The 72089-nt window shown below is 39.2% G+C and overlaps 4 protein-coding genes across 9 annotated transcripts; 3 read left to right on the top strand and 1 right to left on the bottom strand.

The window, feature by feature from the left end:
* The first annotated feature begins 3407 nt into the window (after positions 1–3407).
* On the top strand, positions 3408–6715 carry tmbim4 (transmembrane BAX inhibitor motif containing 4). The gene is given in 7 exon segments (NM_001200528.1): positions 3408–3510; positions 4039–4147; positions 4257–4362; positions 5272–5305; positions 6052–6169; positions 6260–6305; positions 6418–6715. Coding segments are annotated over 7 exon segments (711 nt in total). The 5' UTR covers positions 3408–3419; the 3' UTR covers positions 6625–6715.
* A 13518-nt stretch (positions 6716–20233) lies between these two features.
* wif1 (wnt inhibitory factor 1) lies at positions 20234–37513 on the bottom strand. The gene is made up of 10 exons (XM_017494229.3): positions 37233–37513; positions 36895–37037; positions 34509–34617; positions 34082–34222; positions 31936–32031; positions 30873–30968; positions 30210–30305; positions 26491–26586; positions 24206–24301; positions 20234–21895 (listed from the first exon to the last, which is right to left on the bottom strand). The coding sequence occupies exons 1-10, from the start codon at positions 37372–37374 to the stop codon at positions 21765–21767; spliced, it is 1146 nt and encodes a 381-aa protein (XP_017349718.1). The 5' UTR covers positions 37375–37513; the 3' UTR covers positions 20234–21764.
* Positions 37514–38542: 1029 nt separating this feature from the next.
* On the top strand, positions 38543–56373 carry lemd3 (LEM domain containing 3). Its single transcript, XM_017494228.3, has 13 exons — positions 38543–39972; positions 42832–42872; positions 44219–44288; positions 47361–47437; positions 48378–48457; positions 48543–48688; positions 48907–49008; positions 49172–49274; positions 52658–52836; positions 52947–53028; positions 53234–53339; positions 53550–53628; positions 53765–56373. Exons 1-13 carry the CDS (start codon positions 38604–38606, stop codon positions 53926–53928), a joined length of 2598 nt encoding a protein of 865 aa, XP_017349717.1. The 5' UTR covers positions 38543–38603; the 3' UTR covers positions 53929–56373.
* Positions 56374–57289: 916 nt separating this feature from the next.
* msrb3 (methionine sulfoxide reductase B3) lies at positions 57290–71584 on the top strand. 6 transcript variants are annotated; one of them, XM_017494233.3, is made up of 7 exons: positions 57348–57464; positions 59291–59430; positions 63967–64075; positions 66545–66622; positions 67385–67413; positions 70462–70559; positions 70698–71584. In XM_017494233.3, the coding sequence occupies exons 2-7, from the start codon at positions 59331–59333 to the stop codon at positions 70866–70868; spliced, it is 585 nt and encodes a 194-aa protein (XP_017349722.1). In that variant the 5' UTR covers positions 57348–57464; positions 59291–59330; the 3' UTR covers positions 70869–71584. The 6 variants fall into 6 exon arrangements, with proteins under 6 accessions (XP_017349719.1, XP_017349722.1, XP_047018240.1 ...); XM_047162284.2 differs by lacking the exon at positions 59291–59430 and adding an exon at positions 61878–62034 and having other exon boundaries at positions 57349–57464; XM_017494235.3 differs by lacking the exon at positions 59291–59430 and adding an exon at positions 61878–62004 and having other exon boundaries at positions 57349–57464.
* The last annotated feature ends 505 nt before the right edge of the window (positions 71585–72089 follow it).

Genomic DNA, 72089 nt, shown 5'->3' on the forward strand with positions numbered 1-72089 from the left:
TTGGACTTCTGATCGGAAGGTTGTGATTTCAAATCCCATCACTGCCAAGCTGCCACTGCTGGGCCCTTGAGCAAGGCCCTTAACCCTCAACTGCTGAGTTATATAAATGAGATAATTGTAAGTCACTCTGGATAAGTGCATCTGCCAAATGCTGTAATGTAATGTTATGAGTGCATCAGGAGAGTGCTCCTTCTCTAAACTGCCTTTAATTAAATATATATATATATATATATATATATATATAACGCTTGCAGTCTGTGGACAGGAGAGTCTGGGCCACCTGACACGCATGTCCCTGGAATGTGTAATGGTTTGAGATGTGGATTATAATAGATTTCGCCTCTCATACAGCCAGGAAGAAGAGCATCTAATGTCGGATTCAAGGCCTCTTGGCGAAAACAGCTTTTCTGCCTAGTTTCATTTCATTCATGAACATTTTCACACTATTTATCATTCACAGCAGATCCACACCTGCAGGGACACATCCCTGCCCACATTCTTCACACGCCACTGTACAATGCTGCTTCATCTCACAGCACTGAAACCTGAGTTCAAATGTTTTCCCCCAGGCCATAAGAACCCTGAACTCCTGATCAATACTCCAGCTTCCAGGACCTTGGGTCTTGGCATTCATGTGGATGCTACTTTGACACGCACCACCTACCTAAACATTGATGCCGACCGAGTAAACCCCATCATGGTAACGATATTTCCTAGTGGCCTCTTTCAGTAGGATAATTCACCCTGCCACGCAAAATTGTTCAGGAATGGTTTGAGGAACATGACAAAGAGTTCAAGGTAAATTCAAGGCCTCCAAATTCCTCGGATCTCAATCCGATCGAGCATCTGTGGGATGTGCTGGACAAACAAATCCGATCCACGGAGGCCCCACCTCGCAACTTACACAACTTAAAGGATGTGCTGCTAACCTTTGGTGCCAGATACCACAGCACACCTTCAGAGGTCCTGTGGAGTCCACGCCTCGACAGGTCAAAGTTTTTTGGCACCAGGGACCTACACATTATTAGGCAGGTGGTTTTAATGTTATGACTGGTTGGTGTATACTGTATGTATGATCATTTATGATTGACATCAGTTTCACTCTAATCAAACCATTCAGTGAGCCTGGGTGCCCTGTGAATGGGATGGAGTCAGAATCGAAAAGACCACTCCCAAAGAAATGTTTCATCATAGACAGTAGCTTATACCCATGTACTGTATAAGCTTTACATCTGAGGGCCTAGGCATTTTGCCTTTCCAAATAAAGTATCTAAAAGTGTATAATACCACACCCTCAATATTTCCTGTATAGTAAATAACCTGATAGTCCTGTTATGGCCAGTAGTACAGGCCTGTCTACACCTTACTAACATCACCCAACACGAAAGCAGAGCATGCCTACTAAGCAACGTAGTCAACTAAGACACAAAAATAATTCATCATGGAAACTTTGTGCTGTTTATTTTTCTCTATGATCTATCTTCGTTTTTTAGGTTTAATTTTACGCTTATAATCAAAAGATATTTGGATACTTTTACTGCCATCTGTTGCACTGCTGGAAACCAATAACTTCAAATAAGCAAATAAATTAAACCGACCATTAGTGACTTCTGAGTCACGTTATCGATTTAGGCTCATTCTATTGGATACAACGCGACCTCCCAGACAGCTAAAGAATGGAAAACCATTACCTTCCACATTAACAAACACACAAAAAACACATTAACACAAACATTTCATAAAGGAAAACTGTAAAATTTTAATGCGTTAGGTAATAATATTTCTGTGTAACCATTAAGTTATTTATGTGGCTTTCATTATGTCGAAATCTTTGCACTGCAAAATTGTTCATACGTTAGATCTGACTTGCTGACTGAGAGAATCAGGTGTGTGATTACAGTCTGTACCTAACAAAGTGGCCACTGAGTATATATTCAAGTCTAGTGTGAAAAGTGGTTATAGTTAGGTCCTCCTTGCTATGTATACCTTTCTGCATCCTTTAGAATAGAAACTTCAGGGAGACATTGTAAGCTAATGGCTTGGTATAATCTCCGCTTACTACAAAGTAATTATAACAACAGCTCCTATTGATGTTAAGCGCTTAGTACAAGCTTGTCTTCAGATACTGGAGTTATTTATGGTACATGGCTGTAAGAAGGAAGAGAAAGTGGCAAGTACACACAAGACTTAGAGCAGGCAGGCAGTGTACAACAAATATTTGAATGATAAGATGTATTTTGTCAAAAAATATATTAATAGTGGGGGTGGTGCAGTAGCACAGTGCCTCATAGCTCAAGGGTCACCGGTTTGATCCTGAGATCAGCTTACGTCTGTTTGGAGTGTTCACATGGGTTTCCTCAAGAAACTCTGGTTTCCTCCCACCTCCCAAAAACATGTCAGAAGGTGCACTGGCTAAACTACCCCTAGGTGTGAATGAGTGTTTTCCCAGGATAGGCTCAGGATCCATCAAGACACTGACCAGGATAAAGTGGTTACTCCATAATGAAAGTATAAATGAATTAAATATTAATAGAAGAAAAACACAAGTTCAAAAGATTGTAGTTGTAATATTAACCCCTTCTTACACCCTTCTTATTCTATTCTAATAAATCACTTGTAAAATAGAGGTACAGTTTTGTTATATTCCACCCAAAAACCTTTGCATTCAATTGTTTGTCTCAATAAAGACTACAAACCTGATGAAAGAAAAAAAAAATACAGTAGAAACCATTACAGAAATGGTTTTCAAACCTAATGGTTTTCAAACCATCAGCTAACCATTAAAACCATTACTATTATTTATCCTTAATGGTATCCACCAGGCATAACATGCCACCAATAAAGGGCAACAGATTTCCAGCACGGGGAGAACATGCAAACTCCGCGTACACAGAACAGTGGCGCGAATCGAACCCCCAACCCTGGAGGGATGAGGCGAACGTGCCAACCACTAAACCACCAGGGATCATTACAGTTTCCATTAAAACCAGTACAATTCCCATTATCATCATTAAAAACCATTACAAGTTCTATAAGGGTTTCCATTGTTTGTTTGTTTGTTTGTTTTCAGCAGGAAACACTGGCTCATATAGCCTACAGAAGCCGAATTATGAGCCAGATGCCGAGATGAAGAGGTGAAAACGAAAAGCTAAGCTAATGTTCATTTGAATGATATGACTGAGAAGTGTCTGATTTGTATACAACAAAATAGATGAGCTTCCGTTTTGCGAAATCTGAACCTCAGTTTTATTTATGTATGTATGTATTTATTTATTTACTTACTTACTTACTTACTTACTGTTGTAATACTCCATGTCCACCGATAGGCGGCAGTAAATAAAATCTTTATCCAAACAAACAGTAAAGAAAACTGACCAGAGAGAAACAGGAAGTGACTCTTTACACATCACGTAGACAAGATGAACCAAGAGAAATATCCTCGCTCCTCAATTGAGGATGATTTTAATTATGGCACGAATGTTGCGACGGCGAGCGTACACATCCGGATGGGTAAGTGAGAAATAGTGTTGAGTTAGCTGAACGAGCTAGTTGTTATTTTGCTAACTGGCTACATTTAGGCCAGCTGGGTTGAGCTATATAAATAGCCACATTTATGCGGAATATATATCGGCCATTTAACAAAATATGCATGAATAAAAATAATTTAAAAAACAGGATAAAGTTGTGCCTATTGTGGTTTAAAACTGTAGTTAGTGGATTAGTGTTGGCTTTGAAATGCAGAGACGACTAAAGTACGTCATGTGATTAGCAAAACTACCCTGCTGGAGAAAACAAACAAACAGTAGAAACCATTCTAGAATTATCACAGAAATTCTAATGGTTTCCACTAGAAATACCATTACAAATCATGTCCATTAGACATAACATGCCACGAATAGAATGTACCAGATTACCAGTAGAGACTCCCAGGGATAATTATAATTTCCATTAAAACCATTACAAATTCTATTGGTTTTTCTCCCCCTCGGCAGGGTAATTAACGTTAAGTGATGTTTGTTGTTGTTTGTTTCCATCTAGATTTCCTACGCAAAGTGTACACAATCCTGTCCGTGCAGATAATCCTGACCACAGCTTTGTCTGCCCTGTTTATGTTCTGTGAGCCCATCAAGAACTTTGTACATTCCAGGTAAAAGCACTTCATTCACCCATGAAACGAACGCCGTACAGAGCACTATACTGACCGAATGACGAACGCCGTGCTATGAAGTCTTTTGTCCTTTGTTTCCTTTCCACAGTCCCTCACTGGTCTTGCTGTCTGCAGTTGGATCTCTGTTTTTGATCATTGCTCTGGCTATTTACCGCCACCAGCATCCCATCAACCTCTATTTACTCCTGGGATTCGTGAGTAGAGCCTGCCGTTTACATTCCCCTTTGCGTTCACGTGTAGTAGACTGAAGGTGCGCCGAGTGAAAGTGGAGAATGTGTAAGGATTCATAGCCTGATAGATCTGGATGCAGAGGCTTTTTTTTAGGAAAAACATCTGATGATCTCCAGACACCCATTTCTGGATTGTATCCTCTGTTACGGTTTTTATCCAAATACATGCATTTATGTCAATAATTTACCTGAAGACAGCTCATCGGGCCAAAGACTAACTACAGGGCTAGAGGCGTTAGCTCAGAAAAAGGTTTTCACTGGCTTTCAAACAGTTTTCACTGTTTGAAAAAAAAAAAGTTAGCCGTGGAAACAGAATGTTTTTAAAGACTTTTTGGAAGAGTGTTTATTCTTCCTGGTTCACGTTAAAACTCTGTTCAGAGTCCGTGGCACTAGAGGGTGTCCCAGATGTCTCCGTACACAGGGGACTATGTACTGTATATCAGCACCACGTCAGTGGATGGTCGAGGACGTGTATTCCTCGGTTGGTCTGCAATACTTCCAGAATTTTTGAATGGGTTAATAAGTTTGGCAACATAAACTTAAGTATGAAAACGTTTGGAAGACATTTTGCTAAAAAGGTGTTCGTTTTCCTCTTTGGGTGGAGACTTTTGGGACACTCCAAGTGTCACAAAACTGGTGAACAGTTAAAGGGCCACTACGAAACAAAATGTAATCCTATTAAATTTTGTTCTTTATAGTCATAAACTAATGATTAATGGTTAAGCATTGAAATGTAACCATTATCACCATTCAGTCATATTAGTTACCTATCCAGACTTTTGTAAGCGAGGAGTTTTGTGTAACTGGACCTTTATAAATTTTAGTTGCAGACTCCTGCACTAGAGACTAACACTGTTGTTGTTGTTGTTGCAGACCATGTTGGAGGCCGTGTCTGTAGGTACAGCTGGTAAGTTTAGCTGAACTCAGTCTCTGAAGACAATGAAGGGATATTTTTAACCCCTTCAGTGCTACAATTTTACTTTTGGTGCATGTGCTGTACCCCCAGTTTTATATTTATATCACACAGGACATCTTTGGGTCATTTTCTTTCTTTTCTTTTTTTTTTGTCAAAAGAATAAAACGCATCTTAAGAACTGGTGAAATATCAATTGAGACCAACTGATTTTTACCAAATTGAAACAAATAGATAGATTCACTCTGTCACATTACCGCCATATCTTATTTGCGCTCGTACCTGATTACGCGTATGTTGGTGGATGGTTTTGTGTGTCATTAGTCGTCCCTAAAATCATGGATGTATTCAATGTTGGGCATTTAAAAAAGTTACCATGTTGTCACTGAACAGAAAATCCATTGTTGAGTAACATTATTATTTAAATAGAGACAGGCACATGCTGATGATGATTTCATGCTGCTGTCAGTTGTGTTGAATAAGCTGTCAGAACCACAGATGAGTGACACACATCCTTTCCGTAAAAACATTGTGGTGTTCCGCCGCCTGTTGCACTTCACAGCTGGTGACAGATTCACTGATTTAATACTCGTACTGGTTTAATAATCGTGCCTCGGCTGCACTGCGAACGCACCCGGTATCTAATAATCCTGATGATTTATTAGCCAAGATCAGCAGTTGCTTACTCCATGTTTTGTCTTTGGAATGTTGTATTTAATGCAGTTTCTCCTGCTTTTCAGTGACGTTTTATGAATACTCAGTGGTATTCCAGGCCTTCGTGCTCACATCAGCCGTGTTTGTTGGTCTGACTGCCTACACACTCCAGTCCAAACGGGACTTCAGCAAGCTCGGCGCTGGGTAGTTCTCTTCCCACAGCTCACATTTGTCCCATTATGTATCAGTTAGATCTTTCATACTGATCTCTGAATGTGCTGTTTTATTCGCTAGGCTGTTCGCTGGTCTGTGGATTCTCATCATTGCCGGCTTTATGAGGGTGAGTGCTTCTTCACTGATTTCATGCAATCGAACTTGCTGTCCAACTGTACACTGGTCGAACTGAATATCAGCACCCGTTTTCCTGACTGTTTTCTCCTGCTGTACGCTAGATTTTCTTCCACAACGACACGGTGGAGCTGGTGTGCGCCGGCGCCGGCGCTCTGCTCTTCTGCGGCTTCATCATCTATGACACACACGTTCTGATGCGCAAGCTGTCGCCCGAGGAGCACATACTGGCCTCAATCAACCTGTACCTGGATATAGTCAACCTCTTCCTGCACATTCTGCGCATCCTTGACTCCATGAAGAAGAACTGAGTGGTGAACCTGCATGTTCTTGCTTCTGTAAGCTGATGCAGGTGGCAGGTGATTTCTGTGTTGTTAGTAAAAATCAATTACATCCATGAAATCTTTGTGTATTGTCTCTTTAGGGTATTCTTTAGGCCCATGTGCTGAACATGCTCGTGATTTTAAGTCAAAAAGACCATAGTCAGTTTATTAGGCACACCAACCTTGCTCTTGCACCGTTTAACATTAGTTAACTATATTATATATTAACTAATATATATTATATTTAACACTAGTTAATTATATGTATTATATTATGTGGTTATCAAGTTTGCCTCACACCTCCAGGGTCGGGGGTTCGAATCCCGCCTCTCCGTGTGCGCGGAGTTTGCGTGTTCTCCCCGTGCTTCGGGGGTTTCCTTTCCCAGTCCAAAGACATGCATTGTAGGCTGATTGTCATTTCTAAATTGTCCGTACTGTGTGCGATTGTGCCCTGCGATGGGTTGGCACCCTGTCCAGGGTGTCCCCCGCCTTGTGCCCCAAGTTTCCTGGGATAGGCTCCAGTCTCCCCCGTGACCATTTGTAGGATAAGTAGTATGGAAGATGGATGCCATCAAAAAAGTTCAGCTAAAAATGGCACTATTTTTTTTTGTTGTTCCATAGAGGGAAAAGACATAGCATTTTAAACAGGGGGAAAAAAATAGATCTGCATTAAAGTGTCAAATCTAATACTTTACAAATGGTGATGATTTAACCTGTTCATCCTGTCCTCCCTGTGCCCAGTGTAATGTGAAGAGACCGCCACAGGACAGATATTACTTGGGTGTTTTCAGTAATTGTATATCAAAATGACCCAAATGTTGCACGAGGGTAGGTGTACCTAATAAACTGGCACCTAGTGTCAGGGGATGTCATCTTGTGATATCCTTATATTTTTTAGTTGATCGTTCTGTTTACTAGGGGCGTGACCGTTGGATGATTCAGAGTGATTTAAAAGGCAACGATTGAATTGAATCAAGGCAACAATCGTGAATTGATTATTATTAATTATAATTTATTATAAATCAATTCATCTTGACAAAGGATGGTAGCTATTGAGTAAAAAAAATTATTCATATTTTTAAATTGATGTGTAAATAGGCTAACAAGGTGATTTGTCCATAACTCTGATAATTCTCTGCGTCGTTGTGATTTGAAATGAACAGCACCCCGGGTTCTGAACAAAGTTGGCCACATAATGATCAGAGGCTACTAAAATGAATCACATAGTATCATAGCAGATTCAGTGGTGTCATAATATATCTAATAATCGCCTTAAGAATGGAAATTGTATTACGTGGAAGCCCTCGGTTTACACCCCTACTGGTTTATACAGAATTAAATTACTTTCATTTGTATATATTGCTTTTATTTTTGGATTTTATCTTGAAGAGAAACATAACTCCTCTTGCACGCTTAATTCAAAGAGGCACATTTAAACACAGACAAGTATGCTAACACTTTAATCTCACTTCAGATCATAATTAGATAGATCTACAGCAGATCAGTGACTGGGTATGAATTTCAGGAAGTCTTTGATGCGCTTTGTTTTTATGAAGATGTTTTAACGTCGTAATGTGATGGTCACTCGGGAACAGAAGTGCCAGTCTTAATGACGCTGAGTCACTGACAGCAGTGTGATTCCATGTATTTTCCTTTTCAGTGTGCTTATGATGAATACGGCAATATTTAATTGTTTGGGTCATAATGAAGTGCTCATCAGTAATTATTGTGCGAAGTTATCGATGATAAAAAACAAGAGCTGAAAGAGTTCTATACATTGATCTGCAGTGTTGGTTATAATGAGGAGCAAATTATTACAGAGGGCCTTTGGAGCAAAGGATCATTTAAAAGGGCTTGGTAATGTCTAAGAAGAAATGTTTAAAATCAGGTTTAGTATGAATATGGTGTTCTTGCAGCACGAAGTTGCTTCAGGTAAATACTCATACTCCTTTCCCTCACGGTGGTGCTGCTTTATGGCCACCACATTTTTAAAAAATATTATTAATAATAATAATGTTGAAAGGAACTGCCCATGGTGACTTTAACTGGGAAACTCTGAATGATTCAGGGGTCTAGGACGTGTGTTTAGGACGTGTGTCTTTAGAAAGAGACGGGTCCATTCATTTAAGTTCATTTTGAATTTTTTTTTTAAACTTTCATTTCTGTGCAGTTTGCAGTGCCGTGCTGTGTATATGCAATATTTTAAATATTCTCCTGAGAATATAATGAAACCTATGTTTATTTTCAATTTCATTGTAATTTATTAGCATATCTATATGTGCAATATTATTGGGGAAATTGTAGCTCAGCGATAAAGCATGTTATTAACATTTACATAAATTTATTTATACATTAACATAAATTTAAATTGCTGAATGTATTATCAGCTGAAGTATCAATGGGGATTAAGATTCTGTATGTATAAAGTGATATAATTAATATATTAAATATATGACACGCTATGCTGTTCATATTTCTTTCACTATGCTGAACAAGTGAGGCAGTATAAATGATGTACAGTATATGGTTTCTCACTAGACATTTGCACTTCATTAGTAATTACTGTGACCGTGAGCCTCATTTCATAACCACCACACAATGAGACAACTTTGGTTTCATCCACATGCATGAGAGCCCCGTCAGCACTGCAAGCCTTGTAGAGATAACGTCTGATAATGTCTCTCAGTAAATTGGGAGAGCTGTGGTGGTTCTTTCTGGAGGGAAAATATTATCATTTCCAGTTTTCTGGTATTTGTTTTATGAATGTGTTTCGAGCAGCTTCACAGATATTTTTAGCGAGAAGTACAAAGTTGCTAGATTGATGGAAAATATGGGATATGTTTTTAAATTGGCATTCATGAGCTATGAACCAAAAAAATACAAAGATATCTCATTTAGTGCATGTAAAAATACATACACCAAATACACTGCATTTGTCATCTTTGTTTTCAGACAAATTACCATGTAAGTTCTGTAAAAATGTTTTACTGAAAGAAGTGAATGGAGTAGTTGTTAAGTTTATAATAATGGACAGTTACAGCTGTGCTCAGAAATTTACATATAGTCCATAAGACACAATAATAACTGAATTTACACAAATGAACCAGTCCAAAGGTTACATACATGTGATTATTAATCCCGTGTGTTGTTACCTGGTTGATCCACGACTGTGTTTATGTTCTGTGATAGTTGTTCACGAGTCCCTTGTTTGTCCTGAGCAGTTAAACTGCCCGCTGTTCTTCAGAAAAATCCTCCAGGTCCTGCACCTTCTTTGCTTTTCCAGCATCTTCTGCATATCTGACCTCTTTCCAACAGCGGCTATATGATGTTGAGATCCATCTTTTCACACTGAGGACAACTGAGGGACTCGTACATGACTATCACAAACCATGCCAGGTAACAACACACAATATAAAGCATGTAAACTTCTGAACTTGTTCATTTGGGGAAATTCAGTTGTTATTATTGTGTCTTGTAGATACGAGAGTGCATGTTGTTAGTTCCGTCTTCCTGACTTGCGAATTTGCACGAGACAGTTTTTCATTCCCAGAGACATCAATATTATCCTGTCAAAACTTTCTAAGTGTGTAATTTTAAAACCACATAGAGCAACAAAACAGGCTCAAATCGACTAGGACTAGGTGAAATTTTAATTGCTTGTTGGATTTTATCTTAAATACGTTTCTAATGACTCTTATGCATTTAAATTCAAATTCAGAGGGGTTTTAAAGGCATGACTATCATCTTTTTCCACATTATTCCCATTTTTTCAGTCTGTCGAGACTATAAGTCATGAAAATGAATGTGTTTCTAAATTTGAAAGTCAATTTCCAAAGCAAATACCATTCACACTCATGCAAGTGTTTTTGATTTAGGCAAAGCTTTTCTTTTTTTTTTTTGTGAGCAAACTTTTCCCGCAATCTTCCTCAGTTCAATGGATTCTATAGGAATTAAGATGTTTCCAAAATTAGGGATCGAAGTACTGAATCATAAATGCTAATTTAAAGTTAACTTTGAACTGATATTAAGTTGTTCGCTGTCAGTTGTTGGCATGTTCCTGAATCTGGAAAGTGAAATCTGTGGGTTTATTTTGAATAGTCATGCAAATTCACTTGCTTATCTAGAACAAAAAAAAACCAAGCAGATTATGGTATACTTTACACTTTCCCATTCCACATCAATTATTCCGCTCTAACTGAGTACAGTAATTGCTATAGATGTGAAGCCATCTAGTGCCCCAGAAATTCACTTTTTAATTTTTAAATAATCAGTTTATACTATCTGACTGAAACCACTCATTTCTCTTTGTGCCTATTTCTCACTGAAGTAGAGGGATCTGATGGGTTTCATGTAAATGCATTTTCACTCTAGGCCAGTGTAGTCACTAGGCCTAGTTTCACTAATCCCCTGCTGTAATGCCTCTGACTCTATTATCCCCTGATGTGACAACCCTATTTAATACATTATTTACTGTTAAAACCGTGCTTTAATGATGACAGAAGTCCGAGTCATACTTAGCTCTGGGTGTAAAATGCTAAATGCTTGATTCACTTGTTTGAGCCTTATTTTTTCCACAAGGGGGCGTAACCACCCCATATATAATAAACAATTTCAAGCCACTGTAGGTGTGAAATGTATTTCTTGATCACATTAGTGTCATTTCAGGAAGGTGTGTCCACATTCCTGAGCTAAAGTGCAGTCTTGTGTATGAGGACTTATGTCTTATGTCTGATGTGTGTTTAAAATGGTGTGTGTGTGTGTGTGAGAGAGAGAGAGAGGGGGATCTCTGAGTGTGGTCCTTGTTTGTTTAAGGGGTCACAATGAGCCATCCGCTCCCCTCAAAACCCTTTTCTGTAGGCTCCTGAAAGATGGTAAAATCCACTTAAAATTCCAGGCTGGTTAGTGTTTTTAAGGAGGATGGGGGCACTTAGAAATTCTTGTGGGATGAGAGTAAGGCTTTGATCTAAGTGTTTTTGTCTTTCAAGTGGCAGCACAGTCTGGAAGAAAGAGAGAGCGCATCCTGTGTACATCCATGTTCACTCTCGCTAAAGTGCATATGGCCGACACGCACGCCCTACTGTCTGTTCCCACAGCATAAACACACGGTGTGATCCATACACACCACCCCACACCTCATTTAGACAGAACAGACCACACTGTTGTCCAGACAGTACATGTTCTTCCAAAGCATGCTACAGTCCATACTCATGGACAGCCTTATCCATTATACATATGCAAGTATGGCATAGTAATACAATAAATTAATAATACTTATGACTGTAATGTAATTTAGTGCTTTTTCTTCTTGTTTAATTTCTCTGACTTGGAGCTGATTCAGTACAAAGCGCAGTCTTATGAAAAGGTTCCATTGTCTGTTTAGAGGAACCGTAAACTGGAGCCTTGAACCATTAGAGTGGTTTCCAAGTAACAGCCCCTAAAGGAGCTAAAATCCTTTCTGAATGTTTTTTTTTTTTCTTTTTCCAGAGTAGAGTTTATAACAAACTTCTATTTGGACAGAATTTACAAATTTACGAACTTGCAACTTTTCTCATTTGTAAGTCGCTTTGGATAAAAGCGTCTGCTAAATGAATAAATGTAAATGTAGAACTTTCATTCTATTCTCCTCCAAAGGCATTTTGGAAAATCACCAATCAAGAAGGTAATCCACCTCGTTTTATTACACCTGCTATCCTGTTCCTGTATTATTGTATTATAATGCACCTTTTCATTCACTGCTGATGTGTTAAATAATTTAGCCCCAATGTACTGCAGGTCTCGGGGGTGTTTCAACCTGTTTAATCACCAGACACGACTGTCACATTGAAGCTCCATGAATCTGCAGTCTGGGCTAAAAAGAAATCAGCCCCACCTATGCTTCTTCATACCATTCTGTGTGTGTGTGTGTGTGTGTGTGTGTGTTTATGTGTTCAACATGAATGCTAAAACCTGAGCCTTCATTTTTTAAGGGCTTAACCCTGTAAGCCTGTTTATACCAGCTGGCCCTGGTCTTAAATTATTTGGCTGGTTATATGACTCTGTATATTTACATCATCCACTAACACTCCTCAACTTCCCATAGATCCAAGCTTCACATCAACTAAAATGACCCAGCCAATTTAATGTCAGCTCAGTGCTTCATTCTTGTGTTATTATTAAGCCCAAAATCCTATTCACAATCAAATCCTAGTCCCAAATCTCAAACGTTTATCCAATAACTATTTTCAAACCCATTATCATTAGGAACACACCCGATCTTAGTCCAGTCTGTGTCTGCTGGGTCCAGCACATCTCTGGATGCACTTTTATGTTGGTTTCTTTTTTTCTTTTTTTGCTTTTGATTTCTTTCATCCCCACCCTTGTTGCTTTTTAATTCCCTGTTCTAATTTGCCCAACTTTAATCTGAAGCATATTTTCCATTGTGCACGGGAGTTGTGTTGTGTGATGACGGCACAGCAGGTTTCCCTCTGATCTTACTTGGCAGCTCCGGAGCAAAGCAATGGGGGCCTTGGCCTTCCCACCAAGAGGTTGTGGAGTGCTGCATTTAACCTTCTTTCTGTGCCCTATTTGGTGGAATCCAAGCATTAAACTGAGTCAGTTTCCCCCTGTATGTGCTCCTCTGCCTGTTTCATGGTGTCTCTTCTTCCTGGTGTCTGGTTCTTCTGAATCTGATGGTTGATGTGTCGCCACTGGTATGATCACGGCCTGTCATTCACACTTTATGAAAACATTTATTCCTTATTAAAGGGACAACCATTTCCTGAAGGCGCTTAACGTGCCATTAGATCCTTTCATTTTGTTATGATCATGCATTTGTAAGAGCCGTATTATAACACACACCACCCCCCCCCCCAAAAAAAAAAAAAATTCCGCAAATAGCAGTCCTCCGACCTCTCCATCATCCTACGTGTTTTCTGTATTTTGCAGAGGCTGATTGTGAGTGGGGACAGTGCTGATCTCTTGGATTAGGCCATCTATTCTCCAGTTTAGCCTTTGATGTCTTGTCTCTGTGTGTCTCTCTCACGGCAACTCCACAGTGGCTCAGTGAGTCTGCTTTTGTTGCTTCTGCCTTTCTCCCCCATGCCAAGAGGATGATTTAAATCACTGGCATGTACACATACACACACACACCGCACACTGCCCCAAGAGACTTAACGAAGACCTCTTTGCTTTGGCTAGAAGCCTTACATAAGAACATGTTACAGTATATTGTGTTTACACACTGTCCTGCTCCCAGGATGAATAGGACATGAGCCACTATAAAATTAATTATCATCTTGCAATACACCACTCAATGTTTTTGTTTAATTTTACACTCATTCATGTTTTGTTTTTGTTTTTTGTTTTTTGCACACATGCAGTGAAAGTTGGTGGTAATATTATATGAGGTAATATTAAAATCTAATATCTATCAGTAGCTTGACAACAAAACTGTTAGCGCTGAGAAGTGCACGACTGTATATTACACGGACTTATTGATGGCATAATAAGAGTGATGTGGGGCAAACTGTTAAACTCACTTAAAGACAGGTAAATCTATAGGCAGGTGCATTTGTGGTTTGAAATTTTTATTTAATTGTCTGAAGACCATGATGTCCTATGGGTTCATGCTGTGTTTTCTCCAAATACTTAACATTGGGGGAAAAGATGATGTAGTAAATAATCGATCTAGCTGGCATTCATTGCACCCGCAACTGTATTTCACTGCTGATGATGGATGCGTTATGGATGTGTCAGTAAAGTGGGCTAAAAATATCAGCGTAAACGAAGATCAAATCTAGGTAGCGTGTCAGTCTGCACACCTGACACGACTGTCACTGATAGGCTGCGTGAATGTATAGTCTGGGCTAGAAACAAATCAGCCCCAGGGTTCCTTCTTTAGACCATTGGTGGTGGTGTTGCTCTTAATGCACAAAAGTCCAAAAATAATAAATTGTGTTTGTTAACAGCAAAAACATTTAATGTGCATGCCTAACTGAAACCTTATATTGATGTCTTTTGTATCTTTGAAATTTAGATGGGCTGCTAGCAGTTTTATACGAATTGTGCCTGTACATGTGAATGTTCTTTCACAATAAACCCGAAAATCTCTCTCTCTCTCTCTCTCTATCTTACTATCTATCTCTATATCGCTCTATCTATCTATCTATCTATCTCTATCTATTGAACTCTCTCCCTATCTATCTCTATATCTCTCTATCTATCTGTCTATTGAACTCTATCTTTCTACCTGTCTCTCTCTCTGTCTATCTGGCTATCTATCTATCTGTCTTTCTCTGTCTAATGTGTCTCGTATTTGTCTCTGTTTGCACTTGTGGCTTCTTGTCTCTCTCCTGGACCCAGCTTTGTCTGTTTCACCTTCCCGACAGGTAGCTGTACCTGAACACGTTTCTGAAGGACAAGGGCAGGGACATAAATTAAACACCTTGGAGAGAACACAGCTTTTAGATTCATTTCTCCCACCATCAGATGCTTTTTTTTTTTTGCAACACTGTAATTACTGGAGCTAATTGAAATCATTTTTGCTCATTCCTCAAAATAGTAGCAGTAATTTTATTAACTAATTCAGTTAACTGTTTATTGTTGTGGGGAAACTCCGTAAGAAAACAAAAAAGAGTGACATTTTTGTTTGGTTTTCTTTAGTGAGGGTAATGATGATGTGTTCTATTTTTCATTTTGCACGTTTGTCAACTTCTTCCCTTCTTTGTTAGATCATTTTTATGTAAGTCTATGTATTATTTTAACTTTACCCAATCTTCTTTTGTTTAATAAATTCATCTCATGTTTTGTTTGAAAGTGCGGTGTCCTGCTGGGACAGGAAGTGTGCTTTACTATGTTATTTTCTCCTTTTTTAATGTTTTAACCAAAACCTCTGTTTGAACCATAACACTGAGAATTGAATACTGTCTTGGGAAAGTTGTTTGCATGATAATTCTAATTAGTATTTCCAAGGAGGCTTTGAAGGAATTTAGGGCTGAAAATAACGATCATTTTCATAATTGATCAATCGGCCAATTTTTTTTTCCGATTAATTGGATGGGGGGGAAGAACAAAATTTCAATATAATTTTAAAAAATTTAAAATAAATTCCACAAACTGAGTGTTACGAATATAAATGTCAGACTAAAACTTCACATTAACACAACTGCAATTTTATAATAACTTCATTTTATAGTCATTATAAGTACAAACCACTTGAAGTATTTGTTGTGTTGAGATATTTCAATTGCTTTAGTTTTATTTGTTCATTGCAAACAGGTGAAAGTCTGTAAATTTTGACAATAAACCTGATTTGCAATGGGGGTTGAATAATTTTGATTAGAACTGTGTGTGTGTGTGTGTGTGTATGTATGTATATAATATATATATATATATATATATATATATATATATATATATATATATATATATATATATATATATATATATATATATAAAAATGTATGTATGTGTATATATATAAAATGTATGTATGTGTATATACATATACATACACTGTATAGTGGGGGAAATAAGTATTGAACACGTCAACATATTTTTATTTCCAATGAGGTTATTCACATGAAATTTTCATCAGTATTAACTAAAAAAAAAATCTGGAAATATAAAGAATTCACAACATTAAAATCCATAAATAAAGTTAAGTGTAATGACATGGGGAAAAAAGTATTGAACACGCTAAAAAAAAAGCAGTTCAATGCTTTTTTCCTGTCATTCCACTTTATTCCGCTTAACTTTATTTATGGACATTAATGTTGTGAGTTCTTTATATTTCCAGATTTTTTGAGTTAATACTGATGTGTGGTGAAAATTTCATGTGAATAGCCTCATTGGAAATTTATTTACTGAAAAAAATGTTCATGTTTTTAATATATATTTCCCCACTATAAATCTATAAATAAATATATATAAATATATATATACACATGACAAACAGTTGTGTTTTATGCGCAAAAAGCACTGATAATTAAACTATAGTCCTAAATCAATAATAAAAATGTCACTTTTACTGCACTTTACGGTTTCTCTTACTCACTGCCTTTAGGCATATTGTTTTACTTATGTTTACTTTGATGGTACCATTGTAATTCGACATTACAAATCGTACTTGCACTACACTGTTTATCACCGTGTCTACGTTGTGAGTGAGGAGCAACACTGCCTTGTTACTAATAGATCACTCCCGTTATAATAAACAACAGAAGTTACACTGCAAGCGTGCAAAAAAAAAACAGCATATAATGTCAATAAACTTGAATTAAACTAAACCGTTTAAGCAGTTCACACCAGTTTCCTCAACCCTTTGCACACAGTGGAGCATTTTAGATATAAATATAAGTTTGTGCTCGTCATGCTTCCGTGCTACACAAGCTCCACTTTGTAAAGTTTGCAAGTTACAATGTTCTTGGTGGCATTTCATATAAAATGCTCCCCTGTTTTAAAGGACTTAGAGGTCACACACTTTTTCCTGCTGTCACTTGACGATTACGCCTCCGTCTGACGGTGACTGACATCATGTTGGGCATAAACTGTAACACTGGCATAAACAGTAAACTGAAGAAACTCATTTTCGTTGACTCTGGGTATTCTGCTAAAGCTAGCGGCGTCTCATTACGTGTATTTGACATCGCGTGCCATCGTCTGGGAAACTGCTAATACTTCCGGTTAGTGAAAGAAACATTTCTTTTTAGATGATACTACCCTTGTAAAATTCACACACTAGCTGGTAGAGTGCATAGTGTAAGTGCATAGTATGTCATTTGCTGGTCTAGATGTCTGGTGTAAGTGCTGGTACGTCATAAACTTTGGTCTGTAGTCTCCGATGCGTGTTTTTGGAACAGAAGTAACGCAATGAGTAAACGTGCCCCGTGCCGCTCACAGACCGACTAATCAATAATAAGATTCATTGACAACGGTTTTCATAATCAGTTATTATCGATTTTATCGATTGGTTGTTGCAGCTCTAAAGGAATTGGAAGTACTCTGTCCATGGAGTGTAGCCTCCATGAATTGTCAAGATTGTTTAGTCGTCCTGTAATGAAATAGAATGACATTCTTAGAAAATCAAGTTGCATCTAGCACTTTAATGGATCTTTCTCTTCAAAGTAGAGTTTCCTTTTCACAAAGGTTTCCTAGTAGAACCCTTTTAGAAATGTAGAATAATTAACCATTTAAAGAACCTGAGAGCAACCCTTCCTAACAGTGTTCTAGTAGTGTAGAGTAGCCACTGCTACAGTCATAACCTGAAAACACATGACAAGCCCAGACTGCACCTGCCTCATGCAGGATACGCAGATGTTATCAAACAGAGCATGTGGAATCCGTGTCCAGTGTTACCGCTGTCCCACTTGGTGGGTGCATTGTTCAGATTCCAAAGCCTGTCTTTGTTACTGTTATTAAGGTAAAGTCGACCTGCGGCTGCTCCGCTCGTTGCGAGAGGCCGAGCGTGGTGGGCCGAGCCGCTACGTGCCACAGAGCAGCACAAATAATCACCCCACTGACTGTTTATTTTCCCCTGTCGTTTCTGACCACATTTTGGTCTTCCTTTGGCCTGAGGGAAGCATGGATGAGTGACCACAGGCCCCCCATGGCTGAACTGGGGTTAATTGGTGTAATGTGTGAAGTGTCCCAGTGTATGTGTGTGTCTCTGGTAAAGTCCTAAGGCTTAATAATTCACTTAGCTGGAAATAATGCAATGGCCCAGGACCTTTTTATTACCAGTTCACTTATACAACACAGATATTTGATTGAAGCTATAGGAAGTATGGTCTGAACATGAGACCGCACAGTGTGTGTAGTGTCTATCTGATAGGTATGTGCATACAGGCTGGAGGGTGGGTGGCAGAGTGAATCAGAGCTCTCTGTTTGTGTGTGTGTGTGTGTGTGGACTAGCACTAAGGAATCTACTCATTACCAATCGCAGGTGGTTAGAGTTAGCCACTTTATTGGGCTGGTATTTGAATGTGGAAATTCTTTTCAGATGACACAGCCTTACACAAAGCAGCAGGCTTGTGCTTCAAATAATACTCCTGACTAAGACCGATGAGTCAATTTTGGCACTTTGTTGGGTAACCTTACAGTTCTGTTAATCAAAAGATAAAAAAAAATAAGGGCAGAATCTATGTAGATTTGAGTACAGATGTTTCTATATTTTAAAAAGTGGCTATGTTCCGTTATCTACATGCAGTTGAGTGTACCTTGTTTCGTTGTGTCCATTTATTTTCCATATTGTTTATAGGAAAAAAGGTAATCGTTGAATGTGAATGTAACTGCTACAAACCAGTAGGCAACATTAACAGGAACATATGTAGTTTGAAAAAAGAAAAGCTCACTGCGTGACATCTGGTAGAGTTATAACATATTTCAAGAGGACTTGAGGGGCTGTTGAATGCACGATTCAACCATGAGCATCCAAAAGCTGTTCAGAGGTTATGAAAGGCAGATACTGAAGGCAGCTATAAAGGAAAGGGGACGGATATCAATTATTTGAGAACAGAAAATATTTATATCACGTTCCCTAAGGGAGATTTTATCTTAATATATTAACATAAACCATTTACCATCTTACTGTTTGTACCTATTTAGAATAATAAGTGAACATCTGTAAAACATCACAAACTTTCAGTTTTTATAAATGACATTTCTTTTCATGTTCAAGTGTATAAAACTTTGCACGGTTCTGACAGTTTATCTCACAGCTAGTTGTTACTTTTGATTTCCATCGTCTTGATATATTCTGGTCCGGTGGTATATTGGTTCAGCTGAATGTAGTGATGTATAGCCATTAATGCTAGGCCCGGCAGTGACTTATCAATTATCATGAGTTATGAGTGGTTTGGATATGGCCGGGGCTAAGACCCTAGAGTTTGTCTGTGTCTTATTCAACAACCTAAAATAAAATTCTAATTGATAGAAATAAATCATATCTGTAATACAAATAACGTATGTATTTGATTTATGCTAAATTTGGAAAACTACTAGGCAATGTGGTTGTACTACAAAAATTCATTTCAAGATCTGGTTCTAAGTCTCAAGAATACAGCAGCCTATATCCTTTATTCCATTCCACTTTTTCATATGTATGCTTTTATAAATGTAGATTTTATCCAGTTCTTTTCCCATCATATTCTCTCTCCCATCAGTAAAAAGCATGGTGGGATTTGCAGTAGTTTGACAGTGTAAGTGATTTAATATGTATGAGTGCTTGGGTTGTGCTAAGAGATGTAAAAACCAAAGCTTGATGTAACAAGACCTTAACCGAATTAGACAGCACAGCCAGAGCAGAACTCTCCTTGATCTGCTGGGCTTCACCCACCCTCGTCACTTCACACACACACCCAGTATGTGGAAGAAATGACGAACTCTGAATGAAAATGCTGCTTATAAGACTGCCTGAAAATGTCTGCATGAAGGAGCCAAGTGCTGTGTAGAGGAATTTCCGTTCCACTGTATATGCACTATATATTTGTGTGTGCGCGTAACATAATGTGGAAACTAAGAGACAAACATATAATGCTTGTTAGGTTTTACATATCACACACAATGTAAATGATCAAAAATGTATGTTAAGATGGACCGAACAAAATTGATGTACAGTAAATGTGGGCGTTAACTGGCTTTTATTTTACTTCCAACATTTGGTTTTGTCCCTATAAACTTTCATAAACGGAGACCATTTGATGCTTTTGTGCTGTAAATAAGTCTTATAACAAAGTAAATATGCATTAGACACCTTAATAAGACATATTCAAGTAAGTTAACTAGAGCATGTCAGTGGGGATGGAAACGTTTGAGCTTGTGAATAAAGAACGTAGACTCGGAGATTGACAGTCTCAACTGATGTAGCATTTAGACCATTTGAAGCGTGTATTCAATGAGGAAACACCAAAACAAACGTACATGGAATTGTGTAAGAAAACTTTTGCACTCAACTCTATGCTGTTGCCTCCATTTTAATGAATGCACTGTATCAATATATACAGTATACTTTGATCTACATTGTGTAGTTATAGAAAAGGTTCATGGGTTCTGTTCATTCCTTTCTCTTTACACAGCGCTATTAAATTTTAACATTGGACTGGTCAAAGCTTGTTGAAGAATTTTCTATAATAGCAGCTCTGACAGCAGTACCGGATGTAATTCATATAACATATTAATGCGCTGGTTATAATACATTGTTTCAGCTAACAGTAACAGCTAATTCACAATCGGTGAACATTGGTTGTTCAAGTTACCAAAGACAAAGTCGAGTCAAAGTCTTGATATGCTGAAGCATTCTATAAGGAGATTTTATTTAACATGAATGGAAGGAGTCTCCAATATCCAGTGCTTTGTAACAGCCAGTGAGTTTTCCGCCATGTGAGACTCTTCGACTCCCAGTTTCTCTGTAACATGACAAGCTCCAGTCTCCAGGACTGGCGGTATTAACCCATGAGTAAAACAAGGCTCTGAACAGCAGCTTAGACAGGGCTAGGTTCTATATGCTGCCACACACTGGAAGATTAATGCACATTTCAGAACATAAATGAATACATTGTATTTTATTTGAGCGGTATTTCACCTACTTGATGATAACAGTCCATTAATAATTGCTTTTGTATGCCTATACACAGCTTATCTGCTTGTTATATAAAACTAAGTACTCATTGACTATACTACTAAATATATTTCCATTTTCATATGGCGTGTATGCTACAGAAGACAGGGAAAAAGGAACATAACAGATGGTGTTCGACAGTCTGTTCATTGTCTCTATATAGAAGTGAGAGTGATAAAGAGAAACAGACAGACTAGCCCATGCACATGAGCTGAACACAGTAATTACCATCCTCAGTCAAGTCATGCCCACACAAAAGAACTTCTGGCCTATAATGTACTCCCTGTGATTCATGTCTACATTTCCAGCAGAGGCACTCCCTCGCAGTGTCTGCAGCACAGAAGGAGAGTCTGTCGGGCCTGGGAGATACTCTATCAAAGGGTTTTGAAAGGGAACACTGAGTACAAAACGAAAAAAGTCTGGTTCTGGTGGAAGCAGCAGTCTAAGATGGGAAGCTCTCGTGGAGAATGATGAGGATGAGTCCCTGAAGAGGCTGGGTCTAGGGCAGAGCAGGTCATGAACGACAACAAGAACCTTAAACTACATAGTTGCTTTCTGATGGGCGGTTGGGATCGGAGGGCTCCTTGATTTCTTTCTCTGATGTGGTGTGGGATTTGGGCCTGGGGTTTGTTTGGCTGTGGAGGAATGACATTCCCCCACGATATCCTGGAAAAATAAAGATATAAAATGAGCCTGATGCTTAATAATGAAAGATTTCTCAGCTTGTAGTCTGTGCTTATCTTAGGTTATTACTCATTAACTGCAAAACGTTTAAAGGAGCCGTTTGTCATTTTTACAGCCCTCTGTTGCCTGTAAGGTGAATTACAATTTCCACTCTGATGAGTCTTCACACTCTGCTGAGCAACTTGTGAGCTGCCGTGTAAGAAAAAGAGGCAGAAGTGAGCAGCTCTGTTCCGATTGAGGGGCGGGGCTAATTTACAGACGCCAGATTCATTGCTGTTTATGATTTTCTTTGTTACAATTATTAAAGATATATAAAAACTTATATAAACACAAATGGCACCAACAGACTTATCTTACACTTGAAAACATACACAGTTCAGTACAACTGCAAGCACTGTAGTTGCAACATAAGTTGTTACAACTAAAAAAGTGTAATTTAACAGCACTTATTAATTGATTCATCTTAAAAAAAGCAACATGTTACAAAATGAAGACATCTGTGTTGGTGTGCAAAATGTTACTAAGAAACTAACAATTTCTATAAATAAATAAATAAATAAATAAATAAAAGAAGGTGATTTTCATACCACTTTAATTGTAGACACACAGTAATAAAACAAAAATGCCTGTAAATAATAAGCTATAAGCAGGCTTGGGGAGTAACAGAATATATGCAATGGCGTTACGTAATCAGGATACAAAAACTGGTAACTGTAATCCGTTACAGTTACGTCAAAAAAGTTATCAGATTACAGGTATATTTTGGTAAAAAAAACAACCCAAAAAACGAGGAATACAATCAGGATTACATTTTTTTTTACGTTTAAAATAATCTCAAATCTCAAAAACACAATATAGACGGCTACTTGATTATAGTTCTGCTTCTCTCTCGCCAGTCATGATTCACATGAGCAACCTCCTGGTGCATGCGCAATTTTGCGCAAAGTTAATTTGTTAGAAATGAACACAAATTGTTCTCTGAAAGGCTTTTGTTAGGGTTAACATACATCCACTTTTGCAGACCCTAAAAAAGCGTCCGGCTGGGATTCTACATTTGAGAAAATGTCCGGGATTCTGCGTTAATTTCATTATGATGTGCTTATGGTCTAATACTGCATCATGTGTTTGCATATTTGCATTGCTTTAACCCCGCTCTGTAATTCCTGCCTTCTCGCACACCAATTGGTCGATTATAAAAAGGCTTGCATCAACTAGTCCTGCCTCTCAACCATTAGCCTCCTCTCAGCGAACGCGCGAAGGTGAAGTGCTGTTGTGTACGGCGTCAAACAGTTGCTTGACAATAGCAGCAAATGACAGCTGTCCTTAATCGAAACAGTGCCCATGGCCATATAAGGTCATTTGTAATTTCGTGTTATCACATTGCTTCGTATTACATGGCCATTCAAATGTGTAAATGATAGCTGAAGGTACACTCGTGGCATCTGATATTTTATTTTATTCCATGGACGTTCAAAAGAATGTAGGATTTTATATATTGATTGATTTATATATTATACATGTGATGCTAATAGTGTGTGTTTTTCAGTGTATTAAAATCTGCATTCATAGTAACACCGTTCTGAACGCTATTAAGACACGGGGGAAAAAAAAAAAGGTGTCCTCTTTTTGGAAAACCAGAATACAGTATGGTCACCCTAACGTTTGGGATGTAATGTTACCTGCATCAGGGACTTTTTATTTATTCATTTATTTATTTATGTTCTTAAAACAAATTTTAAGTTCTAAAATAAGCTCTAAATAAAAGTATTTTAGATCATTTTGCTTTTCTCTTGACTATATTTACATATGTGGCCTTGAAGTAATCCGATTACATTACTTTCATATTGTGATACTTGGATTATGTTACTGATTACGGTACATTTTTTATGAAGTAATTTGTAACTGTAACGGAATACATTTTTTAAAGTAACCCTCCCAACCCTGGCTATAAGAACTTTAATGCCTGGAACCACATGTGGGGTAAAGGGAACAGAGACAGATGGTGGCTAGCAATTACATGAAGCCTGTAATATGACCCCTTGTGTCCAATGTTGAAGGGTTGAGTAAAACAAAGCTGTAGCGAGGAGCCAGTCCTACCCAACATACCACTCTCACTTTCACTTGAGCCTCCGGAAGCTCCCAAGCAGGCTCTAGAGTTACCATGGATTAAATGTGCTCATGTGTTTACGGCATGTAGTTAGTAGCTGAGGCTTGGGAAAGTGTCTTTAGGGCCGAAGGGTTTTAGAGGTTTTAGAGTGAACACTGTGTGCTGTGATCAGGTTCCGCACTCACTCTTATTACAGTGACGTCCGTGCCAACCCTCCTGGCACTGACACCTGTTGGGCTCCACGCAGGTCCCGTGTGCTCCACAGCTGGGCTCGCAGACAGCTGCATATACACACACACACACACGCACACACACACACACACACACACACACACACACACACACACACACATACAGACACAGAGCATAAATAGAGACACAATATTTAGCCTTAGGATTTAGAAGGGAAGTGTTGCTGTTCAGGAAATGTTGCTGTTCATAATCTCCTCTGCAAGCCCATAAACCCCCAGCTGTTCATTAAACAACTTTTTTCTGTGTGTGTGTGTGGAAATACAATATAATACAATATAAATATAATATAATATAGTAATAAATAGATAAAATAAAAAATAATATGGATAAGGATAAATAATAAAGTATAAAATCTAAAAATAAGAATTAAGTTATAAATTAATAAACAAACAAACAAATAAGAAAATAGTAATAAGGTAACGCATGGAATAGTAGCACAGAGGAAAAAATATATAATAAAACTAAATATTTAATACAAGTAAAAAATACAGGTGCATCTCAAAAAATTTGAATATCGGGGAAAAGTTATTTCACATAACGTGAAATATTTCAAGCCTTTTATTTTTAATCTTTATGCTTACGGCTTACAGCTCATGGAAATTAGGTACTAGAAAAATCAAATATCTCAAAAATATTAGAATAAAGAATTTATAATACAGTGATGTCAAGCTGAGAAGAGCTTTAATCAGCTGATTAACTCAAAACAGCTTTTTACTAAAAACACTGTTGCTCAGTGGTCCAAAATACTTTTTCAGATGAAAGTAAATGTTGCATTTCGTTTAGAAATCAAGGTCCCAGAGTCTGGAGGAAGAGTGGAGAGGCACAGAATCCAAGTTGCTTGAAGTCCAGTGTGAAGTTTCCACAGTCAGTGATGATTTGAGATGCCATGTCATCTGTTGGTGTTGGTCCACTGTGTTTTCTCAAGTCGAGAGTCAATGCAGCGTCTACCAGGAGATTTTAGAGCACTTCATGCTTCCATCTGCTGACGAGCTTTATGGAGAGGCTGATTTCCTTTTCCTGCAGGACTCGGCACCTGCCCACAGTGCCAAAACTTCTAGTAACTGGTTTTCTGACCATGGTATTACTGTGCTTGATTGGCCAGCCGACTCGCCTGACCCGAACCCCATAGAGAATCTATGAGAGACACCAGAACCAACAATACAGACGAGCTGAAGGTCACTATCAAAGCAACCTGGGCTTCCAGAACACCTCAGCAGCGCCACAGACTGATTGCCTCCATGCCACGCCGCATTGATGCAGTAATTCATGCAAAAGGATTAAAGCCGCGACCGAGTATCGAGTGCATAAATTAACATACTTTTCACAAGGTCAACATTTCTGTATTATAAATTCTTTATTCTAATATTTTGAGATACTGGAGTTTTGATTTCCTGAGCTGTAAGTCGTAATCAAGATTAAAACAAAAAAAGGCTTGAAATATTTCACTTTATGTGTAATGAATCTAGAATATATAACTTCCACATTTCGAATTAAATTATGGAAAAAAAGGCTTGAAATATTTCACTTTATGTGAAATAACTTTTCCACGATATTCAGTTTTTTTGAGATGCACCTGTATACAAATAAATGCTCATAAATGATCAAATACAACAAAACTAGAGACAAGCTAAAGTAAAAAAAGAAAAAAAAAAAGAAAAAGATATGGCTTACGATGCTATTAAAAATTGCTAACTGGCAATGCTCGCCATATGTCTTATGGGAAAGAGATCCACAGTTTATGAGCAGATTCTACACTAAAATCAGTTTCATCCCTTCTTCTGTATTTTGCTCTCGGAACAGAAAGTAATCCTGTGCTTGATGATCTTAGAATTCCTTGTGGAGCATATTCAGTTGGACAAGATGACATAAGAAGGTTCTAGTCCATTTATTAAATAAATAAATAAACAAACAAATAAAAGGACAATAAAATGTATTCAGTGGTACTGAACCGAATGTCAGTGAAGTGCTGCTAATGGAGTCATCTCTTCATTCGTCTGTGTTTGTAAAAGCGTTTTCTGCCCATTTTGTACAAACTGTAATGTGTCTGTGCTCTTTTTAGGTAAACCAAGGGATTACAATCAGCCAAATAAGAAAAAAATGAACGCTTGAGTCATCTTGTTCTAAGGCATAATTTGATGAAAATTTAAAAAAAAATATATATATATATTTTCATAGGCCAAAGTTGAAAAGGATTAGTGAAAGAGGAATATTTTCTCACCTTTTGAGCACAGATCTCCGTGGTAGCCTTTGCTGCACTTGCATTTGTTCTTTCCTATACATTTGCCTCCATTTCTGCATTGCTGGCGGCATTTACCTGCAGTAAAATCTATAGTTACGCACTGCCTCTGGAAACACCACCATGTACATACAATATTGACCAACAGTTCATGGTAAACTATAGTACACTATATTTTTGGTTAAATGGTTTAGATGGAGTCCTTCTCTGTAATTCTAGTCTGTGTGAAGCTGAGATGTATTGCTATCTCATCTCATCTCATCTCACTTTATTTATTTAAAAAACCAAACAAACAACAAAGGACAAATAAGGACAACAACAAAGGAAAAATATGTACTGTTGGTGCAGTTCTAATATGGATCGGTAAACTGTTCCAAACTTTAGGAGCGGCTATGGAAAAAGCTCGATCACCCCTAGATTTTAACCTTGACTTAGGAATAGTTAACAAACTCTGGTTGGCGAACCCAAGAGTTCTCACTGGGTGATGTTCACACAACAAGTCAGAAATGTAAGAGGGGGCAAGGCCATGTAAACATTTAAAAACAAGCAGAAACACTTTAAAATCAATTCTAAAGTGGACTGGGAGCCAATGTAAAGACATTAAAACAGGGGTAGTATGTTCGTGTTTGTGAACACCAGTTAAAAGTCTTTTTGGACCATTTGTTATCTAGATCTAGGAGTTACAATAGTCAAGTGTAGAAGAAATAAAAGCATGAATCATAGTTTGAAAGTGCTTAAAAGAAAGAAAAGTCTTCACATTAGCCAGTGCTCTTAGTTGGTAACAACTTGATTTGACAACTAAATTAATTTGCTTATCAGATTTAAGTGCACTATCAAATAAGACGCCCAAGTTTTTTTTGTTGTTGTTGTTTTTTTTTGTTTTGTTTTTTTTTACACACACGATATAACTGAAGAACATAAATCTGATACTGATAAACCTGATATGACCTGATACTGACATGATACAGATCTGATGCTGACATTCTCTTAGTAACTGAGCCTTTGTGAACTTTTTGGTTAAGTGTAATGTTAAAGAATGGGCTTTAACCCAAGCTGTGTTATGTTCAATGTAAGATCTGTGCTATGTCAGTCAACACCATGTCTTTTTACAGAAAATTATTTTCTTAAAAAAATCCGTCAATACGAAATCTAAGTGTAAAATCTGAACCGACACGGTCAGGCCAACACCAGCCATGATTACTGGATTATTGGATAGTGTACTGGATAGACAAAAACTATATATTATTGAATAACGTAGAAAGAAAAAAAAAAAACTTTCCTGTTATTCTGTCTTCGGTTGTAATTCTGTGCGTTTCTGTATTTATTACAGTGTTATCTTCTACTGCTCTAGACGTTAATGCATGAAAAAAAAACAGGTCTGGATTTAGTGATTTCCATGTGAAACCATTAAACAATGGAAACTGTGCATCGTGCATCTTATAAAGAAAATAATTACACCAATTTCGCTTTTTACAGCTGTTAGGTAATTAACAGCCTACAACGTGTTATAAAAGTAGAAAGTAATTGAAATGAGGTAGGGGGAAATTTGACTCTTTTTTTAAAAACAGAAGCATGCAGATGGACAGCCTTCTAAATGCTTGACGATTCCCTTAAGTGTCTACAGGCAGTTGCGAGCTACAGAATTACAAACGCCTTTTTTATGCCTAAAACTATAAGTTTCAGTGAAATCTTTATCCATGGAAAGATAATATGCGATATCTGTATTACAACATGTCTTCACACACACACTGGAAGTTTATATATAAAGCATGTTACCCAATCCTAGAGGGGACTAGAGGCATGTTTCTATTCTAGTAGAGCAGCTATTCCAGTCACAGACAGTTAAATCTGGGAAATACTCCTGAATTAAGCTTAATCTGTGTCATAGATATATTATGTACTTTAATGTCCTAATGGTATTTCTCCTTAAATATGAGGTAACAGGAGTACATGAACTGCAGAGCTGAATGGAAATGATTAATAGTGTGAAAACATCCTGTCTCAGTCTCTGTCTCTGAGCTAGGGGGGGTGATGTGGGTCGGGGTTAAGCAAAATGACAGGAAAGGAAAGGATTCAATGGAAAGGGTGAAGCAAAGTGTAGAACCAAACTCTCTCTCTGTCTCTCTGTCTCTCTGTGTATATATATATATATATATATATATATATATATATATATATATATATATATATACACACACACACACACACACACACACATATATATAATATATATATATATATATATATATATATTATGTGTGTGTATATATATATATATATATATATATATATATATATATATATATATATATATATATATATATAAAGGTAAGTAAATGTAAAAGGCCCCTATTTAAAGGTAAGTGAATGTATGCTGTTGACCATGTTAACTACTTTGTGAAAAAGGTGAGATTTTCCTCAAGCCTAATCTGAACCATGTGTCCAGACAACACTCTGATCGATTTTATATCAAATGAATCATAATTATTTGCACAAACTTGTGGAGTCCATGCCATAACCATTTTACATCATACTTAGAAACAATGTTGCTTCCCATATTGTTATAGAAACTTTTTCACATCGGTTCTGTTAGAATTAGCCTTGTAGTCCTAACCATCTAACTACCACTAACAGCACAACACGTTGAGCTCATGGGCTGGAATTTAGCGCTCATTGTTAAATTGTTAAATAACAATGTTAAATTATGTCGCGTTTGCCCATGTAGGTGCTGCCCCATTTGGCATTAGTGTGAGAACACACTTCAGTTAGCAAGTTTATTTGGGGGGCGTCTCTGGAGACAATGTGTGGTAATGTGACCATTACGACTGAGTGACAAATGCAAGGGCTTTCCCTTTTCCTTACCATCAAACGCTAGAATATAAAGTGACAAAGATGTATTATTTCTTATTCTTCTATCTTATTTCACCTGAAATGTATCGTAAAACTTCTGTGAGTGTGTTTTAATAATTAATATGAATAACCCTGGTTCCTGATGTTCTCTCCGGAGTTTTGGAAGAAAAACATCCTCCACCAGATGAACTGCGTGTGCTCCTTTAAACTATATCTAGGCCTGATATTTTGTGTAGACTTCCTACCCCAAAATAAATATTCTGTTTTATCAGAAGATTATTTCTCTCTCTATCCAAGTATTTATGAGTCTTCCATTTTACATAGCTGCACCCCTGAATCTGGATTGTTTGATAGTCGTATTTGTGTATCATCAGCATAGCAGTGAAAGCCAAAAGTCTAAAGGTGTGTATATAATAATATGAGACATTAAGCAGAACCATCTGGAACACGCTAGTGTACTTTTCTCTGCTCTGAAGAATCTCCATTTACGCTAAATGGTAGTTGTCCATCAAGTAAGATCTAAACCAGGCAAGAACTCTGTCTGAACCAATTGGGTTTTAAATGTGTGCATTAAAATATCATGGATAATAGTGTCAAATGCTGCACTCAAGTACAACCGCACCAAATAATAAACATATCTACATAAATAATATAAGGCAACCAGCATTAATCTGTGAGCATTGCTGATTCTTTTCATTCTTCTGAGCATGTTGGAGAATGAATGGTAATTATAGAGGTAACAGCAGTCAAGATGCTGTTGCCTAAGGGAATACTTGAGTGATGGAGTGACACATTTATTATGTTAGAAATCTTATTAAAAGATGATTTACATGAGCTCTGATTCTACTCACCTATTTCACAGCGGACACCCTCGAATCCAGCAGTGCAAACACATTTCCCAGGATGGAAACATGTTCCGCCGTTCAAACATGTAGTACTGCAGTTTGCTGAAAACCAACCAAGAGAACTGTATCTACAGGTTTATTTTGTGTATAAATATGCGATACACTTCTCAGAAAACAAAACAAAACTTTCCTTGTCACTGGGGTGGTTCCCTCAAGAGTGCATCTTATGTATCTTTTACACTGTAATGTGAATGTATTTACCTTTAAAATGATTTAAGGTTCATAATTGGACCTTAAGAACTGCTCTTGTACCTCGAATTAGCTTTTAGAGCAGTGGTCACCAACCCTGTTCCTGGAGATCTACCATCCTGAAGACTTTAGCTCCAACCATAATCGTGCCAACCTGACCATCTAATCATTGCCCTAAGAAGGTCTTGATCAACAAAAACAGGTGTGTTCGGTTTTGGCTGTAGATTAAACCTGCAGGAAGGTAGATCTCAAAGGAAGGGGGTTGGTGACCACTTTTTTAGAGAAACACAGTGAACACAAAACATATACAGTAACATTGAACCCTAATGACAAGGAAAGGTATTGTTTATTACCCTTTTATCTGAGAGTTTATGCTGCACCGGAAACATAATTATAACGTAAGCACTTATATATAGATACCTTTCTCACAGCTGCCTCCATAGTAGCCAGGAGGACAAATACACACTCCTGGACTCACGCACATACCTCCATTCAGGCATCTTGGGGAACATAAGGCTGGGAGACAAACACAAGTGGATATCACTGTGATGTATTGATGTATTTTACATTTCCCCCAAATTCATAGCACTTCATGACATGAAAAAGGTTCCTTGAGGGTCCTTTGGATGATTGATGGTTCTAACTTTATAAAGAGGTTTTATGGGCATCATTATCGAATGACCTTTAGGGTGCTAGATGCAGTATAGACCACAGGTTCTCAAACTTGTCAAATAAATTCCATGGACCCCATCAGTCCTGATTTATTTCCTGGAAAGTACTTAAATGTGTGCAATAATATTCTGTCTATTTTTATTCCAGAGCTTTTCATTATTTATACATTATTTTTAGCCCTACTTGTTTTTGCTGTTGGGATTAAACCCATTCAATTCTAGTGACCAGTCAAATAGACTAATAAATATATGCACTCAATAATAAATTTAATAACTTTAATTATTGTGGGTTGTGAGTTTCACTGCTGTAACCAAACTGAAGGCACAGACCTCTTGGTTATGCTTCAGAGACCCCTGGGGAACTTGTGAACCAGTGGTACAGACAGTGTCTATATACCTATTTTATGGATTTCAAAGTAGTATACTGACTGCTGAAATGAAGCAACAGCTTTAAAGCATGTGAAAGTAGTTCTGTGTTTTTTGAAACACATCACCCCAGTACAAAAAATCCAATCCAACATATCACTGGTCACTGGGCTGAAAAAAGTATAGCGAATGTAAGTTTCAGGGACAGAGAGGAACTTGAAAACTCTATGTATGAAGCTGGAAACTAATGAACAACACATGGTATTGCCACTCAACTTGCTGTGTAGTTATTATATGGGAAACATCTGAATATTTATGTACATTTTTTAGCATGCTTTGTAATCCAAAGATTTTTGATTGGACTTTGCTGTATGCTGGCCAGGTGCAATACAAATCTATATACACTTTATTTAATAGACATTAATTGCAGGATGGCAGGCTTTTACCTTTCTCACAATGTGTGCCATAGAAACCGTCCTGACACTCGCAGACATGCCTCTCGCTGCAGTATCCTCCATTCCTACAGCCACCAGGACACTTCGCTTCAGAGGGAGGGAAGAGAATAAAGACACGGTGAGGGCTCTCCACTCTCTGCTTTTTTTCATTACTTTAAGGGCCCTACACAGGCAACTGAACTCACTCACACACATGCCTTCAAAGCACGCACACATTAATGCTTGAAAACGAAGAGTGAAATGCAATGGCTTTGAGGTGAAACCACAATGTCAGCAAGTCTGTCAAATATGCCATTTCAAATCTAGCCCTTTAAATCTGGACTGCTGTGGTCTAGCACGGGTCGTGTCCTAATTCTGCACGCTGTTTCTGAAAGCCATGTGTTCTAGTCACATTAAAGGCTCATTCCATGGAAACGAGTGTAGCTTCCAGACGTGTTTTAAAAACAATTTCCTCTCGTTCTACAAGGAGTAGCAGTGTCTGGAATATTTGCAACAGCTGACCGGCTGCCCTAAGGGGAACCTGGCACCAACTTTCATTCCTCTGCTACAGAAATAAAACACATATGGAATATTTGTCTCATCTTTTTTTCGAGAAACAAATCCTGTCTATGTCCAGTTATGACCTCGCCTCGGGCCACCGTCATGACAGAATCCCAGCTCACAACGACGGTGGTGCATTTTCCTGTGTTTTGATCATTAGCCCACCTTCAGCTGTCACCGGCGAACGTGCTGCTTCCTCCCACAGAGAGACCTCAGCCAGATGGACCATTTGATCTGTGGAGTGTGTGTGGAGGAGGGTGTGTAAGGAATGCAACACTAGGTGTGTGTGTGCTGGGGGGTCATGGGCTGCAGCTGGCAGATTTCACATGACATCATGGGCCAGCCATGGCCTTTGTGTGTGAAACGCACTGGGACCCGTATCACATCTCTCCTTTTCTTTTTCATCAATTCTGAAAGTCATCTCCAACACATTCGGCATCAGACACGTGTTTCAGTCTGTGTGTGCTACAAGATCATTCTTCAAAGACATTCATTTTCTTTCTATTAATACAAACCACTGTTATGTTGGCCTTAGATTAGCTGCATTTCGACACAGGAAGATCCATTGACTGTTTATACTGAGGTCTGACCACAAACCACAACATTAGTTGTCTATCATCAGACAGAGAGCAGAGGCTGTGCCTTGGCGCCCAAAGCTATTGAACTTACCCAGCTTTCCGTTTTCTCCAGATAGATGAGTTCTCACAAAGAAAAACATGCAGAGATAATCACAAAGTCATTTGGTGCACCAATCCACAGAATAGGAATAAAACAATCCTGTATTGTTATCGGAAAATAATCAGTAACTACCAACGCAAAGATGATTATTTTCCTATAACAGTACGCTCCAAAGTGTTTTATTCCTCTAATTACTACAGCAACATGCCAATCATTAAAAAAAAATGTATTAATCAAAAGTATGCTGTCAGTTAAGGTTCCACAAAATAAAGTAAATTTTTATTAACAGTCATTCCCTTACCTCCCTCTCTCTCTCTCTCTCTCTCTCTCTCTCTCTCTCTCTCTCTCTCTCTCTCTCTGTTATTTTTATTTATCTCTCTTGAAGTTAATAACACACAGGGGGAAAAAACCTCAGCTTGTCATGTTACAGAGAGACCACAAAACAAAAAGTCCTCTATCCTGAAGACTACCTCAGTCTAGAAAACAGCCTTACTTCTGATTGTTACAAAGTGATGACGATGGAGACTCCTTCCATAAATGTCTCCTTACAGAACGCTTCACCATGTCAACAATTTTTTTAACAATTTTATTTGTTAAATAACAACATTCCAATGTGTTCATTCTTTGGCTTGGAGTATGTGGAACATCTGCCATACAAGTTCCCCTGAATTAGCTATGACTATAGAAACAATAACATATTAGGATAGTGCATTAATAAAATATCAAATGAGTTCATGAATAAAAAATATAAATAATTAATCAGAGCAGTCACATTTGACTATACTACAGTGCTGTAGTATAAGAACCTTTATATCAGCTGTATGTACTTGTACGTCACAAAAGAACATGCGTCTTTAATTCTTTCCTTCTTTAAATGGTCTGAAAACAAATCCAAAATGGCAAGTGTGAAGGAGCTAACCTTTTTGGCAGGTCTTAAAGAAGATGGCATTGTGTGGGGTCCTGAGAACGATGTTTCCACCCCTGTCCATTATCAGAATGGTGACCTCAAATGCTGCAACTCCATCTTGCTCACCTCGACATGGGAAGCCTACCTGAATCACTGAGTAAACAAACCCATTCACTATATTTTAGTACAAACTATCAAACATCCATTAATGCATTTTCCATACTGACTGTCCTCTTTCATTTTCATTCAATAAATAATCATCAAATCTGAATGTGCTCCAAGTTAAAGAAATGCCTATTGTCACACACACACACACACACACACACATATATATATATATATATATATATATATATATATATATATATATATATATATATATATATATATATATATATATATATATATATATATATATATTCAGAAAATGCTTTTTCACCTGAAGTTTTGTGAGGTACAGAGCCTAAGAGCGGGACATTGACGATGGGGTCTTCCATGATGTCCTTGTCAAAGGAACGCAGACTCTGGAACTCGTAGAAGTAATCGTCCTGCAGTGGAATAAGATATGGTCTTTGCTCTTCCCCTTTGCAAATAACTAAAGTTTTGAAAGCTGCTGTGACTGAAGCATGGGCCTCTGCCGTCTTCCTGCTGAAGGAGAGCGCTTGGGGCCAACAAAAGCACGATGAAAAGAGAGGTTACGGAGTTGTAAATTTGATTATGCTGTGGAAGTCATCACAACAGAGGAGCGCATTTATCTACAAGTAGTGAATGGACCCTCCTGGTTTACAGTATATGTGTGTACTGTATGTGAATTGGTTCATTTGCTCCAAAGGGAATGAGGCTTTACTCCCTAAATAATGTTCTCAAAGCTTTGAAAAATACACACTTGTCAGTGTGTACACTTTTGTGACAAACACACACACACACACACACACACCACATGTCCCTAAAGAAGATAAAAGCAAAAGATGATAATTTTTTCAGTCTCCTTCTTTTTCAGTCTCCTTCTTCTTCACTATCCATGTTAGATTTCTGGAGCACGGTGGTGTTTGATGAAAGGAAAATACACAGACTGTGTGGAGAGCTTCGCTAATCCGTCTGCTGAATGGTAATAACCAACACAGATAACTCTCGCCGCCAGCCTTTTATGCCCGAGGTCTTTGTTCTTAAGCCTCAGCAGCGGGCTTTGAAGTGTGGAGTAACAGAGCCAAGGAAAGAGAGAACCCTCTCTCTTTTACCCTTGTTCTGTACACGTCTCTCTCCCTCTTTAACCACACTTCTCTCTTTTTCATTGAGTCAACATGCCATTTGTGGATTATGATCTCAATGTCCATGGGCATGTCATTTGTTAGAGCTGGCAGGATCTAACAAATCAGTTAGAAAAAAAATAGAACCCTGATCCAACATATTCATTTTTTTTCATTGTGATTCCCCTCTCTGATCATTTAACAAGGTGGATTTCCCTTCCAGTTTACGTTTTTTTTTTTTTTTTTTTTATCCAGAAACCTGTTTTAATGATTTAAATAATCTGGTTCTAGTGAATATTGAGGGAAAAAAGTGTAAATTAATTCATTCAGTCATTCACCTAGTAACCACTTTACAACATGGATCCTGGGCACACTGGGTACAAGGCTAGGAATACACCCTAGATGCCAGTTGATCGCAGGGCACCATGGACATACACATTTTCACACTCATCCACGTCTAGGGGAAATACGCTGTGTTTGAGAAGTAGGACACGCATGGGTTTGAGAAGTAAGAAGAAAACAGAGAAGAAAACCCTGAGAAAACCCTCAAAGATGCAAGGAGCTCAGGCTCTAACCAGAAACCTTGGAGCTGTGGGGTGGTTTCCTGGGTTACTTTAAATATTCCAATTAAAACAGTGATATCATACTGTATATATAATGTGCATAATGTCACCTTCCCATTACTTCCACTTAATAAATAATAACCCCAGCACATTTAATCAATCAGTTCTGAATCACATTTGCAAGTAAAAATGTGACATGACATGCTCATCCATTTCGCCACTTAGATTGCAAATCCACTGATCAACAACAAAGACGATCAACATCACAAAAACAGATTCTGAATGGATCACTGAGGCTAAAAACAGCGGTGACTCTTAGTCAGGTTTTTGGACTACTGACAGGAAGGTGAAGGTGCTGGTGGTGAATTCGGACCTCGGTACCGCCAAGCATCCAGATGTCCAGAAGCTAGCCGTTAAACCTTATGCGCTTTTTTTTAGTCTGCCAGATGAATAAATGTTAAATGTAAATATAAAAAGAAACAGACTCCCACACATGAGTGTGCTGATGGTCTGGATGTTTGGGCCACGTGCCTGCAGGGGCGGATAAAGCAGGCGTGCACTTTGATCCGTGATCCAGCAGCTTTAATGCACTGAGACCTCAAACACAGACTGATGCTTTCACAATTTAACAATACGTGGTTCTGTGCTTTAACAATATACAGTATGGTTCACGTTTCAACCAATTAGAAGATATACAGTTTTATACATTAGGTAGCTTATTACCTTCTCATTAACCTGAGAAAAATTTCCAAATGTTTTTCCTCTACTCCATTAAGTGATTTTCATCGCTGAATATCATAGTAACACATAACTGTAACTTTTCGTTGTAACGAATTTGAACTGTAACCAATAGTTGTAAGGTTATTATTATTATTATTATTATTATTATTGCTAGGTTATTATTAATAATAAGTACAGTAGAGATGCTAAAACAGTGATACTATGTTGTTCAGATTTTTTTTTTTTTTTTAAAGTACACTATATTCAGGCTATAAATGTGCTCTGGATTGTTTACCTGATCATCAGTCACTTGCCATGTGAAGTTCACGTGGTGGATATGAACGGGGATGGAGGGCATCCGCTGCTGCGCTTTCCTGAAGTCGTGCGTGAACGGGGCCATCTTCCCCTCGGACACAATTAAAATATCCTCCTCGAAACCTGGCAAAGAGAAACAATCAAGCATTCAAACTCTGTTTAGACTGAAATAATGACTTACAGACAGACATGCGAGCAGTTCAACTGATTACCCAAATAAAAGTGCAGATAAGATGCTCTAGAGAGTTACTATCACAGTTGACACCATGAAATGCCCAACCCCCCTTTTATTTTATTTTATTTATTTATTTATTTTACCTAATAATATCCTTGCTTGCCTGGCATCAATCCACATGTACAGACTTCCCTGCTCGGGGGCAGCTCCGACTACCAAACTCCTCAAAACTAGAATAAAGTAGGTCTTAAAACACAGCTGGAACATGAGAGTCATTAAAGCCATTGCGCAACAATACTCCTGCTTACACCCTGTGAACTGCTCTATTTAATATTAATCTTCTTTATGATTAAATCCTGCGCATTAAATGGATCGGCACTGCGTGTGCAGTTTAGGGAATGAAATGTCCGGGCGCTTCGGAGCCTCCTGCTTTAAATACATCACAGGCTGTAATGACCAGCTCTGACCACTGGGAGGTGCGACACCGAACCGAAACCGGACAACATCCTCAAATAAAAGCCGATGGGTTTGTGGTGTTTTATCGTTTAGTTATCATACCGAAAATGTATCACGTTTAATCTCATAATCAGATTTATCAGATTAGTGTTTTTATTTAAAAAAAATTAAAACACATAAATCTTTTTTTTAAAAAATGATATCATAGTGTTAATAACTGGCATGAAGTTGGTTTGACATTGGACGGTCGATATTTGCAGATATGCGGAAATTAAGGGACCGTCTCTAAAGTTACATACGACATTATTATACACGTTTCTATCTTCTCATAGTTTATTTAGTTAAATATCAAAAAATCTAAGAGGTGTGCACTATAGCTGACACCTAGATGAACACTATACAGTTGGTTGTGTGACTGTACGTCATTCCCTTCAAATGCTATTGAGCTTTAAATTAGGGTATATTTTGTGTATGAGCCCATGCAGTAATAAAATACATGGCAATATTTATATATGATTTAATAGTTTATTTGGTTAAATATAAAAAAATCTAAAAGGTGTGCATCACTGCTGACACCTAGATGAACACTTTACAGTTGGTTATATGACTGTAAGTCATTCCCTTCAAATGCTATTGAAGTTAGAAACGTGTTTAACAATGTCATATGTAACTTTAGAGACGGTCACTTAATTTCCGCATATCTGCGAAAATCGAACGTACAACGTCATGCCAACTTTATTCCAGTGTATTACTAAACATTTAGAAAGGTTATTGAGTAATTGTGTTCGGATTGATAAACTTTTAGCTTAGATTAATTGTTAAAACGCAGCATATTTATTTATTTACTTAACATCACAGTAAACATAAAATAAAACTAAGCACAACATGACATAACGCAGATAAACTTTGTTTTAAAATGGTTTTATTGTCAGTTCAAACACATTTACTAACTCTGGTTAGTTCACTTGGCTAACTTTTTATTCGCCCAACTTGACTGTCTGCTTATGCTACTTGTACGTCACTTCCTGTAACGCTTTCTGTGCGAGTTTTGTTCAAAGATGGCGTCCGTGCAGCTAACGGACGAGGAGCTTTTCACCGAGTTAAAATGCCTTGGCTTTACCCCGGGCCCGGTTACGGAGAATACCCGGCCCGTGTACTTAAAAAAGCTCAAAAAGCTACGCGAGGAGCAACAACAGCGGTCCAGGGGCCTGAAAGGGAGAAACGGCAGCAGCGTCAACAACAGCAGCAGCAGCACTGGCGGCGGCGGTGGTAATAACGGCCACACAGCGACGGGAGCCTCGGCGTTACGGTCTCGGCCGACGGCCAGTGACGTCACACACGTGAACTCGACTCGAAGCCCAGGCGCTCGACCGCTTTTGAACGAAAAGCGAGCACACAGGAGCGGAAAGTTCGTCTTGGGATTTAGCTCAGACGAGTCAGACGCGGAGGCGCCGCAGAAGAAGGGAGGCCTGAACCACAGCCTCAGCAGGAGAGACCGAGGCTCGGCGCTACACTCGGTAAGGCCTACACAAGAGACACCTACCGCCGCCGCACGCAGAAGTACCGGTCTCGGTTTAAACAGTAGCAGCAAATCCCATCTCGGGTTTCCGGAGAGCAGGAGAAGCGCCCTCGGGTCTCCATGGTGGACAGACCGGGGGAAATCAAGCTTCGAGGACTCGCACTGCGATGTGGCAGCGGATAAGGATGACGGCGAGCCGGAGGACACGGACAATCTCGAAGTGGAGACCGAGAGGACCGGGAGGACTCTGAACGGTAGTAAAGGAGCTTACAGCAACAAGCTCTCTGGGGATTATTCTGATTCAGACGAAGAGGAAGACGAGGAGGAGGAACGGGAACGCCGACGCGAGCGCCGTCTGCTCTCCAGACGGAGTGTGTCGAAGTTCACGTCCACTCCGTACAGAAGCGTCTGGGAGTCGGGGCGCGTCCGGGAAAAGGTGGCAGACACCATGTCCGGCTCGACCAGTCTAGACATGGCGAATGAGTGGGGGAAGGACGACGGAGAAACGAGCGAGTTGACCGGGAGCTATCTGAAAAACTCTCGGTTCACGAGTGTAAACGGCGAGGAGAGCAGCAGCAAAAACGGCGGGGAGGCCGCGGCGAACAGCGGGAGCTTCAGCTCCGGACTCAGACCTCGGTTTTCGCCCTATAACAGCCTGGCCTCGACGTACGCCTTCAACCACTCGAACCACACAGGCTCCAACCATAACTACAGCCACAAACGGAAGGCCACGGGTCCAGAGGATGAGCTGCTCGAGCAGTTTAAACGGGACGAGGTGTCGGCCACCGGCGGCTTCAGCGCACACTACCTGTCCATGTTCCTCCTGACCGCCGCCTGCCTCTTCTTCGTGCTGCTCGGCCTCATGTACCTGCGCATGCGGGGCTCTGGCGCCTCAGACACAGTTATGGGTACGTATACCTGTAACTCCGAGGTCCCTGAGGGATTTTCTTCATTTTATTTCCAAAGCTGGTTTGTATTGTGATGTTAGGGATGCTTAAGAACCTGACTTGTCCCAATCATCTGTTTTAACACCTAATTACCACGACTTTTATTGAAGGCCTTGAGGTTTGTTTAGACTGCATTCATAATCATTATAGTCTATAGTCAAGCTCTCAGCCCTGAGCATGAGGTTTCCATGTCTTCTTTAAAACCATAGATTTGCTTAAATATTGTGTTTCTGACTCTAGTCGTAATAAAAAAAAAAAATATATATATATATATATATATATATATATATATATATATATATATATATATATATATATAATAAATTATGTGCCTTGTTACAGTACATGATGAGCATTACAATCATGTCTTGCAACAAAACAATACATTATGATGGGGCTCTGTTTTGGGCTTTCATTCAATATTTCTAAGAAGAATAAGTAAGGCAATTAACAACACAAAATGTTAATAATTAAACTACGTGAAAGTAGGTCCAATTAGTTGCTTCTTACAGTGACTATAATCGAGTTTTTAAATAACTGATGCTATGAACAAAACTCAGGAAGTGTTTAATTGAAATCTCACATTTTCTAAGTCCCTCCTGGAATTTGCTATTGCAGAAATGAATGCATAATGCAAGCAAAAGGCACGATATTCGGAGGAGGTTGTGATTTTTCAAAGTTACAGCAGATTTTCTGCAGATTTGGTCTGGGATGTGTCATGTGATTTCTGTGTCGAACATGCAAAAAGGTCTCATTACTAACAAACATCACTGAGACGGACCGTGCAAAATTTCCTACGGTTGCAATTTCGCCAAATTGTTCAAAGTAGTTTTTGCACACAAAAACTCCACAACTTGTCACAACGTTTGAAAAAAGCAGCATCAAAATTAAGTGTTTTTGGCTGCAACAATCTAAATCCATGAAATCCTGTACAGACTGCTTTCTTGTGGGTTTTTAGAGGTTTAGAAACCAGTTTGCTCTGAAAAGTTAAAAGGTGCAGGCCCACGTTTTGCCGGTGGTCACCCTCGGACAGGAAGTGAAATACATGGCTCTTGTTTTGTTTCAGGCGATCAGCAGGAAAGCAACACTGAAGCCACTATCATGTAGAGGTGTTTCAACGCTGTGTACTTTAAATACTGACCCACAATCATCGGCAGAATGTTCCCCAAAGCAATCATTTGCTAATTCCCACTAACTAGCTAGTGCTCCCTGTCACACGACGGCTACGAAACTGTTTTAGCCTCTTCTGTATTCATGAATTCGCACACACCCACAAGTAGTTAGTGCTGCTCGGACACTGGTTTTGCTCGGTTTTGTCAGCGTTTCCATACTGGCATGCTCCTGATTATGAAAACGTTGTCTGTGTAGACCAATTAGTCCTCCTAGTAAAAATCGTTCCATCAGACCTCGCCTCAGCCGATGTGTGTAGTGCAGCAGGTGGTGGAAGCATGTGCTATAGTTACAGTATACATTGTGAGAGTTATAATGTTACAACCTACATAGCAAATAAAACATTTGTTTTTACTAAAGTCAGTAAGATGTAGGCTTTATTTTCGTTCTCGGGTTGAATAAACCTATTAGTTCTCTGAGCAACTACAAATGAAAAATTCAATTGCGTGTACACACAATATTTTTGGCTGGGCTACTGATTTTTCTTCCCCTGATGTAAATTCAGTGTTTTATCAGGTAATGTCTTTTCTCTTTTATTCTGTTTGGTGTTTTCAGTCCTTTTCCTGGAGTCGTCAGCTAATTAAAAGACCTTTAATTCTGGGAAACACTGAAGTGCTATTTTTGTGTTTTTAATTAGCAGCACAACTAAGTCTGAGGAAGCTAGCGTCTGTATTGAGAGCAGGAGTGTTTGGCATACACAGGGAAAATCTGGACTAAAGAGCGAGCGGCACACAGACATCTAGGTCACAGACTAGCTAAGGCAGACTAATTGCTTGTCTCTCCAGAGATTTTGGAAATCTGTGGCCACAACTACATGTTTACTCTGTTTGCTGCCTGTCTGACTGTATCCAGCACCATTTGCATCTTAATTATTGATGAATAAATTTTTTGCTGTTTGGTTTCTCTGTATGGTTTTGGGTGTAGATGTGTATAATTGTGGCAAACATGTAGCAATCTTTTATATTTTATTCTGAAATAGTTACGTTGGCATTTTGCCGTACTGTTAAAGACAAAGTGTAGAGAAGATCGTAATGCGTTTGTCTTCTATAGTGCAATGTATTTCCAAGTGAAACAGGTACAGCTTATATTAGCTTGATGATAGCTGAGTGACCCTGCCAACAAGTGCTTTAGAGGAACTGACTTTTATATTTATTATATGTTCTTCAAATAGCATTAAACCAATTGCTCATGGGAGTGGACACCATGCTTGAAAGAGTTAAAACAAAATGTACCGGGTTAAACAAAATGTACCAGGCCAAATGGTGTTTTGATATAATTTTTCCAAGTCTATTTAAAAAATATATTTAATGGTTTCTTTAACCAAATAACTTTCTGCCTCTATATTGCACCATAATGTATGTTAACTGTATTAAAGATATAATTTTTATTTTTATTTTTTATTTTTTTATTTATTTATTTTTTTTTAACCTAGTTAGAGGTTTGAATGTGGAAAATAATTGAGGAGTATTAATCTGTCAAAATGAGTTTTGAACGAATGACAACTTTCCCTAATTATATTAGAGACCCACCTTTGTTCATATGCAGATTGTGTCCCCCTCAGCAGTCATGAAAGGGAAATGTAGTGGGATGTCATTCACTCTTCTATGCTAAAGTTCTTATTGCTGTTCTTTTTTTCTTCCACTTTTGCAGGCAGAGGCCACCCATTTGGTGCAGATTTTGATCAATCATATGTAAGTAACTTTATTCAATTTATAACTATTCAGAGGTGAAAGGTATGTATTGTGGCCTCAAGTATTTGAAGCAGATTTCCAGATGTATTTAAAACAAGTAGCATATGATATTTCATTCTTAAACATTCAGGGAATGATGTGCTTGTAGTATCTTCCTGTAATGTCTAAAGAGGTTGGATATGACCGTGGAGGGATTTTGGGACCAATTCTCCATACAGAACATTTCAAGGTCCTTCCTGTGTTGTGTGTTTTTTTTTTGTTTCTTTGCCCCCCCCCCCGGTTTGTGCATGTGGACGTCCCTCTTCAATTCAGAACAAAGGGTTTCAGTAGGGTTGAAATCTTGTGAATTAGCTGGTCATTGCAAAAAAAATAAAAAATTCTGATCAATTTGTGCAATCAGCTGGAACCTAAGTTTCAGAGAGAAGCGTGGTACACAAATGTGATGCCTGTTCTACCCACCTTTGAACTTTGGCTACCTAATTTCAGAGAGAAATTGTGGATATGTCCGCTATTTCCCAGCCAACATTGAGTAGGATTATACCCACAGTGTTGGATGGTATAATTTCCTTTGACCTTTTATTCAGTTCTCCTACACCAATACGCAACAGGCACATGTGAACTTGCATGCATCTCTTTGTTGCACTACTGAAGTGTCAGAGTCTGCTTTTAGGTATCCTTGAAGCAGTGCTTTCATACCATATATGCAACAGCAACAGATTGCAAATGCCTCATTTGAAGCAAACTCTCAGAAGACTTCTTACCTGCTTACTTGTAAGTGAAATAATGAAAGAATACCACAGCTCTGACCATGGAACAGCTGAGCAGAGAACTGTCCAATTACTTTAGGTCCTGTAAGAAGAGGAGGACCACATATTTTAAAAAGTGCTGTAATTCCTACACCGTTCACCTGATTTGGATGTAAATATTCTCAAATTAAAGCTGAAAGTCATGTTTATAATTTAATTACAACTCTTATATACTGTTGTAGACAGTTAAAATAACAGTAACTTTGCCATTGTCCAGATATTTATGGACCTGACTGTATTTTGAGAGAAAACACTCTAATTTGAATAGGAGATCTTATGAAAATGTATATAGTTTCAGTTTGAACAAAGGTAAATAGTGTCGTTTTGTTTGTTTTTATGAAAGCCAATAATTTTGGAGGGCATATTAAATCTGTGCTAATTAATGGCTGAATTATTTTTAAAAGGTCCCTTGTTTTTCCTCCTCGTGTGATTTGATGTTTAACCGGCCATGCAGTGTTAAAACAGGTTGAGCTGCAATGAATCGGTTACTATTTTAAATCAATGTTCCTGTTTTTTTTTCTCTTTTCCTTTTGTTCCTAGAGCCATACAGAGAAAGACACCATTCTCAGTCTTCTGCTCCATCTGCATGACTATCTGGCCAATACTGCAGGTGAATATACAGTTCAAAATGGAATAAAACGGTTATTTTTTTTGTTGATCGAGCTTCTAAATAGCTTTGTTACAGCAAGTTGTTTGAGACTTTACTCAAGCAAATCTAAACAACTGCACAAGCAGGAGGAATCAGGATGGTTCAGTGCTGTAGTACCAACCCAGCCAATTACAGCATTGTCACAAGAGGCTAGGCTTTGTGTGCTCATTGTCTTGTGGTAATTGGTTTACTCATACTTGAAAAGACTGTTTGTGAAGTTTTGATGGACGCTGGGCTGGGTAATGCCAATCTGCACCTGGTGCAGGTGAAGATTAAACAAGTTTCCCCATTCAGTTTACATCAGTAGGGGAGGAACTTGGAGATGCAGTATCAGGGGGTGGAGCTGGACCTGATCCATCTCTTCCTATAACCCTAAAAGTGCATTCACACCCAGCGATTTTATCGACGCAAGTCACCAGTCACTGTACTCTGAAGTTGCCAGTAGGCGTTCCTACTACTGGTTGCCATAGTAACATGGGTGGCGCAACTGACATTCCACTTTTGACAACAAACCAGTTTTCTTGCTTCTAAAATGAAAGATTCTGGAGGGAGAGCGATCTTATATAAAATTCACCAGTGCATATATGCATCATATCCTACGAGATGAAGGAGAAGCAGTGTGCGCTCTTTGCCATTGCGGAAATCTCTTTACAGCGGAAGCGCAAGCGCCAATTAGCTTAACGCACACTTTTTGTTGCTATGGCGCTGCTTCTGCTAGTGAGTCTTCACTCCCATTGGTAGTCGCTGCATCAAGCTGCTCCAAATTTGCATAAAGTTAAACTTCTTTCAACCAGACACGCCCATCTAGTCGCCAATAGTCGCTGTCGCTCATGTTGCCCGAAGGTCTCGTTGAAAATGAAGGGTCTCCGTTTGCTTTGATGCTGCCAATCGCTGTACTATGAAGTCGCCAGTAGGCATTCCCACTAATGGTTGCCGTAGTAACATTTATCAGTGGGTGGTGCAACTAGCATTCCACTTTTGACAACAAATCAGTTTTCTTGCCGCTACAATTAGTGTTGTCACGATACCTTGAAAAATATTGATATTTGATAGCATTTTTCGATATCGTGGGGAAAAATTTCCACAACATTAAGGGCATAAAGTTGCAGATTTTTATTCAAAGATAAATATAACATGACGACATATATTTTTACATTAAGGAAAACTTCTTGAGGTAGTGCGCTTGTTCAAAAGCCTCTGCATTTTCAAGTAACAAATGAGTAAAAATAATAATAAATGGAAGTAAATACTGTTCTTATATATGCAGCCGTTCTCTACAGAGGCGAGTGAGAGTGACACCCATTTTGCTGTAGCCGAAGTGTCTTTGCAACTATCTTAGCTTTGAGAATTACAATGGGACAGGACGCTTATCAACAACAGTTTACTGGGCTTGTCTTGTTTATTACTTCAGTGGTGTTGCAACAGGAGCCTTTACCAACCATCTTGGTCCTTCAGGTGCTTTGCTAAACTAGTGTTGTTAGAACCTTTTGTTCGCACTGCTCTGTAGCAATGCTTGCATGTTGGCTTGCTTGTGTTCATTTGCCTCAACTCTGAAATAATTCCAAATTTCCCAATGTTTTCTTTATCCACCAAAACCGGTGGCAGAGGTTCTGCACTCGCAACACTATTCACCCGGAGGGAGTGAGACGGGTGACGTGAAGACAGCACTGTGAGAGAGGAGGCGGGGCTATGTGTGCACTGTGGTGTGTGTCAGCTCGCTGTCGTATAGAAGAGAGAGCGAGAAACAGCAGCTGGTATCGCTATATCGATACTGTGGAAAATGAGTATTGAAACGGTTTCAGATATACTGAATCGATGTATCGAAAAATCTATATTTTTGACCACACTAGCTACAATTAAACATTTCTGGAGGGAGAGCATTTGTATGTAAAATAATATCATGTATGAGATGAAGGAGAAGCAGTATGTGGTCTTTGCCATTGTGGCCATCTATCCCTGGCGACAGCGCAAGCGCCAGGCTGTCTGGGTCTACGAAACGATCCGGGCTCGCAGGCAGCGTGGTGAGTACCACCGGCTGGTACAGGAGCCGAGTTGGATGAGGTCTGGTACCAGCGGTATTTCAGGCTGGACAGGATTCCGTTTGAAATGCATTCTTTTAGGATTTAATCAACCAAATATGATTGCCTGTGAGGTAAGTTTGCTCAGTTCATCATGGTATGGAATACTATTTGTCACTCATGGTTGACAGGGTTAATAATTAAAAGGTAATATTCTAGGTTGTTAAATGCATTAATCAACTTTAATTAATTACAAAGCCCACAATGGCATATGTTTTTCCACTCATCGTTTTTTCTTTTGTCCCGGTATGTGCCCAGAGGCATATAAAGAATTGGACAATACTTGGCTAACCGCTAGAATAATTTTTCCTCCATCTTTTCTGCACTACAGTATCTGACAGGAGATGGACCGACGTGTGCTTTACTGTCTTCACTCCCATGGGTAGTCGCTGCATTAAACTAGTTGCTAACAGTCACTGTCGCTCATGTCGACTTCTGGAACAGTCTCTGGTCGCTTTGTTGCTGCGAGTTGCTGTATGTGTGAATGCTCCTTAACCCACTAGACATTGTACAACACACTCGCCACGTATCCACCCTTGAACACAGAGTTGTCTCCACACCCTGGAATTTTGGCTTGTGACTGCCCAGGTAGAAGGAGTTGAATTAGGTCTGACTCCAGGCCCTGGACTTTTGGTTCTGCAGTGAGGACTTTTTAATGCATGCTGTGGCCAACAAGATCATCATTAACCTAGTTTTAAAATATTCTGGCATTAAGATATTCTGGTGCTTTGATGAGGAAAATGAAATGCGTGATGGTAAATTAGATCAGGAAATAGTTTCAGTAACAATTGAATCAGTTAGTTAAAGTGGGGATCTTATCATAATACTCCCGAGAGGTATGTTTTGACATACTTCATCATGGTGTGGAATTGCAATTCTGCACAGTAACATTTCCAAGTTGCCTTTTGAACAATAAGAGATCCTGTGGTTAAAATATTAAATGTATTTCTTTCAGGTGAACATGACTGCAAAGATCTCAATGAGCCATTAAACAGAAGTGTCTCCTTGTCTGAAGCCACCAAGTATCTGAAGGTAGGTTAAGTTTTGTGCAGTTCTTCGTTTTGATGTGCTGGGAGTGGCAATGAAGTAATGCGAGTTACTCCGCGTTGCTGTGGAGTTTACGATTATGACTGGTCAGAAGATATTGATTTGTATAACAGCAGCTCTGACATGGGTGTCACAGGTTTATTTGAATGTGCTTGTTCTAATCGTATCTGTTTTAAAAGCTAATTCAAAATGACTTGTGTGGTAAGATGTGTAATCTATACATTGAACAATTATTAAAAGACCCCATCGTCATATAAATGTCTTAGCTTAATTACACACATTTGTCATTGCACTTCAAGCAGGATCGTAGGCTAGCTAGTGGATTTAAAAAAATAAAAAATCATTAAACACTTGTCACTAGACTCAAACTGTATATAGAATGTCAAAAGGTAAATATACGCTCACGTAAGTAATCATTTGAGAGCTACAGCTGCAAGCTGCTTACATTTGAAGACGGAGTTGTCTGTGAAGTCATCCCCCCCCCCCCCCCCCTTTTTTTTTTTTTTGGTTGAGCGGAGCAGTTTCAGGTTTCATTTCCGGTAAGGGAACATAGTGAGAGTGAGCATCGATGCTCCCTGATTTTCGCGGTGCATTGTGGGATTTTTTTTGGAATGAATGTTCCAGTGCCCTGGAAGGATTTTACGATTGAGACAGCCCTTAAAATGGCCGACTCCCTGGTCGATGCACTAATGTCATAAAAAGAACTAACTTTTACGCAGATGTTTCACAACCTTAGGACAGTAGCTCAATAAAAAGTAAGGGTTGTTCATAAATAAATAAATAATGATCATCGTTGGCAGATTGCTGTGGCATAAGAGTAATAAAAAAATGTCTTTTAGTCTGTTCCTCTACTGTTACACTTTTTAAAAAACCTTTGAGTTTGAGTGTGTATATTGAGTCATTTATATGTTTTTGCTTTATCTAGATGCAAAATAAAAGCTATGAAGGTTGGATAGAAACAGCCATGGAGTGGATCATTAGAACTGGAGATATTTGTGGTATAAGGTAAATTGAACCAGTAGTTTTCTCTAGAAAACTAAACTTCCTAAAGTGATGGGACTTTATTAATCCCTGACTGCTGGGCTTACAGGCTGATTTCAGATAACCCTATGCAACTAGTGGAGGACGTGTCTGACATCACTCGTCTGGAGTCCACTCACCCTCGCATGTCCTTCATTTGCCGCTTTCGACGAGCCTTCTTCACTGTGATCTACAGAGTGCTCCTCATCCTTGCTGGTACATCTCTCAACACCAAAGTTTCAACATGTACACTGATTTGAGGCTAGATTAATTAAGGATAAGTGGATAAGGATAAGGTTTGGCTACTGGTTCAGATAAACGCAAAGCAGACCTCTGCTATGTAAATCCAGCTTCACCCTTTCTTCAGCTTTGCCAAAATCTCTTTGATGTTCGTCATCCGTGGTCTGCTCTGTCTGATTCCTGCTTCCCCAAAGGAATTGCCATTGTTTATGCCGTACTGCGTTACATGAAGTACCGATGGAGGAGGGAGGAGGAGGAGACCAGGCAGATGTATGACATGGTGGAGAGAATCATAGGTATTGATGCCCGGTTTCTCTGCTGCTGTTTGTTCTGCATGAATGACCTTTTGTGTGATTTTTAGAGGAGTGGTGAATTGTGAAGTGTGTCATAGCTTCATTGCTCTGTGTGTGTGTGTGTGTGTGTGTGTGTGTGTGTGTGTGTGTGTGCGTGTGCGTGCAGATGTCCTGAGGAGCCATAATGAAGCGTGCCAGGAGAATAAGGACCTGCAGCCTTATTTGCCCATTCCTCACGTGCGAGACTCTCTTGTTCAGCCTCAGGACAGGTAGGACATTTGACCTTTTGGCTGGACTTTTCAGAGATGTATAGTCCGTGATAATCAGGCTCAGTTGACAAACCCAGAAAATCACACTGCGATTGGCCAGTTGTTTCGAAACAGCCAATTGTCATAGCTGGGAGATGGCTGTCTGTGATGTTTGAGGCTTAGGGTATTTTCACACCTGGCTCGTTTGGAGCGCTTGTTTTGGAACATGGTGCATTTTCTCCCTTGGTTCGATTCGTTTAGACATATTTAAACACAGCAGTCGCGTTCGTATCCAAACCGAAACAATCCATACGAACGAATTCTGGAGCGGTTCGCTTGTGGTGAGAAAGCAGTCTTACCCAATGGACCAACCTGCATAGCAACACTGAATGGGAACTGCATTACATAAACGTGTTTGTTTTTGCTAATGCCTCGCAACATTAAGACGAGGTAAAAACACCTCACTGAAATTTGGTCTGCCAAACACATTTCTGAACAACTTTGAAAAACACATCAAAAAGGTTCACAAAGTGTTCAGGGAGCGTCTCAATGAGATGGGAATTAAGTCCTCTGTGGAACATATAAAGTAGATCAATTATAATAACTATAGCTAAAAAGAAAGCCAGAATAAGCTTGCGAGCTGCTGTCTATCCATCTGACACACACTGACCAATGTAAACACATTTTGAAAAGTTGCCTTGTGAAAGTGAACTGAGCCAAGGAAAAAGTTTACATCCCCATTTCGGAGCAAAGCACAGATCTACAGGTCTGAAAATACCCTTAGACTGTCTTCCATTAATTAATTAATTAGACAAGTCATACATTAATTATGTTAAATATGTGATGCCTTTCTGTTACTGTGTACTTGGGCTCCCAGAACAAATAAATATATATAAATATATATATATATATATATATATATATATATATATATATATATATATATATATATATATATATATATATATATATATATATATATATATACACACACATACACACACACACACACACACACACACACACACACACACACACACACACAGTGAGGGGAAAAAAGTATTTGATCCCCTGCTGATTTTGTACGTTTGCCAACTGACAAAGAAATGATCAGACTATAATTTTAATGGTAGATTTATTTGAACAGTGAGAGACAGAATAACAAGAAGAAAATCCAGAAAAACGCATGTCAAAAATGTTATGAATTGATTTGCATTTTAATGAGGGAAATAAGTATTTGACCCCCTCTCAAACAAAGATTTCTGGCTCCCAGGTGTCTTTTATACAGGTAACGAGCTGAGATTAGGAGCACACTCTTAAAGGGAGTGCTCCTAATCTCAGCTTGTTACCTGTATAAAAGACACCTGTCCACAGAAGCAATCAATCAATCAATCAGATTCCAAACTCTCCACCATGGCCAAGAGCAAAGAGCTCTCCAAGGATGTCAGGGACAAGACTGTAGACCTACACAAGTCTGGAATGGGCTACAAGATCATTGCCAAGCAGCTTGGTGAGAAGGTGACAACAGTTGGTACGATTATTCGCAAATGGAAGAAACACAAAAGAACTGTCAATCTCCCTCGGCCTGGGGCTCCATGCAAGATCTCACCTCGTGGAGTTGCAACGATCATGAGAACAGTGAGGAATCAGCCCAGGACTACACGGGAGGATCTTTTCAATGATCTCAAGACAGCTGGGACCATAGTCACCAAGAAAACAATTGGTAACACACTACGCCGTGAAGGACTGAAATCCTGCAGCGCCCGCAAGGTCCCCCTGCTCAAGAAAGCACATATACATGCCCGTCTGAAGTTTGTCAATGAACATCTGAATGATTCAGAGGACAACTGGGTGAGTGTTGTGGTCAGATGAGACCAAAATGGAGCTCTTTGGCATCAACTCAACTCGCCGTGTTTGGAGGAGGAGGAATGCTGCCTATGACCCCAAGAACACCATCCCCACCGTCAAACATGGAGGCGGAAACATTATGCTTTGGGGGTGTTTTTCTACTAAGGGGACAGGACAACTTCACCACATCAAAGGGACGATGGATGGGGCCATGTACCGTCAAATCTTGGGTGAGAACCTCCTTCCCTCAGCCAGGGTATTGAAAATGGGTCGTGGATGGGTATTCCAGCATGACAATGACCCAAAACACATGGCCAAGGCAACAAAGGAGTGGCTCAAGAAGAAGCACATTAAGGTCCTGGAGTGACCTAGGCAGTCTCCAGACTTAATCCCATAGAAAATCTGTGGAGGGAGCTGAAGGTTCGAGTTGCCAAACGTCAGCCTCGAAACCTTAATGACTTGGAGAAGATCTGCAAAGAGGAGTGGGACAAAATCCCTCCTGAGATGTGTGCAAACCTGGTGGCCAACTACAAGAAACGTCTGACCTCTGTGATTGCCAACAAGGGTTTTGCCACCAAGTATACTAAGTCATGTTTTGCAGAGGGGTCAAATACATATTTCCCTCATTAAAATGCAAATCAATTTATAACATTTTTGACATGCGTTTTTCTGGATTTCTTTTGTTGTTATTCTGTCTCTCACTGTACAAATAAATCTACCATTAAAATTATAGACTGATCATTTCTTTGTCAGTGGGAAAACGTACAAAATCAGCATCAAATACTTTTTCCCCCTCACTGTGTGTGTGTGTGTGTATATATATATATATATATATATATATATATATATATATATATATATATATATATATATATATATATATATATATATATATATATATGTGTATGTATGTATATATATATGTGTATGTATGTATATATATATGTGTATGTATGTATATATATATGTGTATATATATGTATATATATATGTATATGTGTGTATATATATATATATATATATATATATATATATATATATATATATATATATATATATATATATATGTGTGTGTGTGTATATATTGATTTGATTATATATATAGATATTGTTTTGATTTGTGAGCACAGGTGATGTTTAGAGAGAAATGCTTCCTCTTGATTTGGCTTCAGTTTGTTCATGTAGCCATATTTTAGAAATAGACTTTTAGTGAAATAATTGTAAGGAAATGGCATAAATTTTTTTTACTTGTATGAGTTTGGTGTAAAACTTCATGTACCTTTTTAGCAAAAAAATTGTAGGCATGTAGAACCACCCAAATATATTTTTCAACCCCCAAAAATATTGGCTAGATTATAAATGTACTGACCAGCAAATTTCATTTTGGTGCAAACCTGAAAGTTGTACTTATCTGATCCCCCTTCCCGACCCTCTCAATAGCCTTAAAAGTATGTCCTCTTTAAAAATGGCAATAATATCTACAGGTCTCATTAAAAGACAAGTGTAAGAGGTAACATGTACATGCATTTTTGTGTGTGTGTTAATTTAAATGTCAGGAAGAAGATGAAGAAAGTGTGGGCCAGAGCTGAGACTTTCCTCTCTCGAAACGAGTCTCGCATCCGGACAGAAACACAGAGGATTGGAGGAGCTGATTTCCTGGTGTGGCGGTGGCTCCAGCCTCCCTTATCTTGTGACAAGACGTGCAATATGCCTTCCAAAGTATGGCAGGGAAAAGGTAATTCTGCTCATTACGTACTATGGCATCAGAAATGTTATCCGTCAATCTGTGTATGTGAAAAGTGCACCTGTTTTTATATTCAACATTGTGCTCACTATGCTTTACAGCATTTCCTCTGGATCGAAGGAATTCGCCACCAAACAGCTTAACACCATGTCTGAAAATTCGCAACATGTTTGATCCTGTAATGTGAGTACCAGCTCCCTGTTAGGTTTGTTAACAGAGTCAAGAATTAAGCACAGCGCATGTGTGTTAGCTTTAAAGAGTACAGCAGATTTAATCTCTGGCTGCTTCAATGGATTTAAAATGCTTGTGAACACAAACATGTTTGACAGGCCAGTTAAATACATCAGATGCTGTGTGTTTTAAAGAACTGATGTTTTCCATTTGTTAGGGAGGTGGGGGAAAACTGGCATCTTGCCATTCAAGAAGCCATTTTGGAGAAATGCAGTGATAATGATGGGATCGTTCACATTGCTGTTGATAAGAATTCACGAGAGGTGGGTTTTCTCTGTTCACTGCGGAGTGGTGTGTGTGTCACATGAGTGTCGTCGTCCCACCCTCAGCCTGCTCTGGGCAGCATGTTTTCAAGTTTTAGGGTGTGAAAGTACCCTAAAACTACACATTCACATTGGAATCTACATATTGTTGGTGTAAAAGTTTTCAAAGTTATCATCATTGCGTCATCCTGAGCTCTTCTGTCCCCACAGGGCTGCGTTTATGTGAAGTGCCTTTCAGCAGAGCACTCTGGGAAGGCTTTCAAGGCACTGCATGGCTCTTGGTTTGATGGTAAATGGATTTAATAATTGTGATAGAAGGGAGCGGAATAGGCTGAGGCATCATGGTTTACATTGATCTTATGCTTATTTACAATCTGCCGTTGCGCTTTTATCGTGCTCCTGATCTCTTGTGCCTTCTGTTCCAGGAAAGCTGGTGACTGTTAAGTATCTGCGTCTTGACCGCTACCACCAGCGTTTCCCACAGGCCTTGGGCTGTAACACACCCCTGAAACCGTCCAGCTCCAGCATGAACACCATGGCCCGGCTACACCAGCGCTCCAGCACATCCAGCTTCCTCAGTTTCTCCTGAGCTCTAACCATGTCCTCCCTCTTGTGTTCGCTCTCTCTCTCTCTCTCTCTCTCTCTCTCTCTCTCTCTCTCTCTCTCTCTCTCTCTCTCTCTCTCTCTCTCTCTCTCTTGCAGTTGGAGCCATGTTCAGGAGATTTTTTCATCATGGTGGTCTTTTGTAAGCAGGTCTGAACTGACTGTTTGCTGCAACCCTGTCAGCTTGTTTGTCTTGGAGTTGGAGCTAAAGATTTGTGCGCAGAGAACATGTTGGGAGATGCCGGAGCTTTGCTTAGGACAGCTAGTCATGCATATCCCTCCTCTCAAACGTTGGTGCAATGGACACAATTATCTATATTATACTTTTTTTTTTCTTTTCTTTTCTTTGTTTTGTTGTTTGTTTGTTTTTTAAAAAGACTGGCTTTATGGATTAAACAAGGAAACATGGCTTCCAATTTATTCTAATATTCAGATTTGAGGATATGAGAGAGAACTGAAGCTGCTGTCTGTGGTTCTACTCTTGTCTCTTTTTGTTTCTCCAGTTTACTCCTCTCCTTGGTCAAAAGGAGTTCTGTTGGGCTATACATAGCTGCATGTGCTGGTTCCAATATCCCTATATTTATGCTTTAAATTGTATCATATAACGTGGATGTTTATTTCCCTGAAGACTTTTTAACTTTATGTATTTCCTTTCTTTGTAGTTTTTAGTCCAAAACAATGGCATGCACACACTCTAAAAGGGGTGCTGTAAATATTTGTTGAATGGTGGTGGTTGAAATTGTCTGTATAAAACTGCAGATTGTCATAAGCTCTAATTCATTTCTTACCAACAGATGAGTGAAAGGACGTGTCCGAGGGGATGCTGTGACCACTCGATCATGCTATACAAGGTTTTGAAAAGTGTGTAGAGTTGGCTTATTCTATAATTTAATGCGTGATACCCCCACTTCATCCATTTCTCACCTCGGTCTTGCCATTTTGATTGTATTCCATCGTACTCTAGTGTATTATTATTATTATTATTATTATTTTCCTTATATTTTGAAAGTTATGCATTTTCATTGTGATTGGTGCAGTTTGATTTGTTTTTTAACATCCCCCCCCCCCCCCCCCCCACCCACAGACATCCTCTGGCCACCAGAGTGATTTAGTGTGCAGCTAAAGTATTCCACATGATCAGGATCAGCAAATCTGGTCAGGTGTTGAAGTTTGTTGCCATTTCCACCCTTCTTTGTGCATTTTGTTTCATAGTCCTTTGAAAGGGGGACAGATAAGCCATGCTGATCTTCACAAAGCATGTCATGTTTTGTTTATATATATATATATATATGGTGGGGGTTCATTTGTGATTAATAAAGTGTAAGTTTGTAAGAAATATTGTCCCCATTTAATTATCAAGAGTCAGAGTAACTCCTACAGCACATACAAAAGGTATGGTAATTTGACTGTATCAAAATTGCAGAGGGTGGGTCATTTGACCAAGCAGTTACATGATGGGTTTGGTAATTCTGTCCCAAAGTTCTCCATTATTTAAAACTAAATTATTTTGGTTATTATTGCTATAAGAAATGCAGTGCAGATGGAGTGGAGTATTTGCAGTAAGATGTACAAGCAATGCACAGAAACATAGTGCACTGTTCTCTGCAGCAAATAACCAAATCGTGCCTTAATTTTGTGCTGTTTTAGGGACTGGCGCTGCACTTGTTGGGAATCTATTTACCTTTTTAAAATTTTCCAAATTTAAATGTAACCATTTGAAAAGCAGAGGTAGTCAACTCCTTATTAAAACTCCTGAGTATAGTGTGCGTTTAGAAAAGTGCCCATGAGATGTCTAGTCAAATGTACACTCATGGGTGCAGTTAATATTAACTGTTCATCAGTTTGGTCATCAAGGTTACACACTATAATGTCCCCCAGTGCATGCACAGGGTTTTTCTTTCTTTTTTTTTTTCTCCTTTTTTTTTTTTGAGTGCAGGGTTTGACATTTTAATTTAAACAATTGTATGATCTTTTCAGAGCTGATGTGTAAGAAATAAACATGCTAAAAATGCAGACATAAGTTGTTACTGTACTTGCACTCAGTGTAATTTGCTTTGTGTCCATAGCCCAGTGTTGCCTGTTTACCTGTTACCCTTTTGTCCCCCCCCCCCCCCCAAGCTGTAAATTGAGTAAATGTAACTTGATTTGGTGTGGCACGACTTGAAATGGTGCCCGACTTGCATCTCCATTATTGATGTTTTTTTTTCCTTTCTCCCCCCTCTATGATGTACATTTTTATCTGTACAAAGTAATATTATGCAGCAGCAGTCTCAGCACAGTGTATGGTTTTGACCAAGATCCCTGACCTGCAAGCCAGAGGGGAAAGTGAACAATAATCCAGGCTTTTTAAAGCTTCAGATTGTTTTAATGTAATTTTGTCACTTGTTAAACCTGCTCTAATTAAAGGTTTATTAGGGGTTTTTAATTTGAAGTGTTGCCTCATGTCTTGGACTGTTGATTAATGACATTTTTAGATTTCTAGAGTATTTAGTGGCTGAGAGGAATGTTATATTTAACCCATCTCATTATTTACTTATGTTAATAATTAGTAATACTTTCTGAACTAAAGTTCCCTTAGATCATTTAAAGATCGCCACCTGCATCAAAACACATACAAATAGCAGACTGGATAGTTTTTTTGGGGGGGGGGTTCCTCCCATAATGGTTGTCCATCTTATAGCTATCCAAGCATTTTACATCAGAACATCTGATCATGTTTTTTTTTTGGGGGTGGGGTGGGTTGGGTTATGCCACTACACAATCATGTGTTTCATGACATGATGCTGACTTTTACGTAAGAAATAGGTCTAGTTCAATGATTGTAAAATGGAAAAAAAGGATGCATTGAGTCCTTGAGGACTAGTGCTAGATGAAATTAAATTGTTGATGTTTAAATGGTTGTCAGCATCCCCCCTATCCACCCAACAGTAGAGTATGCTATACACATTTGACTAACAGGCCGGATATGGGCTATAAATAGTGCAATTATGTTCTTAAAATAAGTCTGTGCAGACTATGGGTCCATAAAACTCCTGATTTGGCCGACGTTGTCAGAAACAACTTACTTAAAGATGTAGTTGGAAAGGGTGCTAAACTGGTTCCCTCACGTGTTAGCAGCATTAGCCAAAATACAATGGCTAATTGCTTACGTTTGTGGAGGAGAAAGTGCGTAATGACGATTTCTGAGTAAAAGATAGAAATGCCTGAGTGAATAAGGGATCGATTTCAGACCCAGACAGGGGTTAAAATCACCGATAGTCGCTCATATGCTGGCATTTCTTAACGGTTTCCCCCTTCAGGAGGATTACTGAGCTATTTGTGCGCGCGCGTGAATAAACGGCCGCTGTTGCTCATATTTGGAGATGACAGGAGCGTCTGAGGAATTTCCCACAATGCACTTGTCATTACCTAACAAGTCCAGCACTGACTCTGCTGTCACACAGATGCAGCTCCGGGTTCACCTCAAACCAACAAGTTTACTTCTAACGCTCTACCTGGCCTTGGCGCTTTTCCTTTTTACTGGTAAGTCCCGTCTTTATTTACTCTTTATTACCGGATACTCAAACCTATATGTTTTGTTTTTAGCTAGCTGGCTAGCAAGCTATTGAGAATTTATTAGTCTTTTTTTGTCGGCGTGAACAAAAACGCTGTTGTCAGCGCAGTAGACGTCCTTTGGCGTAGCAACTGAGTTTTTACCTGTGTGTTATTTATTTCTATCTGCCTCTTATTACTGTTACTATAACCAGCTGGCTAACCTCACTGTCAGAGGTCGCATAGGCAACACTGTGTTGCTTGCTAGTTAGCTGACATAGCTAACTGCGCGTGCAGTGCCAGTGTGAACTGCTGTTGCTATGGGAACCAGCTAAGGAGTAATAGACGGGTGTTCGAGAAACGACTTGAACAGTTGTTCAAATATTCCTTAAACATCATAATGAATTATACAGGGTGTTTTACACATCAATCAAAACAATCATGGGGAAAAAAAATCCAGCTTCTTCAAAACACAGGCCGAGCTGGTAGACCATCTTTTCCAGCCTTAGGTAAGTTATGTTCCAGCTTCCTGCCTTACTGTTGTTGTTTTCTTAAAAGTCTACCTTACCCACTTAAAGAGATGTTGCATTAGTAGTGGTGTATACAGAACCCCTGATGTTACCACGGCTAGCTTTTTAACCCCAGAACTACCAGACAGAACATGCTTTTCATATAGATGCTCGATATCCGGTTACATTTCCAACGCAGGAATGCATATCCACTTGGATGAAAAAGAAACACTTGTTGCAGAGTTTACATAACATCAGCCGGTCTTTCCTACAGCCATCACAGCCATGTAAGGTCTTGTAAAGCTGCAGGAGCAACGAAATCTTACCTGGATTTCTGACCCTCTCTTAATGATTATTTCTTGCGTCCTCATGTCCAGATCTTAATGACAGCCCCTCTCGCAGAGGAAATAAAGACCATCTTGTATTGGACATGGCATTGCTTCAACTCCTGATGGTCTCTCTTCTTGAAATTTTTGAAAGTCTTGCTTTTAAGCCACAGTGACTCAGCATTTGTGCAGAAATCTATTTCTAGTATAGAAAGCACAAACCGGTCAACATTATTGATTGCTTTTGTAATATTCAGTTAGAATGATGATTTTTAGGTGTTTGGGCTGACAGGGAAAAAAAACCCTCCAGTTTGGAACAAACAATCTCTCTCTCTCACACACACACACACACACACACACACACACACAGGGTCAAGTGTAGAACCGAGCATACCCAGCTAATTATAACCTGTGCTACGAGCTCATGGTTGTTGTATTTTTAAATGTGGCCTCATTTAACACCAATAAATCAATGATACGAGTATGTTACGATGGCTCAGCTGAGTGAATGGTGCCAGTTCCTTAACCAGTTAAATTGCCTGTGAAATCATTCCTAAGGTTGTATACATATGTTGTTAATACTGAATAAATCTCCTAATAAAAATAAATGTATCCTATTTTTAACTCATTAACGATAGGGTCTATTTGAATACCAATGCTACTTGTCACATTAATGTTGTACAGTCATTAGATGAATTATTCAACAGTCATTAGCCCAGTAGATCTCTTCTGTCTCACAGTGTCACCCGTATAACCACTAGATGGACCTCCTTTCACATAAATTCCAGCCTTGCATCTTTTCTGCCTCTCAGATTGTGGTCCCTTTTCCTCAGTAGTAAGCTTTTTGTATATTAATTTTGCACTGGTGTAATGAGTCCTGTTAATTTAGATTACAATAGCACATTATAACGTTGCACATGTCTGATTCTGTAGTTTCACCCCACAGTGCTGAATGACCCTGGCCCGATCTTCTTCCTTTTAGCTGCACTATCTCTGCTTGAATTCACCACGCTATAGGTGCGATGGCGTGCCAACTTCTCCGCACTTTGGCCCCGGTGGCCATTCTACAGTACTCGAGGTCCGTTATGAACATTGGGCGACTGCTAAATGTCACCTCACTAGGTACTGTAACTTAAGATGTCTGTTTCTGTGACCAGTTGAGGGAGATCGCTAATGATGTCCTCAAAGTTTTAGTTTCTAAAACACCGGTCACAAGTGATCGTTATTATTATTTGTGTGTGTGTGTGTGTGTGTGTGTGTGTGTGTGTGTGTGTGTGTGTGTGTGTGTTTTGGTCTAAGACGAACCAGCTCCTTTCCTAATGAACCATCACACACAACACGGTGTATAATTTGCATTTACCCTCTCTACATTTAGGCCACAATTTGGCCATTGAAGGTTAGCTGACTTGAAGCTTAATTTATGTATGCAAACAAAATAGGTAGTGTCTTAGCCTCTAGGTAACATTGTCCATGTTGACAGTGTCTCAGTGTTTAGGCTAGTTACTTCCTGTCATCCAAAGTTCACTGAGGGTTTATCATGTGCTACAGCCAGAGGAGCCACTGATTTGATTATGGCCAGGAATTTTGCACATCTACTCCAATGTCATCCCAAACATGCGCTTTTCATGAAGACTCTCTGCTTTACACATGAACCCCTTTTTTTCCTTTTTCTTTTTTTTGTGTGTTAGCAATAGTCTATACAACTAAATGTCCTCACACACGTAAAATATTATTTATTTAGTTCTCATTTCTTTCATGCTCAAACACATCTGGTGTGCCAGGAAAAATGGTTAAGGTGTTTATTTGAAGTTTGTTTACCCAAATCTTGGTCTTCATGTACAATAGTTGTTTATAAAAGTGTTAACTCTTTTACCTTTTTAAATGAACTCCTGGCTTTTTCTTTAGCCTTCTTCTAATATTTGTGTTTGCTGCCTAAATCATTACTGTGTTGTATACCATATTTTCTTACCCTCTAGCGACTGCTGTGATTTAGAAAAGTTTCATAGATTGGATCATTCACCACAAACTGAACATGTGACCTCTGCATCATGTATAAAGGTTCAAACAGAATCTAAATGTTATATATATTTACCTGCACATTCATGCAGTTATCTAATCAGCCAATCAATGCAAAAAACAAAAACAAAAAACATACAGATACAGGTCAAGAGCTTCAGTTAATGTTCACAACAAACACCGGAATGGGGAATAAGTGTGATCTCTGTGACTTTAACCGTGGCATAGGTGTTCGTTTAAGTATTTCAGAAACTACTGACCCGTGTCCACCACCGAAAGCACCTACAATCGGCAGATGAGTATCAGAACTGGACCATGGTGCAATGGAAGAAGACGGCCTGATCTGATGAATCACATTTTCTTTTTCATGCGTGTGCATCACTTACCTGGGGAAGAGATAGCTCTGGGCTCTGCTGAGAAACCTTGGGTCTTGGTATTCAGGTGGCTGTTACTTTGACACGTACCAACTACCTAAATGTTGTTGCAGACCAAGTACACCCCTTCATGGCAACGGTTTTTCAGCCTCTTTCAGCAGGATGTACCCTGTCACACTGAAAATAGTTCAGGAATGGGTTGAGGAACATGACAAAGAGTTCAAGGTGTTGACTTGGCCTTCAAATTCTCCAGATCTCAATCTGATCGAGCATGTGTGGGATCTTCTGCACAAACATGTCTGATCCATGTAGTCCATACCTCGACAGACCAGAACTGTTTTGGTGGCACAAGGGGGGCCTATACAATATTAGGCGGTTGGTTTTAATGTTATGGCTAATCAGTGTGTATACATTTTACATTATTTTTATTCTAAGCATGGGTCTCTTATACTCTGGAGCTTATTATAGTCCAGAAAATACATCTCTTCTCCTGCAAAGTTTCTATTTAGACTGTGGTGTTTCATGATCTGCTCAAAACATTACTTGCTTTTTCTCATCATTTTTTTTTCTCATCAAAGGTCTTTCTGCTGCTTGAAAGATGCTGGTCATTTTAGGATTAGTCTCACTAGCCAGACCTCTAGCTTCATTAAGTATTTCAGAAACTGAATACAGAAGAGCTACTCTAGCACAAGCCACTGAAATATTTAATGCCGGCTGTAATAGAAAGGTGAAGGAAAGAACACAGTGTGTCACAGCTTGCTGCGTAGCTGCAGACCGGTCCGGGTGCTCGTGCTGTATGAGGCAATTTGACTGACAGGACAGATAACCTGTCGGTAAACACACAAGATTCTCATTTACTAACCAGTGACTGTTTAAAAAAAAAATTATCTAATATACTTTTAAAGACTGGACTCCATGAACCTTTTTTTCAGTCCAGTGACCTTAACTTGCTTCAAAATGTTCATTTGTGCTGCTGAAGGTTTTCTTTCCTACTGGAAATGGGCACACAGAAGTGTAGAGAGCTCTACTCAGACTGTAAACCTCAAGGAGCATTTGAGGTTGAGACTATCCTAAGGTTGACCGCTCTGCTGTACGTGTCCGACTCTGTGACTGACACTGCTGACTTGTGTTTTTATTTTTTCTGTCCTTCCCGTACCCCGCCTTTGTTTTGTTTTCTAGCCTGAGCCTGCTGTCCATCCTTCAGCAGCATCCACTGTGGTAGCGGCATCCATGTCTGGGTTCAATCTTCTGCATTTGGTGACCAAAAGCCAACCTGTTAAACTCAAGGCCTGCGGGCTTCCCTCAGGTCCACTGGAAGCTGTGTGTGTTGTGCAATGTGTGTAGCGTGCTCTGCCTCTGCGAGGTCTAACACACGCTTTCCTCTGTGTGTGCACTCGTGAGTCTTTGTGTGAGCAAGGGGTACATGATGACATCACTTACAGGAAAAGCCACCATGTGGATTTAGTGCCAGTCTGCCAACAAGATTCTGGTATTCAAAATCATATTTTGCACTTCAATAAGGAGCTCTAATATCTGACTTGGATTAGTGTACACTTGCAAATTGGAAAATGGCACCGTGAAATTGACCACCAGTTTAAAAAAATAAAATAAAATAAAATAAAATGGGGGAGGGGGTGCTTTTTCTGTATTTGACAACCCCTTGCTGCCGGATTTCATCATTCTCTTTCCTAGACTAGATTCTTCAGTTGCTCACGGATTAACATCTAACATTTTTCTTAACTTCCTTTAAGCTTGCATGCACTGCTGAGCTTCAAATTGTTTTGTTGTTTTTCATGAATTATGTGGTACTGAAATAGGTTCCGTACTGGTACTTGTCAGTAATCCCGGCTTTCGTAGTAGGTTGGGACAATTAAGACCGAAAATGCCTTTGCCCTAATGGATACATTAAACATTTGAGAAAATGTGCTGGAGAATATGAATCCAATGTCACTGAGCAAATTTTACAGGTTATTTAGATCTCTCTCTCACTCACACACACACACACACACACACACACACACACACACACACACACTTTCCCTTTCTGTGTAGGTCTGTTTAATAGGATCCAGAACTCCTCTCCCTGTGAGAATATGGGAGAGTTCTGTAAGGACTCCTCTCCTCTCCTCTCTACTCTACTCACTGGACAGAGAGCGACCCATCAATGGAGCCCATTCACCAAAGGGACCCTTTAAAGACCTCATTATTTCCTCCTTTCACATGGTTTCAATCTTGTGTGGAGGAATTCTCCACATAGCACAAGTGACAGGAGCTCCAGTCTCCCAACACCAAAGCAGGAGCACTGAAAATAACACAGTGGTGTTGAACCACCACGGGCCTCACATGCACAATGAAAGTAGTCTTTATCCAATTTAGGCGGGAGGCGGGGGTGGTAGGTAGGGAGGGATGGCTAAATTAGTATTAGCTGAAAATTAATTGGGATTATGTTGTATTTCACTGCATTCCGCAGTCAGCTTAATGTTGAATAGGGTCGGAATGCCTGTTACAAAATTTCAACTTGGAGTAAAACTATCTTTATGGTTATAAAAATCTATAATTCCATTATTTATGTATGAATGGACAAGCATTCAGCCAGTCTTCGATTTGCCCTCTAGATGTCACCATTGTTGCAGTGCTAGACAGCTTGTGTGCGTCTTCTAGTGCCAGTAGTGGTAGATATTTCCCCTTGATTAGAAATGTTGACACGGATGTTTACCTGTGGTAAGAACTTGTCTGTAAATAATCAAATTGTATACAGTGTAATACTTTGGCTGTAGCACATAATTTTCTGACCCAGTGTCACATGCTGTTCAGTTTTCCAGGCAAGAGTCAACATGGATGAATTCAATAAGGTCATCATATTACTCAGATCATATACTTTTGTTTATCGTTAATTAAAATTTCTCAGCAAGGACCCAGATTTCCACAATGGAGCATGTGTGCCTGATTAATGCGCTTTACAATTTTCAAGCATGACCGAGTGCATGCTTCTGCGTATAAATTTATGAGCGTGTGCATAAATGTGACCCGTACATCAGTACGGTGAACACTGACTCATGCTTGGAAATACGCAGAAACAGGTCGTCTTTAAACCTGCTGTAAGATGGCTTCGTTTGGTTTGCATATTCTTTTGCGGTGCAGATTTCAGTAGTGTGTGTGTGTGTGTGTGTGTGTGTGTGTGTGTGTGTGTGTGTGTGTGTGTGTGTGTTAGTGTTTTAACGTGCTGGACTTCAGGACACTGACTTGTATTTTACCCAAACTATTGTAGGGACATGCCACACCAAGAAGACCTGGCCCAAAAGCTTCTCTCCGGAAGAACTGAGGAAGCGCTTGACACCTATGCAGTACCATGTTACTCAGGAAAAGGGCACAGAGAGGTGAGACAATGCATGTGATAGAACAGAGGTTTGTCACTGTTACTATTTCTTAAGACTTATTCGGAACCTTGTAGGGTATGCATTGACGGACTCGATTATTATCTTTATCATGATTAATAATAATAATAATAATTCTTCTTTTTCTTTCTCTTCTTTCTTTTCCTCTTTCTCTTCTTCCTCTTCCTCTTCTTTCTCTTCTTCTTCTTCCTCCTCCTACTTCTTCTTCTTCCTTCTCCTCCTCCTCCTACTTCTTCTTCCTTCTTCTTCTTCTTCTTCTCCTCCTACTTCTTCTTCTTCCTTCTTCTTCATTTTCCTTCTCCTCCTACTTCTTTTTCTTCCTCCTCCTTCTTTCTCTTCCTCCTCCTTCTTCTTTCTCTTCCTTCTTCTTTCTTCTACTTTTTCTTCCTCCTTCTTCTTTTTCTTATTCTTCTTCTCCTCCTTCCTCTCCTTCTTTCTCTTCCTCCTTCTTCTTATTCTCCTCCTTCTTCCTCTTCTTCTTTTTCTTCTCCTTCTTTTTCTTCTCCTCCTTCTTTTTCTTCCTCCTCCTCCTTCTTCTCCTCCTCCTTCTTCTTCTTCTTCTTCTTCTTCTTCTTCTCCTTCTTCTTCTCCTCCTTTTTTCTTCTCCTCCTTCTTCTTCTTTCTTCTTCTTCTTTCTTCTTCTTCTTCCTTCTTCGTGATGTATATTGGGATTGCAATATCTTAGGGACAAAAATGGCTCTGAGAGTTCACCAGACTTTATAAATGCACCAATTTTGCAAAGGCATTTTAGAGACAATAGTTATATTTGCTTTTAACTTTGAATACTTATACGCAAGATGGCTACTCTGTCTATTCTGTTCTCCTTCAGTGTCGATTGAGCAGGTCCAGAACCATTAAAGCAACGTTCAGTGCAATACGAGCATACGTAGTGTAACAGACTGAACAAACTAAGAGCTGTGTTCTCAATTCTACATACTTTCATGCTATTTTAGACAGTGTTTACATATCAACACCAACCAATTTCATCATTGGGTTAGTGAATAAATAAAAACATTTTGTAGCTTACAGGCCTACTGAAAGGTTGGTTTTGTTTACAAATCTACTTGTTCTAATTGATGAGTAAATATTCTCATAACATATGCTCATGACAAGTCAACAACAGCTAAAGGTTTTAAAGAGAAACTCCAAAAAATATTGGACAAAGATGTTTTTGGCTCTGACGTGCCATCTAGTGGATAACGCTTTTAATCCTCATAATGTACGAAAGTTATGATTGTGAGAACAGTGCATTCGTGTAGCAGCTGCATATGCACACAGTCACATGTCGGGTATAATCCTGACCTGAGGTTCCATTGCCTTTAGATGGTTTCATATTTACTGCACTAACACACACTAATGCATCATTCAACAGCAATTAAATAATGCCATAAAAACTGAACATAGTGGGTTTCAATGTTTTTTAAAAAAAAAAAAAAAAAAAAAAAGCATAGTGGAAAGATCTTAACGGGTTTTTTTTTTTTTTTTTTTAAAGGAGGTTTTAAAAATATAAGTTTTGTTCTCATAGGACCCACTGACAAATTGCAGCTTTAGATAACCGAAATGTTTTTAATTGTATTTTGCAGCCCAAAAGAGTACAAATATTAATAGCCCCCCTTTCCCTAATGGTTTTAGTATGTTTTATACTCTTTATTCTAACCTTTTGGGTGTTAAAAAAAAAAAAATCTTCTTGGTTTTCAAGAGCTACACAAATATTCAAAATATCCGCCTTAGTGATTTATGTCTATGAAACGCATCAGAGATTTGTCACATGAGCTTTCTGTATTGCTGGATGGATAGTTACCTCCTGACTGAGCTTGTTGCCGTCTCTGTTTGGCCTGTCTGGGTTAAGGAGACGAGAGCGTGGTCAAATGCGTTGACGATGCCAGCGTGCAAACCATGTCATGTTTGCAGAGAAAAAGACAGAACTCTGTTACTTTTTCCCCCTTCTCTGGTCGGGTTCGGCCACAGCAAAGCACACGTGGGGAAAGTATTTATCGGCCCATTGGCAGGAGGAATGTGAAAAATGCCCCAGGCCCTGAGTCTGCGTGTGGGTGAGGGTGTTGAGTTTTCTGAGGCCTGCGGCTTGCAGACGATCAGAGGTTACAAAGCCAAGCTGCTCCCCTTTTAGATATTCCCTCTCTCTGCATGTCGCCCTCACTGCAGCTTGATCTAACCCAGCCATGTTCAAGCAGATCAGCCTCTTAAGCATAGTGGTGATTAAATTGTTTATAAATCATCTTGAATTTCATGACACTCTTAACCAGATGTGTTGAGCAAGAATAACAAAATGCAGTTTGTTAACAACCCACAAAAATGTTTGGTTGACATGTCTATGGTAAAAGGTTTTTAGGTCAATGAAGATAGATTTAGCAAGTGTAAAGCATCTTAAAATATTGAGTAAGTCTGTATGTAGAGCATGTAAATAATTAAACTCACCTTTGTACATTTTAGTGCTTTCAGGGGAGAATATACAGACCACAAGGAGGAGGGGACATACAGGTGTGTTGTCTGCGGCGCCCCTCTGTTTATGTAAGTGGTTTTTTTTTTATTAAACGTTCACTATTTTTAAGAATCCTTTTGAATGATTGTTAGTAATTCTCATAATTCACCTCCTGTCCAGCTCACACCATGTAATATCATTACTTTAATCTAGATTAGAGCTTAGGAAACCCTTCACAGCTTGCTGACAACATATTAGGAACAGAGTGCTGTCAGTTGTTTTATATGTTCGCTGTGTGTGGAACACTGTCGATCTCTGATCCTGTGTGATTGGTGGATTTTGGCTCCTCCACACGTGGCCCAGCTGCAGCGCGAGGTTAACTCTACCTGACAGGGTGTCCGAAGGCAGTCCAGGAGCCATTACCAGGTCGCCTTTTTCCCACAGCTCACTGGAGAGCTTCAAAGGATGCCGAATTTATGGCTTGCATTAACCCATATCTTAGGAACAATGTTCTCAAAGAAGACAGACAAACCCTTCATACTTCCCTCCCATCCTCCAAACTATGCGCTCAGAGAGCACAAATTGCCTACTTATTGCTCGCTAGATATTTCCCAAGTTCAGGTTTTTTTTTTTGTGGAGGGGAAAAAGGAAATAGAGAAAATGAAACACTCGGGAAAGAGTTGGCTTTGTAATGGAAGATTGAGCTCAGCGTTGGACCGTGACTTGACATTAGAGAAAAATAGTCCCCCATCAGGTGTAATCCTTTCTTTCTCTGAACCTGTTGTTAGACAGCTCAGCTCTGAAGAGTTCAACTATTCCTACCCTAATATATATATATTTTTTTTTTGCAGGTCAGACAAGAAATTTGATTCTGGCTCAGGTAGGTTTCTACCAAACTCTCTAACTAGAGCAATGAACTGTATTTTAAGGATGTGGATATCTAATGTATAGATATCTTAGCACCCAGTTTATAAGGGAATGCACACTCATTCATTTTATTCAGTGCTGTTTTATATGAATACTTCTGAACTTACTTTTTGAAATCTTCCATTTGCTTGAATTTTTTTTAGTCATATTGAAGTGCTGCACTTTAAGAATGAAATACGTGTCTGTATCTATACAAAAATATAAACTTGCTGCCTTTGACCCCTCTCACTCTCTCTCGCTCTCCCTCTCTCTCACTGTGTTGCTCATACTCCTCTGAAGGGAGAGGTTGACCTTTTTTGCCCTCTTTATGGTTGATTGCAAGGCCGAATGTGTACTCAGTCTGCTGTCTAATAAGGCAGTGTGGGCTACAAACGTTCACATTCTTATTAATCTACTTGCGTGAAGTAGGCTAACACACTGACTTTAATAAGCTCGCAAAATATCCAGCCAGCTATTTTAATGAACGCTATCTGTGTCTGAGATTAATGTATTGCCAGTAAACTTTAGGTTGCTGTCAGTTGTAATCCTTTGGAAATTCCCAGTTCTTAATTTGTTCACATCAAACAATGTTATTCCATTTCATTTGCAATTACTTCATAACTCTGAGCAAGATTTTTTTTTTTATCATACTGGATAAATATGAATATGTTTAGTTTACAAGAACCATGCCTTAGAGTTTTGCACCACTTTTTAGTACGCAGTCTTGGAGTTTTAAGCTTAGTTAGGCCTCTGCAGTGTGTTAAAGGTCACAGGCGTGGGCCCAGTGAAATGTATTATTTCAAATTCGTTTAGATTTTTTTTTTTTTGTGGCAGAGCATGACACAATACGAATACTATTCTGGGAACAGTTTGTTAATGTCTCACAGCTCTGCAATCCAAAACATTTTCTCTTGTGGTGTTATGTACGCTATTTTTATTCCGTCTCCGTTCAACCTACAAGCATGCATGAATTCCCCACAGAAAACAACCTGTAATAGGAACCATGTGGGCCCACAGTGAAAAATAGGATTTTTCCTTGCACCGAGTGATTTCTGTCTTCACTGCAGAGACCAGAGCCAAACCTCCTGCGTTGTATGCAGCCCGTGTTGCAGGCCAGCCTCATATAGACTCAATTTCCTGTTTTGTTAGAGCACTTCTACACTGCTCCATTCACTGCTCTGCTCAGTCCACCGATAAAGCTCCATTAGATCAGTGCAGAAACGATCCACCGGGATTCTCCTGCTCTGACTCATAGGATTTCTATATTCCCCCCGAGAGCTTCCTGTGTCTGAGTGGAATTTTGTGGCTTTGTAGTTGTGGCCAAGCACTGCCTCCCTAGCTAGGGAGGAGGAAAGGGGGGAGAGGGTGGCTGAAGCGTGCTGGGTCTGGGATTGGGGAGCGGCAGAGCAGGGAGGGGGGGACGAGGAACTGCCTGGCTCTTTTAACCACAGATAGCATCGCAACAATGAACTGTCTCCTATGAGCCTATCGACTCTGTCATGATCACATCAATAATACTACTTTTGCTAATGATGCGACTGTGCAACCTGGAGCAGTTTTGTGTCAATGAGATCTCGCGCTCCATGGGATCCCTGGGATAAGCCCCTGTTGATGTTCTGCATATGGTCTCAACAGTCAGGGCCCCATGTCTAGCTGGCTGAAAGGAAAAAGCCTCTAGAATTACCAGTGCATGGTACCGCTTAGCAATTAAGAAGGAACATGCTGTTGGTTATTGAACTTGGGGTGAACAACAGGATAAAGCTGGGGAGGTGGAAACTTGAGGGAGGTTTATTTTCAACACAGACCTCTTCTCCTGCTTCCCTATACCATTTTTTGTTTTATAAATAAGTTTTTTAATCTGTTTCGAATCAAGTCAGACTTAAGGATAGAATGACTAGAGAGGGAGAGGGAGAGAGGGAAGGCTTGCCGTGTCAAATATTTTTCATTGTTACATGCACTTCGCCTGCCAACTTTTACTTCATAACCTCTGAATCAGCGGCTATTGTGAATGACTAATTCGAACTCTAATTGTTTCAAACTGTTCTGCGTGATTTGAGAATTTGCAAGAGCCATAAGTCATATTTCATTGCACCACATAGATATGAAGCAAAGTTATCTCGGTCCATGAAGCAAGGTTATCAACTGCGATTACTGTTTATATTAATGTAGACTGTTTTTGCTGGGGAAGACTACATACGAATATGAATGTGTTTGCTGAAGCAGTACGAGAGCGAGAGCTCCACAGCTTCCTCTCCTCCAGACTCTCCAGCTACCCAGGAAGCCATGAGGAGGACCACCCATGAGCCTGCATGGCCACTCTTTCCATTCGCTCCCCTTTTAGAGAGCTGAAATCTTCCACATAAAAGCCATGCGGTACCGCGATAGCCTGCCACACCAAGGATTAGGCAGACATTTTCTATGACTTTTATTTGACTTCCTCAGCTTTTGGTTAGACTGTAACCACCTGTAACAACGTGTGGTACATAGAAGTTCTCTGTCTCTGGTGGAGAGTGTACCATATTCGTGTGCCATTTTCCTTAGACGTTAATATTACATTTGTCATGTTAAACGGGAAAACCTAGGACACTATGTTCGTTTCCTTTAAAAAAAAAAAAAAAAAAAAAAAAAAAAAAGCGAATCCTGAGACTCTGAGCATGCTGATATGTGCTTTACCTTTAATAAAGGCCACTGCTTCATTCTGTCCTTTAATTACAAGGCAAGCAAGGATCTCACTAAGCAATGAAAAGAAAGTTGGAGAGGGGCTATGCCAAACATCTAGTCTGGAATGAGTTACAAAAATAAACGCTTAGCGGCGGTTTGGCAGGGTCCGATAAAAAGACACTCCAAGTGCTAAGACAGCGAGGGGAAAGCCAAGATGTAGTAGGGGAATTCCATTCTATTGGTACTTCCAGGTTGGAATAAAAACAAGGATAAATATACACACACCACAGGTTTTCAGATTAACAGTGCATACCACAACAACATCCTTCCATTTTTTTTTTCTATTTTTTTTTTTTAATAGGATGGCCATCCTTTTTTGATCTGATCAAAGAAGAATCAATAACACTGACAGATGATTTCTCTTATGGCATGCACAGAGTGGAGACTAGCTGCAGTCAGGTATGTTACTTATGAGCAAACCAACAAAAACATTTGATTTACCACAGGAAAATAATGACTGGGTAATAGATCAGTTGAATGTAATGCTAACATGATTAAATTCTGTACAAGTGAAATGAACTTTGTGCATATTTTCAGTGTGGTGCTCACCTTGGACACCTCTTTGATGACGGCCCCCAGCCCACTGGGAAGCGCTTCTGCATAAACTCCGCCTCACTCAACTTTCAGCCAAAAAACGTTGCTCCTGAAGGGGCAGAACCAAGTGGTGCCACAGGCCAATCGTCATCTTCTAGTAAGAGTGAGCTTTGAGGGGAATTTTGGTAGACCAGTCAAGTATTAGGACGGATATCCTTTAGAGTTCACTCCTGGATGACCAGGTTCAGGTAAAGCCTGATGCATTACAGGTGAGCCTAGCAATAAGACAGGTATGTCCTCCACCAACCAGAAAGCTATTTAGTAGCAGTACTTTAAACAGCATTATTTCAATGGCCTTGACTGATCTGCTCTACTAGTGAGTCACCCATAAATATCCCCCTATTACAGAGATGCATGTTACCTGAAACGGCTCTCCAGGAAATCTACTGTGTGCTACTGCTTTTACCATCTATCAGTGGTTTTGATAGAGCAAGACTATGGACCGTGAGATTTTTCTTCTCAAAATATATAGTGGAACATTGTTGCTTGGAAATGAACTATATATGTGTACTTTCACAGAGCGATGTGTTGTTTTTGAAGTGATATTTGATATCGGGAGGTCGTGGGTTTAAGGAAAATGCTATGCAAAGTGCTCCTGTGAGCGGTAAAATAAACACCAAGTAGAGAACAAAGCATTCTTTCAAATAAAATGGAACATATGACAAATGTTTAGTCTGAACACAAATGTAGCTTGAATTTTAAGGATGGGTTTTTTTGTCTTCCTGCTTGTAGTGCCTCCTTTTTCTCCTTGCCTTGACTTTTTTTTGGGGGGGGGGTTGATTTACAGATGGTGTTGACAGTTGTGATTAAACAATTATTATTGAGTCCTATATGGCATACCTTGTGTTGTGAATTCATCTGAACATTTAAACGCACAGACCTACAGAACTTAAGGTATAAATGTCTGAGGAATGGCATTTGGTTTAATAATGTCTTTTTGTCATCATGTCATCATGTAATTTCTGAATTGGGTGTTACAGCTACTCCATAGAGATAACCAGTCCACCAGCTTTTTGATGAATATATACATGCTGAGCAGTTTAGTAGAGTGATCTTATATTAGGCCATTAAAACCCCAAGGTTACCATAATAATCTGATGTATTAGTCTGGCATAGCTTTCTAAGCAAAATAACAAATTCTAACAACAGCATCTTCAAATTGCTGAGCTACTAAACCAAAATAGTTCAATAATATGTGGAAAACTTCAATTGGGGAGGGAAAACAGAAAAGGCATGCAAATAATTGGGGTATTAAAACTTATCATTTTTCATCGTAATCACAGTAATGAACGTAAATCTTAAGCTTTAATCTAGCTGGTCTAAAATGGTTTGGAG

The sequence above is a fragment of the Ictalurus punctatus genome, chromosome 19 (assembly GCF_001660625.3).
Source record: "Ictalurus punctatus breed USDA103 chromosome 19, Coco_2.0, whole genome shotgun sequence".
NCBI lineage: Eukaryota > Metazoa > Chordata > Actinopteri > Siluriformes > Ictaluridae > Ictalurus > Ictalurus punctatus.

Bases quoted from the DNA above. Each gene is read 5' to 3' on its own strand.
- wif1 (XM_017494229.3), bottom strand. From the start codon at position 37,374: ATGGCTTTAATGACTCTCATGTTCCAGCTGTGTTTTAAGACCTACTTT. The intron at 30,969-31,935 runs GTAAAAGCCTGC...TTTGTCTCCCAG, and splicing joins TGGCACACATTGTGAGAAAG to CCTTATGTTCCCCAAGATGC. The intron at 21,896-24,205 runs GTGAGTGCGGAA...TTATTTTTCCAG, and splicing joins CGGACGTCACTGTAATAAGA to GATATCGTGGGGGAATGTCA.
- lemd3 (XM_017494228.3), top strand. From the start codon at position 38,604: ATGGCGTCCGTGCAGCTAACGGACGAGGAGCTTTTCACCGAGTTAAAA. The intron at 39,973-42,831 runs GTACGTATACCT...CCACTTTTGCAG, and splicing joins CGCCTCAGACACAGTTATGG to GCAGAGGCCACCCATTTGGT. The intron at 52,837-52,946 runs GTAATTCTGCTC...TATGCTTTACAG, and splicing joins CAAAGTATGGCAGGGAAAAG to CATTTCCTCTGGATCGAAGG.
- msrb3 (XM_017494230.2), top strand. From the start codon at position 57,305: ATGACAGGAGCGTCTGAGGAATTTCCCACAATGCACTTGTCATTACCT. The intron at 57,465-63,966 runs GTAAGTCCCGTC...AAACTATTGTAG, and splicing joins GGCGCTTTTCCTTTTTACTG to GGACATGCCACACCAAGAAG. The intron at 64,076-66,544 runs GTGAGACAATGC...TGTACATTTTAG, and splicing joins CAGGAAAAGGGCACAGAGAG to TGCTTTCAGGGGAGAATATA.